Source organism: Cucumis melo, chromosome 11, assembly GCF_025177605.1.
Source record: "Cucumis melo cultivar AY chromosome 11, USDA_Cmelo_AY_1.0, whole genome shotgun sequence".
Taxonomy (NCBI): Eukaryota; Viridiplantae; Streptophyta; class Magnoliopsida; order Cucurbitales; family Cucurbitaceae; genus Cucumis; species Cucumis melo.
In genome coordinates, this window is record NC_066867.1 from 3,579,270 (window position 1) to 3,651,358 (window position 72,089).

Here is a 72,089-nt window from a genome sequence, read left to right on the forward strand (position 1 = left end):
AAATTTTTACAAATAAATTAATATTCATAAATTTAACGAAAACACAAAAATATTTACGATTTAGTTAATAAAAAAAACAAAAGCTCGTAAAGCCATTGCCCTTTAATATTATAGAAGGTTTGTCACTTCTCTTTATTTTTACTCTTTACGACTTATTCATGATTTTATTTCATTTATTTTTAATCGATTCATTCTTCTGTTTAAATCTTTTATTCAATTTTCATTGTTTTCGGTAAGATTTTTTAGAGCTGCTTAATTTTCCTCGTATTCGAGAATATCAATATCGTATAAATATCATTTTGATTTAATATAAACAATCGTTTATCGTTGTCAACTTGGTAGTTTATCATGGTAAACAAAATCATTGTAGGAATATTTATCTCTAATTTCATAAAGTTTATTCTATACAAATGTTGTACTAATTTTATTTTCTAATTTATTTTATCTTTCCATGGATGTTGGCACATAAATACGCAAGTTCTACTTTATTTTTATATTATACTTTATATTTTTTTAATTTGCTTCAATTTAACTAATATTATGAATAATATAAAGTATAGTCATCCAAATATAGAAGTTGTCTCATCATTCCACTAAAAGTTAACGTAATCCAAATAATTATGTTTTTTTTTTAATTTAGAAACTAATATATATTTTTTAAAAGTTTAGGGACCCAAAATATAAGTTAAACCCAATCAAATTATCTTACCGTTTGTTTTCCTTCATAAAAAATTAATTTTGTTTGTAGAACTACGATTAAAAAATAATAATAAAACATCGTTATAAGCATGGTTTAATAACTATTTGATTTTTTATCTCTAATTTTTAACAATTAAGCTTGTTACTTTTCAAAAATTTTACCATAATATTCATCTTCTTAAGTTAAAGAAAAGAAAAAACATAGCAAAGTTGTGATTTTCTTCCGTTCAACACTTTGGCATTTTTTTTTGAAAATATTGATAAAAAAAAGTAAATAATAAAATAAAAAATTAAAGTGAGAATGAGTGTTTATAGACTTTATTATAAAAAACTAAAAACTAAGATTTCGTTTGATAACCATTTTATTTTTGCCAATTAAGCATCTGGATACTATTTTTAACTCCAAATTTATTCCTTTGTTATTCTTTTTTTATCAATTGTTTAAATAACTAAGCCAAAAATTTAAAACTACGAAATAACATTTTATAAACTTGTTTTGAAAATTTAGAATTTGACTAATAGTTAAACCATTATACTTAGAAAATATGCAAACTACTATTCATAGATAAGGAGAAAATATAATTAGTTTTCAAAAAACTAAAAATAAAAACATAAATGTCTACTAAATAGAACGGCTATCAAATATGACATTTGTTGAATGATACAATATTAAATTTGTATTTATCCATCAATGCTTAAATTTATTGGTTAATTAGTGAATAATGATGATACCACAGTAGGTGTCGTGGGAGTTCTTGTATTTAATGCACTACAATGTACTTATTCTTTTAATTAATATTAATTTTTACGAGTCAATTCGTGATTCAAGAGTTTTAGTTTGTGTTTTCTCCTTTATTATTCCCTCAATTTCTTACAAATTTTTGCGTATTTTAAAATTAAAAACAAAAGCAAAATTTTGTTTGGGTAACGTCGTGAAGTTTAGAAGTGCCTAAGTATTTATGGACTTATTTTTTAAAAAATAAATTATATGTTTAATTTAAAAAACTAAAAATATAAAAAAATTAAATAATTACCAAACATCACCTAAATTATTTTTTTTTTTTGAAATTACTACATTTGTGAAATTTATAAATTAGAAAGTTAAAAATTACTACATAGACATCAATTCTAAGAAGTCATAATGGATTAACTAAGTGAGAAAAATAATAAAATGGAAACTAATTAAAATTGGAAGTCTTATGATTCCTTTTTATCATCTTGGTTATAATTTATATAACTTTTGCAATTTGTTGGATATTACATACTTACCATTTACCTATTCAGTTTGGTCTTAGTCTCCAAGTTTCATCATGTTATCGTCACGATGTAATTTATGTCTCATTTTATTTTAAATTAAACATCAATTTTCGATTATTGACGTTAATGTTTATTGATTAATTTAAAATAACTATAAAAAATAAAGAAAATTTTGATAGCAAAATATTAAAACTATTTACTAATTATAGCAAAAAAAAAACAAGAATTTAAATAAGCTGGAAAATTATTGATAAATTTTTTAATATTTTGTAAGTGGTTTCAATTTTTTTCTATATTTGAAAACTTTCTTTGAAATAAATTTTCAAAGTGATAGTAACTTTTAATGGAACGTAATTTTAAATTTAATTATAGATTTTAAGACTAAGGATAAAAATGTGAAAATTAAAATTGAAAGTTGATAATAGTTTCTATTTACTCCATATTTCTTAAAATGGTTTTTTTTTTCTACTTTGATTTAGTCACTAAATATCAAAATATAATAATTATATTAGTAAAAGTGACTAAAGTAGTGAAATTTAATTAACTTTAATTCGTTTAATTATTTAAAATTTACTAACATACATAAATACCAAATATGAAAGACTAAAAATAATTATTTAGTAAAATTTGAGACTGAAAATATAGATGTCTAAATATAATAACTAAAATAAAAAAGAAATAAAATATAAAGTAGAATTACAACATTAAAAACCTAATTAAAACATTTGAAAACTTAGAAATAAAATAAAAATTAAACAGAAAAAAGAAGGTATTGATTTAAAAAATAAAGTAAAAAATGTATTTAAAAAAGAAAAAGGTGAGAGAAAGGGAAATGGAAATGAATATGAAGATGGGACGATAAAAGCAAGAGATCATCAAAGTACACAATCAAACCAAAGTGTCCGATCAGAAACGATTCGCTGTGTTTTTTTTTGTCAGACAAATCAAATTTTACAAAAACCCGAATCTTATTTTCATTTTATTATTATTTTTCTTTCTCTCTCAATCCACGCGCTTTTCTCCGCCACTAACTCTCACCTTCCAATCACCTCCCTCTATTTCAAATCTAAGAGTTTTGTTTTTGTTTTTTGTTTTTACGAATCCCTAAGTTACTATGGGGTGTGTGTGTGTGTGTGTGTGTGTATGTTTTTAAAGGTTTTTCTGTTTTCTGAAAACGGCAGCGGCTGTTCGCTGCCCAGATTCAGCTTTCTTTTTTATTTATATTCCGTGTTTGCCCTTCATTATTTATCACTGTCTTTGCGTGTCCATTGGCTGTTTCATTAAGGCCCTTTCTGGCATTTTGCATTTCTAACCCTTTCCCTCTCTTTTTACCCCTTCCTCTTCTTTACTACTTCAACCTAATGCATTGAAAATCCTATGTTTTTAAGACTTACACCCATCAACCCATTCAAATGGATTTTTCCTCTTCCACCGTTGAGTTCGATTTGGTTGAAAAATTGACTCTTGATCGATCCCTACTTTTTTATATTATTATTGTTTATTTTGTTTTATTATTAATATTTTGTTATATATCTCGTACATATCTAGTTAACTAGCATTTATATGTTTTATTTTTAATTGGTGTATTTTTAGAGGTTGGAATTTGGTATTTATATTTTTAATAAATCTTAAAAGTATGGTTTGTTTGGATTGACTAAAAAAATATATATATTTTTCAAGAGACTCATTTTTATAAAAATTGTTTAAAATACATTTGAAAAAATAGTTTTGAGTATTTTTCAAACACTATATATACTTTTTTCTTTTCAAAATAACTTATTTTTTAAATTGAACACTTCAAAATATAATCCAAATACAACAATAGTGTATATGACCAATTTGTTTTTGGTTTGTTTAATAAATAATTTAATCCCTCTTAGTATTTCCTAAGTAAATTTTAGGGCAAGAAGTAAGTGCAACCTATCTCATGCTTCCTTCTTCTCTTACGTGGTAAAACATAATAATGATATTTTCATCTTCTCTCTTCGTCTCTGTATATATAATGGTATGAGTTCATAAGGTAATATGAATGAACCGAGACAACAAGGTCAAATTCAAATGAGAGAGATCTTGAAAATATTAAAGTATAGTTAAGAAATGCATATAAGAACTAAAATTATTACCTATACCAATAAAATGTATATTCCTTCTCGGTAATTCAATTGAAATAATCTTATATTGAATGATATCTTAAGAATTTTTCTATAAAACATGCTGAATAACCTATGTTGGTTTGTGGAGACAAACTTTCACTTCTGACGAAGATAGACATAGCAACATCTAAGTTTTTTTTTTCTTTTTCTTGTCTCTTTTGGTAGCCGTTTGGTTTTAGTTTTTTAAGATTAAGTCTACGAATACTCCTTAATCATCTAAATCTCTTGTTTTATTATTTTTTTTCTCAACTTCTTCAAAAACCAAACTAGATTTTGAAAACTTAAAAAAAAAAACGGTTACAAAATCTTGTTTTTGGATTTGTAATTTGCCAAAGAATTCCACTATTTTATTAAAAATTTTTTTGAAAACCATCGTAAAAAATTGAAAAAAAAATAAACTTAATAATTTTCAAAATCCAAATGATTACCAAACAAGACATGTTTTTACTTATATGAAAATTATTATTGTCGATATTGTTGTTTTTATCCTCTTAAAAAAATTATCTTTCAATAAATAAATTTTACCTTTAGTAAATAAAAATACTTGAAAGTATAAAAATGAGTTAGTTAAAATTAGAAACTAACATCGCTTCACATTTTTACGGTTGAATAACATGTTTTTTATTCGGATCATTTTTGAAATTCATGTGACTATATATATATATATATATATATATATATAAGAAAATACGAGTAAAGTATTGTTTAGGAATAATTTGAAGAGTATTAACTAAACTATAATATAACTAACAATCAAGTTGGCAATCAACTTTATGATTTTCTTTATCATGTGAACATTTTATATATTGCCAATCTCATTTTAATGAAGTATTCCTTCTCTAATGGAAAATTGGCATGAACTATTATTTTATTGTTAAGGCATCTATAATCTTTGAAAGTATATTATCTAATCTTTTTTTAGATTTGTGAAATAGATTCTTTTCTTTTTCTTTTTTCATGTCAGTATAGTGTATGGCAAATTTATATTATTTGTAATTAGCTCCAATTTTATCAAATAATAATTAAAAAAAATCTCTTTAAATCTAAAGAGATACAAAAGTATGATTTTTTCCCCCTTCCAAATCCTCAACTATCCATGCAGCCAAATAAGTTGAATTGACATATAAAAATTGTTTAGGAATATAATAATGAGTACTGAAAATCAGATAAATGTAGAAAAACATAAGTAATTAAAGACGAAACAAAAAATGAGATCGTGAAACATGAAACAATAAAAATGGAGTTGGATTGAAAATAACTATCATATCGACGTTGAGATTTCAATTATAAATATATATTGACAGATACACATAGATAAACTATCAATATCAATGTATATATTATTTACGTAAGTAAAAAAAAAAAAAGTCACAAACTTGTTTAGATTAATAATTAAGTTGTGTTTACTAATCTCAAACCAAGTTAAATATATTCAGTATTATTAATTTCAATTTTTATACATATTGAATTAAATAGATGATAAGTTTTTAAAAGTAATATTTTATGAGTATGTAAATATCTAATATCGATATATCAAACCTTCAATTTATGAATATAATAACGAAAATGGATATTTTTATTTTTCGTAACTTTGAAAAATAAATAGAAATTAAATTTAGACCCATTCGAAATTGTTTATTAAAAAAGTCTTTTAAGAAATGGTAAAATTAACATGCAAATCAAAGATATTTTAGTTTTATATTTAAGTTTTCCTAAATTTTTTTTTGCATCTTAAATTTATCCTTCTTTTAAATTAATTTAATTTTGTATGACACTTCTGTTTCTCAGAACTTTTATAGATTAGATAAGTTTATTTTAAAATCAAACCATACAAAATTCAAATAAACGTATAGATTAGTCATAAAGATAAAAATTGGTTTATACGATCAAATTTATATTAAATTATACTTTTAACTTTTTATAATTTAAAATCAAAACTTACCAAATACTATTTCATTTTATTTCACAACTAATTTTTTTAAAAGTAAAATTAACATAAATTATTTTAAGATCACCTTAAAACTTTTTCATCCAATTTCTTTTTTTGTTTTTGTTTTTTTTTTCTTTCTATTTTTAAAATGGCACCATTACATGAATATGCAATCACGTCCTCTATTTTTTTCCCTCTCCCAAGTCCCATCCCTATATAATTGAAGTCAAACCCACCACACCCCTAATTGCAAAAGGCTACCCTCTCCCCTTTGAAAGAGATGTCAACAAAAGATTTGAAAGACCCTCTTCATACAAAGTTGCATTGCTTTGAGAGGAAAGAGACCTCATAATAACCATGCATGGGTCTCCCAAACAAACACCTTTCTTTTCCCAAAGTTGCCTTTCTTTTAAGTTGATAGGGAATTTGTAACTACAAACACTATAAGATTAAGAGGACATGGTTTACTTTTATGGAAAGAGATATAAGAGAGAGGCAAAGAAAAATAATATATAAGTTTAGGACAATTATCTTTCTATCAACAAAATGTCACAAACATTAATGTCTAAATTTAGCCAAAGTATTGTAAAGATAAAAATGATGTTGTGTAATCTCATTTAATAGTTAATTATTGGTAGGAGGTGTGTGAGATTGGTCACACAACTCAGAATGATTCGCGTTAATAAATCGTTCTTCTTCAAAATGTCTCAAGATATGATGTGAAATATGATAGGAGATATGTTAGAGTCATTAGGTGTACCGAAATTCTCGATTTGAATCCTAGTTCAAATCTTAGGTTAGAAGATACATCGTCGTATTATTTAGTTGTTAAATAAGCTATAAAGTTGTTTTTTTTTAGTTAGTTTAATGTCTAATCATTATGTAGATTTGTCTTAGAACATAATCAAAGGAATGTGTTGTTTTTGTGTTTGGGCAAAATGGCCTAATCCACCAAATTGTTTGTTTGTTTGAACATTTAAATTTGAAAACATACCTTTCCTTGCATACCTATTTTTTTTTCCTTTTCAATTTAATGAAACTTTACCTTTTGCTTTTCTTAATTATTGATTGATCTAATCAATAATTAACAATTCAATTATTTGAAATGATCATGATGGGGTGAATCTTATCCATTTTTTCTTAGTTCGCCTTTTTGAAACTTCTTCAATAAATCATTATTATGTCTTTGAAGTTAATTACATTTTTAAGCAAAAACAAAAACTAGCTAGCCCTGAAATTCCTCTTTTTTTTTTTTTTTTTTTTTTTTTTTTTTTTTTATCTAATCTTACCCCTGAATAATTTCTACTTTTTAATACTACAATTTCTAAGAGTACATTTAATAATTGAAAAAGTTATAATTTAGTAATACTTCCATAAACCATCTCTTGAATGGATGATATCTTTAGTAAAAAGTGATTAATTTAATTGTCTTGTTGTCATGTTTTTATTTGATACTTAATTAATTGGATATCGAGTATATATGATTAAACAAAAATAATAATATAGTTTATATCTACTTTTACTTTTCTAATATATAACGCAATGCTTGCGTGTTTGTCTTATATTTTAAATTAGTTTCTTCCAAAGTCTATTTTAAAATAAAGATCGAGGTGTGGCAAAAAAAAAAAAAAAAAAAAGAAGAAGAAAAATGATGATAATCTAACTTTATTTTTCTTCTAACATTGTACTTTTTTTTTTAAGTCATAGAGCACTGTTATTGACTAGGAGTGATCATCGGTCGGTTGGAGTCATTTTTTTATTTTACAAAATCGACCTCGAACCGACCATAGCTGACTTATTAAAGTGTCAAACCGACGTTGACATTGATGAGTGAGGGTCGGTCAGCTGGTCGATTTTTGTTTGGTCGATTTAACACTTAAAAATAAAAATACTTTTTGGAAATTTTCGCCTTGAAACTTTTCGAAATCGATCCTGATCGACCCCTCTCGTTTTTCAACCAACCAACTTCGGTTTGGTTGGTCGACTCGATTTTTTTGTCTATTATGCTCACCCCTAAGCTCAACTATGTTTTTTTTTTTTTGGTGTTGGTATAGTTACGTTGATTAAGCTGGTGGATTAAAAACCTAAAGATCTGACTAATTATTTTCTATTTGTTTAGTACAACAACTGTAAGTGAGAGATTGAACCTCTCCCGCATTTAAAAACAAAGACCAACTTAATTTCATTGAGCTAAACTCGTTAATTTATCTTTTGGAATTCCAACTTTCTTGAGATTAGACCCACTCGTAGAATTTATGTGTCACAAGTATTAAGTATTAAGTTAGGTTCAAACAACATATTAAGTTTGAGCAAATATTAGTGTCTAATATAATGAATTGTGAGCATTCCAATTTTCATTAAATTATACATTTCCCCCCTCTAATAAAGCCAATAGATAAAGCTATATATATATATATATATATATATATATATATATATATATATATATATATATTATATTTTAATGTTACTAAGATTTCAATAATATTTTGAGGTGAAAACCAAAATAAGTAATTTTGCCAACAAACTTTCTATAGTACAAGTAGAAAATTAGAAACCAAATTGCCATTAATAAAGACAACCTTAATTTCCATAAAAAGAGAAAAGAAAAGAAAATTAGAAAAACAAAATGAAAAATTTTAAAAGCAAAATAGAAAATAACAAAAAATAGAAAAAATTTTATTTAAAAAGGTGGGTCCAAGTTTAGGCATTGGATGTTATGATGGAACACATTCTTTCTTGCCATGCAACTTTGTTCCATTACCCAAAAGAAAAAGAATGGCTTTCATTTTATTAAAAGGTGGGGGAAAAAAAAAGAGAGCATATAATTAATTAATTCATTAATTATATAATTCTTTTTCTTTTTTACATTTTTACATCTAAATTGTTTAGTCTTAATTTTATTTTATAATATTTTTAATGTTTTAAGAAATTTAGTAAAAAATATTTACAAATATAACAAAATTTAACTATTTATTAGCGATAAATGATGATAGACGTGTTTTTGTCACATTTGTAAATAGTTTTATTGTTATTAAAAGATGAGATGAATCGATGAATCACGTAATATTAATTTTTTTAAAATTAAAAAAAAATTAGAGTATATTTAAATGGGAGGATAAGGTGTAAAGGATAGTTTATATTCTAGAGAAAATGGGGATTTCATTTTCAATACTACAATCCAAAAGGTGAAAAACAAAATATTTGGGAAGCACTTATACCACATTTAGTGGGAATATGAATAAAAATAGTGATATTGTTGTTGTTGTAATGCTTGGCATCATACTTTTCTTTTTTTCTTCTCTCTTTCTTTTATTTGAAATATCCTTCCTCTCTTCTTCTTCCTTCAAGAAAAAGCCTTTTTCAACTCCCACTACTTCTTTTTCACATTGGGAAACCCTTTTTTCCTTTTTTTTTTTTTCAAAGACATGGGGGCTAACTTGGACGACCTTGGTGGAAGCTAGTTTGCTTGGTCTCGATATATATAAAGCCAAGATTAAGTCTTACTAAATACCCTTACAGAACATGTATCGTGCATATACAAGTCGAGTCTTACCAAATGTCTAACTACGTTTGAAATTTGACCTAAGAAAAGTGTTTGATCTTAATTAAGGGTCGAGACTAACCCTAACTTTAAACATGAAAGAGGGCATGCGTTATTATCCAATAAGTTATATAATTATCTTAGATGACTTCGTAACACTAACAAAACAACTTAAATCAATTACTTCTACAAATAACTTGCAACTTAAATCTTAGTTTTTAAACATCTAACTTAAGCATCAAAGTGTATCTGATAAATACCACACCTATAATTCGTAACAAACTAGAATATAGATAAATACTAGAGTCCATCACAAATTAGAGTTTTGCTAATATGCCAACATGAGCTTCGTGCAACTGTGGTCTTAGGTTCAAATTTCCCACCTCAAGTTGTATTATAATACCTTTTCAAAGAAAAAAAAATCACTAATATATTTATTAAGCATAGTTATAATAATTAATAACAATAATAACAAAAGTTTTTTCCAACAGTTGCATAATGAGGTTAATTAAGATACTTTTAATAAACCTTCCTACCTTTACTAAGACTTAAAATGAGTTTATTGTTTATTTTTTTCTATAAAGTTCTTTTTTTTAATTAATTAGCATCTTTGTATAGAATGTGAAAATACATTTACCTAGTGTATTTTGTCTATTAAAACTATTGTTAGTATTTTACCAAATTTAATCATACATACACACACACACACACATATATATACAAATTTTGATAGTGTTTAAATTTTTTTAATCATTGAATTTAATATTTGTGAAAAGTAGATAGTAGAATTCAACAACGGAAATTGTAAGGATAAAAGTATAATTGAATCTATAATATGTGGACAAAAATAATATATACTAAAGGGATTTGAATATTTCTAAGATAAAAAAAGCTTAGTTTCTTAAATATGATGTATGTGAGATGTGTGTTCATGAGTTTGTACTTTTGCACTCTTTGTCATCTTTGTAATTCTCGAGTTGTGTTCATATCAATATAACATATATCGTAATTTTTTTTGGGTTAAGATACCTATTTTAAAATGTTATTAATAATTCATTTTGAAATGTCCTTAATCTATTATCTAATATTTTAAATGACCAAATATAAGGTTTATAGAAATACTATTTAGTATAATCTTTATAACTTTATTGGCGTCATTAAATCTTTTATTTGACATATTCTCTCCAGTTGTAAACGGCACTTTTTACTCTTTGCACGTAGATGTATTTAACATATAGTTAATGATCAATCACATAATTCTATTTTTTGATTTCTCTATCGTTTATGGTTTTTTTTTAATGTGGATTACTTAAAGTACCGTTTTGATGAACTGTTATGTTTTAGTTAGAAATTACCATAGATCTTAAGTTTGTTACTTGTCTATGGCTATTTTTTTTTCTTAGAAAAACTATCTCGTGTCTATTAGCATTTTCACTATAATTTCTTTTTAAAAATATTTTCTTACATGAAAATTATTACTTTTATTTAGGTAATACTAATAATATAAAAAAACCATAGAGAATTAACTTGAAACTTTGAAAATACATTGGCCAAAATTAAAAAATCTCAAAATACATGGACCAAAAATAGTATTTTTAACATTTTAATTTTTAAAATAAAATTTATAATTTTCTCAATTTCTAAAAAAATGTGAAACTTTATTAAATCTAATCTTATACTTTCAAAAAATTTAATAAAATCAATATACTTTTTAAAACTCAATTAAAAATAAAAGAGGTTTAAAAATTAGGATAACACGAAATATATTCAATAAGTCAATGATCAATATTTAGTCATGTCAACAACATTCAAAATAGTACAACATCCATTCAATAAACATATAACACTAGGGTGAATAGTTCTTCCAAAAAATAAAGAGTAAATAGTGATATAGTTAAATATAAATGACAATATAATAAATTCTTTTAATGATAATAATTAACGTAGTACTTATTTAAATTAAATTGCTATCATCACATTATTTAATAACAAAAAGTAGCTAATTATTATTACCATAAATTAAACTCACTTTACTCGAACAAATTGTTTTTTTCTTTTTTAAATAATGGTAAGTGACAAAATATTGAAAATATGTATAAAAGTATAATAAAATTTTAGATTATATCGATGTCTATCTATATATTGATAGAAGTCCATCAATATCTATCATCGATAGAATATGAAATTTGGTATATTTTGTTTCGGTTTATTATGATATATTCGAAAATGTTATTTTTACTTTTTAAGTTTCAATTTATAAGGATTGAAAGTGAATAATTAAAGTAGACTAAAAAACTAGTTCGTAATTAGTTGATATTTTATTCATTGCAGTAAGTTTAAGTCTGTGTAAATGAAAGGAACATTTTCAAATGTAACAAAAAATTAAATCTATTTATAAAATATAATAAAATATATAGACTTCTGTGGGAAAATAGTTTTAATTTTTATTATTCATGAAATTTTTTAATAATAAATAATTATGGTAAAATTCAATTTGAGAAGGGAAAAAAACTACATTTGTTGGTATATTTTCACTCGTTTTAAAAACTTTAAATTTAAGTTTAAAAATACATTCGGTCCTAATTTTTATAGACATAAAACTGGGTCATTAAACTTTGAGTCTCTATATATCGAAATAATGACAATTTCGTCTGTATTATAAAAAAAAAAATCTCTTTGAACGCAACATCAAACCTGATGGTTTATAAAACGAAATTGATTCTTGAATGGTTTATTGATTTACATGTGTAATAAACTTTAATAATATATTTCATAATAAAGACTAAATTATTACAAATTACAAAATATATCGATCAAATTGTTGCATATGATGAACTAAATTATTATCAATTAAAATTTTTGAAAAATATCTTTTAAAAGACAGAAAAAATTGACAAACTATTTATACTTTAGAACAAAACCACTAAAAGACAAATTTCATCACATCTGATTTTTCTATAAAGTATAAACATAAAATAAAGTGTTCAAATTTTTACAATTCTCATTTTTTAAAAAAACTAGGAGGAAGAGTAATTTTAAACCTTAAATTTACCCAAAACTTAAACAAAACAAGATGATTCAAAGATATTTTAGAAAACAAACCTACCCACCCAACTTTTGAGTTATAGTTATAATTTTTTTTTTTAATTTTTATTTTTGCTTATTGTAAAAGGGAAAGAAGAAAAGAAGAGAAGAGAAATATTTTAGAAGTTGAGGGTTAGAAATAAAAATAGATTAAAAAAGTAGGACCACAAATGCAAAGAAAAACACATAAGAGAATAGTTGGAACAAAATGACAAAAACAGTGATATGAGCACCAAACCAACTATTGCTTCAACAAATTACAATTTTTGAAAGAAAGAAAGAAACAAACAAAATATAACAATAATAAAATAATAAAGAAAAGTAAGAAAGAAAAAGAAAACTAATGAATTAATTTATGGGTATGGAGGAAGAGGATGTGTTGCAGCAAAGAACCAGAGACCTTCCATGCTCATGGGATGAGAGAGAAGTATAGGGTTTAGAGAGAGAAAAAGGGTTTTTTAGGGTTTAAGAACAAGAAGAAGAAGGTTCACCAACTGGTTGTTAGGGATTAAGCTTCTTAACCAAACACTCCAAGAAGAAGAAGAAGAAGAAGAAGAAGAAGAGAAGAAGAAGAGGAAGAAGAAACAGTGACGGATTGTTTGATTTTCTATGAACTGGGTTTCTTCTGAATGAGCAAAGAAAAGCAGCCATAGCCACAAAAAGAGAGCTTTCTTTTCTTTTTGGGGTGGAAGAAAAAGAAGAGAAGGAGAAATAAAGAGGAATTAAAGTCATCATTTAGAGAGAGAGAAAAGAAAAACGAAAGAAGAAAAAAAAAAAAAAAAGAAATGGGTGTTACTCTCACGTGGGAATTGATGCAAATTATAGATAAGAATTGTATGGTTTTAAATTTTTAGATTGTCTTCAAAATCCCAAACTCCATACAACTTTCTCTCGTTTTTTCTCTGTATTCTGTTTTTGATTCTTCTGGGTTTTCGCTTACTCCCCGTTTTTTTGTTTCTTTGAGATCCATTGATTTGTTTTGTGTTTTTATTATGTATAGTACTTTGTTGTTCTTGTGTTCTATCTTTCTGGGGTTTGGAGAAATTTCCACGAAAAGTTAGATTTGATGTTGTGTTGGTATTTGGGATTTTTCACTTTGGAATTTTTGGGCTCCGCCGATCGGGTGCTGTTTTCGAGCTTTTTTGTTCCCTCCGACAACCACAGCCGTCGCGGATTTCAGGGTAATTTTAGTCTTAAACTATGTTTACGCTCAGTCACTTTTTAATTTGTTTATTCAACTGTGAACTTAAAATATTCAATTCTTGTCTCTGCATATGCTAAGAAAGTACGCTCTGCTTGATTTCTTCTGCCGATAGTTCTGCATGCAGGTTACGAGTAGCTTTATGGTGATTGATTCTTATATTTCTTCTTCTTCTTCTTCTTTTTCTGGTGTTTGGTAAAAACTTCTGATTGATGTTTTTTTTTTTTTTTTTTTTTTTTTTTTTTTTTCTTGTTGTGAATTGGTTTTTCTTAATATGGTTTTGTGAATTTAGCTGTACATTAACTGACTGAGAATCTTTGGCTTTGGCATTTGTTTTAATTTTAACGTTTCATTATTCATTGGAGGAAAGCTTGTGAAAAAGTATGGAATTGAGAACCCTAAGCATATGCCATCTTGGGTTGAGTTTTGTTTTGTTCTTTTTTTGTTTTACTTTGGACATTCAATTGGACTTTTGATTAATTGGTGACAGAAAATTGTGTTAGGTGACAACAGTACTTGATTTCGTCCCAGTGGAATCCGAAAAATTTCTGAATTGAGAGGATAAATCTATGGCAACTTACTTCTCTAGTTCGAATAACGAAAGGGACACTACTCCCATCCTCTATTCAAGGGGATCTTTGCTCGGTTCATATGAAGAAACAACAATTCTTCCACGAAATATGATGATGCATGTAAATTCTGGGACATACATGGATTCGTTACCATCACAGGCACAAAATGGTTGTGGTCAGATCACGTCGGTTGGAGCAGCAGGAACTACCCAACAGCAGCAAGAGTTTTTATCAAATCTTGGTGGCTCACAAATTGCTGAGCATGATTTCAATACATGGAGAGAGGACCGGAGTGAAATGCTTGGCGCGAACTTGATGCGTGGCCCTACCAATGTTCTTCATGGTGGGCAGAATTTGCAGGGTCAGGGTTTATCCCTTACTCTCAGTACACAAATCCCTTCAATCCCCTACAGAAATTCGGATATGGGTTTAACTTCATTCCTGAGTCCTAATCCGACTAATTCAGGTGAGGATGGCTGCAGAAATGGTGCATCTAGAGACGAACAGTTGAGAAATGGAGAAAACTTGCCACCTAATTTTCAAGAATTGGCTAAGGGTGAAATATCTCAATACAGCATGTCTACTATTGCAAGAACTATGCCCAATTCAAAGTACCTCAAGGCAGCTCAACAACTGCTTGATGAAGTTGTTAATGTCAGGAAAGCTTTGAAGCGGCCTAATAATGAGAGAAACCAGAGTTCACCTGAGCATGAAACTAAAAGTGCAAAGAACGGTGACGCAGGAACCAAAAATGACAGTTCGATGCTCACTGCAAGTGGAACATCTTCAAACCCTCAAGAAACTGGGAGCAATTCAACATGTGAGCTCTCTCATGCCGAAAAGCAAGATTTGCAGAACAAGTTGACTAAGCTTTTATACATGCTGGATGAGGTAACATACTATTTATGTTGATATTTATATTTGTGTGAATTGGACCATTATAATTTATAAATGATCCAAGCCTCAACGTTTCATAGTTGGATCAACAGCACTGATAAAAATCTGTATTAATACTATGTGGCTGTGGAATTAGATGGATATCAACTTCTGAATCTGTTTTCATTCATTCCCTGATAATGTGCAAAGGAACTTTCCAATCTTGGAAAGTGAAATGAATTTAGGTTACTGTCCTAATTTTGAAGAGATAGGAGTCTGCAATGGTGTATTAAACTGCAGTCTCCTATGAGCAATAATGGTGCCTGTTTTAGGAATTGTAACATTGAATATCCTTGACGTTTGTGCACGCTGTGCTGAGCTTGCTAAGGCTTTGGGATAGTGGACTTGGTTTCCTAATTCCAATTGGTTAAAATCGATTACTTGTCCTTTCTGAAGTACTAGCTTAAGGTCAAATGGTCATCTTGTCTTGTAGGTTGATAGAAGGTACAATCAGTACTATCATCAGATGCAGATTGTGGTGTCGTCCTTTGATGTGATAGCTGGATGTGGGGCATCTAAGCCATATACTGCACTTGCACTCCAGACCATATCCCGTCATTTTCGGTGCTTGCGTGATGCAATAGCTGGTCAAGTCAGAGCTACCCGTAAAAGCCTGGGAGAGCATGAGAATTCTGGAAGTGACAAGGGAGTTGGAATCACTCGTCTTCGATATGTGGACCAGCAGTTAAGGCAACAGAGGGCACTTCAGCAGCTTGGTATGATACAGCAGCATGCATGGAGGCCTCAAAGAGGGTTGCCTGAGAACTCTGTTTCAATTCTCCGTGCTTGGCTGTTCGAGCATTTCCTTCATCCGTAAATCCTTAACACTAGTACTTCCCTTTATGTTCTCTCTGTTGCTTAAAATTTAAACCAAGTTCTAAATTTCCAGGTATCCAAAGGATTCTGATAAGATCATGCTGGCAAGGCAGACAGGCTTGACTAGAAGTCAGGTAAAAAATATGAAGTTTAACTTTTTTTGTTTCCCCCTTTTGTATTGTTTGAATTGGCTTAGTTGGTGAATTGATTGTTGAATATGGAATATAAAGAGAAAAAAGAAACAATGGCTTTAGAAAGATTGTTGATCATGGATTATCAATTGGTGTGATATTTTGGAAGGACGTGTCTCAAAAGATCTGACTGCAGGATAGCTTCATGTTGTGTAGAACTACAATATAATATGTTAAAGCCAATCATGCTAAACTAATTTGAAAATCATCTTGCTTTTGGTCATCATTTCTCTTCTCTCTTTTAGATTTCTGCATTGGTCGTACAGACACGTGTTCTTATATTATATTTGGCGTCATCTATGGGCTTTGGCAGGTTTCTAATTGGTTTATCAATGCGCGTGTACGTCTTTGGAAACCTATGGTAGAGGAGATGTACAAGGAAGAAATAGGCAGCGTAGACATGGACTCTATATCATCATCTGAAAATGCTGGGAAGGCAACAAAAGGAGATAACAAGACCTTTGAGGATGATAAAGAGGAGGATCTACAACAAAGTGCAAGTTCAACAGCCACCGAAAGATGTAGCGCTGGAGATATTATTGACTTAAAATCTGATCAAGTCTCGAATCTCGGAAATTCATGTTCCAACAGAGTAGCTAGTTTCCAAAATGGAGCTCACATTGAAGCTCGAAACGAGCTGGCAAAGCCGAACGATGAGTTAAGGCCTAATGTAAATAACTCTAGTTTCTTTCCTGATGCAATTGTCCACTCTCAGGGTGAGAGTGACAGATTTATGGCCGCTGCTGCCGCCTATCACATGTCTGAATTGGGAAGATTTGGAACGGTTGGCGGGGTGTCGCTTACGCTGGGTTTGCAGCATTGTGAGGGTGGTGGCCTACCATTGCCTGCTGGGACACATCATGGTTTTGCAACCATGAGAGGAGACGATATGTACAATGCTGCAGCGTCTTCCCTTGGGGAAACGGTTCATTTTGAATGCGTAAATAGTGGGAATCCGCAACCGAGGTTTGGCCCTTCCCATCTTTATCATGATTTTGTTGTGTAAAACTACAACTGTACAAGATTGCTGATCTGCATCATATACTAGATGATATATGTACACCATTGGGAGGAGCAAAGGAACATGTGGGGGTTTTTCTGCATTAGAACATAGGTTGTTCCTTATAGCATTTCCATGCTTGCAGATGATATAAGAATGATTTTTTGTCCTCCATATGTGATATATATATGGAAACAGCCAAAAAAAAAATATATATATATATATATTTGTAATATATCATGTAGTTGATTGGGAGGTTAGTTATAATATTCTTGTCTGGGGTGGTTGTCTTCATATGATTCAATTAGTATAAAACTTTGGTTTCCACAGGAAATATTAGCTCTTGAATAAATGTGAAGCTATTTCAGATGAATAAACCTACTCCAAGGAGGGGATTTGATTGCATTGAAGTGTAATTCTGCCTTCTATTTTCTCCTCCCATGCTTTATTAGTTTGAATGACCTTTGATCTATATACCTTTTTTTTTTATCTACTCTATTTTTCTATTTTAGTGTTGAACTTCTATTAGTTCCCTTATTGAGTCTCAAAGATAATGATTCAGCTAAATAATCATTAATGATTGAATGGAGTATTTGAACCTCTAATCTTTTAGTCGTCTTAACCCCAACATTTAACATGAAAATAGAAGTTTTATTATCGTAAGGTTGAATCACCATTTATTTTGGTCTTTGTATTTGACGTCATTTCATTTTTAGTTTTTCAACCCTTCCACCTTTCATAAATCTATATTAGTCATTATCGTTAGTTGGAAGTGCTTTTTTTTTTATTAAATTTAGTAATATGCATTCAACTGAATGCACATACCAATGAAAATAATAATCTAATTTTCTAAAATAGTTGTCTATCAAGCTCAACATTACTAATAGATCATTTCAATCTATATCATTAGTATACAAATTTATTGGGAAATTGCCAACACACTTAATTTCATTGACAAATCTCTTTTGCAAAAAAAAGATTTGTCCTACATCCAACTCTTCACTTGTACAGCTTTCTTCGGACCAGCCACTTCCTTTTGTCTTCAACTTCCGACTAGAGGAGCTGTAGTCAACTTTACCTTTTCCTTTCCAATCTTTTGTAGGAGTATCTCTTTGTTCTCGGATGTCAAACAATTCATTGTTCATCTCAATTGACTCCCATGTAAAAGTATCATCTTTTGAATGATATGACTCATATGATTCCCATATAGCAGAATTGGTATCTATCATGTTATCACACAAGCCAACCTGAACGTCAGAAATATCAACTTCATTCTCATCTAATGTATCCATTCCAATTGGAGGATGAGGGTTTAAATTTTGAACTTGGTTGCTCCCAGATACTGAATTGTAATCTTTGTTTAACACTCTCATGCTTCGGTTGCTTGTAGGCTCAAATGATAGGTATAAGGGGACCTCCAATGGATTTTCACTAAGAATATAAAACTTCAAATCACGGTCATTGCTTAACTCAAATGGAGGAGCTTCCTTTTCCCCTTTTATCTCATATATACGTCTTATCTTTATGTCGAACTTTGTAGGGTCAACTTCTGCAAGGTCATATAATTCGTACTGTAAATCTTTGTGCGTTATTTATTTACCGACAACAATGCCTTTTAACACTCCTTCATATTTTCTTCGTCCCTCATCCCATGCACCACCGTGACACACTAAAATTCGAACATGTGCCATTCTTAAACTACCTTAAGTAGCTTTGTATCTTCAAAAATTGATTTGAACTTAAGAACCTACAAGATGCGTGCAAGATGTAAAGAAATAACAAAAATAACTGCGAGATGTGTGCGGGCCTAAGAGAGTTACTAAACATGCAAAGAATAGCTCTAAATGGATTAAGAGGTGTACCAATTTGATTTTGAAATAAATAGTGAAAGTTTGGAACGTGCGAGATGCGTGCGACATACGTGCGAGATAAAAAAAAAATACGTGCGAGATAAAAAAAAACCCTCCATTCCTTCATTTCCTATTGCTTACTCCTCCTCTATTTGATCCAACTAAATCCTCATCCTTCATTTCCTATTGCTTACTCCTCCTCTATTTGATCCAACTAAATCCTCATCCTCTAGTTCAATTCATTTTTCACTACCCATTGGACTTTCTAAGAACCTAAAACCACAAATAATCCATTCCAAAAACCAAACAATTACGGATGAAAATAACAACAAATACCCCAACCAAACATTTACAGCAAATAAATTGAAAATGGGTTAGACATGAAACTCACCCAAATAAGAGAAAACGCTCGAAGTTGATTGAATGGTTCGAAGAGGAGCGATGAAATGCACTGGACAACGATCGACGAAGGGCAAGCGACGAAAGGCAAGCGACGATGGCCGGAGTAGCTTCAAGTGTTCTACGCGAAAGAAAAGAGAAGGGAAAGGGAACTATACGCGAAAGAGAAGGGAAATCGATCGTGGAGAGAAGGGAAAGCAAACGTGGAAGAGGGAAAGGAAAAGAAGGACATTTTTGTCCATTCATACCTAAATTGTCCTAAAACTCTTTCTTTTGAAAACTTGTCCCAAAAGTCATTTAAACCTCTTTTTTTAACCTATTTTTGGCAATTTCCCAAATTTATTCCAAACCAATTTCTTTCCATTTATTTGTATATTTTATTTTATTTATATATAGTTTTTTCTTAAATAGTTGCATCTCGATCCATTTAAATAATTTCAATTGTTTTTTTTTATTACTTTTTACTTTTTTTATAGGACAATAAATTTATTCTAAGTATTTACTATCCGTATAATAAAATAAGGAAAATTCATGATCTTGATTATTTTTTCATAAATTTCATATACGTTTGTGTATCATGATCTAAACCATTGTTTAAATTGTAGTATACGATCGTTAAGGAGAAAATTATATTATAATGATTTTGTGAAGTTTTGTCGCCATCGTTTAGAGTTTATTATTTGATTATTTAAATTTGAAGTCTTTTTTTCATCGTTTAAAATGAGTTACACGATCGTGTATTATAATCTAAACCATCGTTTAGATTATAGTACACGATCATTTAAAAAAAGATTACTCGTGCGCGTGTTGATAGAGATATTTTTGGTATTTCACATTGTGGATTTGACATTTTTCTTTTTTAAAATTGTTCTATACGATGTAAATATTTTACCTTTTTGTTTTTTTTAAAAACCTCATTTTTTTAATCAACTATATTTATTTTTTTGTCAACTAAATTATTTATTAGCTCACAACCTTCATTTAATTGCGGTTCAACCTTCATATATATATTCTTTTTGTATAGACCAATTCTATAGATGTTTTTTTTTTCTTTATCAAGTTCTACTTTTATTGTCTCATATGTTGAATGTTTATAGACTTTAATAAATAACAGTAGTTTGTTACTAGTAGTTTGATTGAAGTACATTAGTAATAAGACTACTTTCTGAATTCTCACAACTTAAGCCAATATCAAGAATCAATTATTATTTACCGTTATAATTGAACAAATATCGTTGATAAAAATCTATTAGTGATAAATTAATAGATAGTTAAGTGATAGAAGATTATGAACTTATTTGACTATTTATGTTTGTCTACTAAGTTTATTTGGTGATGGAAGTCTCACTAACAGACTACATATATTCCAAATCGAAGTCTTTCAAATATAGCCATCTATCATGGGTAGAATTAAATCTTTATCGTCCAAGGAGTAGAGAAAAATAAAAATGATCACACAATTTAGCTTTGTTTTTAGAGAAAAGGTTTCCTAGAACAACATGGACCAAAAATTAGATAAAAATGATCTCCATACTTCGAGATATATTCAATATTTTTAATATCTAAAATTTCACATTTCTAATTTTAGTTATTTTATTTTCAATAAATCTTAAATTTAGCTCGTTAGAATCCTTTTAAAAAGAAAAAAAATTAAAAGAATAAAATAGTTAAATGATAATGATAATCTTCATGCAAGAAAACATAACATATAAATATGTTTTCAAAATTTAGAGCAAACATGTTAATAATAACAAAAATATATAGATAATAAGGAACTAAATTGAACATTTAATAGTACAAACTATAAAGATCAAAATCGAACAAACTTCAATGACCAAAATTTTTAACCGAAACAAATTTCACAATTTCCGCATAAAATACTCCTAAAACAATTCCATGACAATAAACGAATTTAAAACCCCTCATAATTGATTAAGATTAAATTTTTTGATCTAAAATCATTTGGGAAGCTATACTAAACGCGATAATTTTTTTAAAAAACTGTTCATAATTTTTTTTTTTGCCATGTTATTCCAAACACACTATTTGTCAGTCAACAACTCCATTGATAACGTAGGAAATTTGCAACATAATTAGACAACATCAATAACAACGGTAGTGAGGACAAAGGTTGCAAGTTAACATCAACAGTGATATTAGCACGACCTTTGTTCCTAAAGGTCGGAGATTAGCATCAATAATAGTGGTATTGGCACGAGCTTTATCCCTAAAAGTTGGAGATTAACATCAATACAAGTGGTATTGGCACAACCTTTGTCCCCAAAGGTTGGATGTTAACATCAATAATAGTGATATTAGCACGACCTTTGTTCCTAAACGTCAGAGGTTAACATTAATAACAATAGTATTTTGCACAACCTTTGTATCTTAAAGGTCGGAGGTTCTATCCCATATCCTACAACAGGTATATATGTTTTACACAGATTATTGCATAATGATTTAGAGTTTACCTTTATCTCCTTCAGAACTGGAAGTCCGGGATTCAGCTCATAAGCACCTCAATATTAGCTTCATAACTCCACATCTAAATATGGATTTCTTATCCAAGTGCAACCTGTATCTCCCTGATGCAAAATTATTAAGATGGATAGCATTAAAAGGGAAATTGTACTCAAAATAACTGTACCAAAAGCTTCGTTACCCAAAAACTTTCATCAGTGGTCTGTAGAAGCTGAGTATCACAAACTCCATTTACTGTGGAACAATATTCAGGCAAAAGGCAGTAGTCATGCTATACAAGTCAAGAAAGAACGTCAACTAACACCATTTGGCTATCTGCCTATGCTCTTTACAAAAAGAAAGAAAAAGGTAAAGAATTCCATGGACAGGTTATAGGAGCAAAATGGTCCGATGAAGAGTGGATGAGACAGAGATAGATAATAATTCCCTTTGCCTCATCTGTACAATTATATTGCAGGGTCTTCTACCTGAGAACAGTAAAGACAATGTCAGGAAAAATGATTCTAGAGTGATAGAGCTCAACTGATGAGAATACAGTGCGAACTGACCTTCTGTACAGAACTTTGACGTCTTGTCCTAGAAGTGGGGTTTCTAGAAAATTATCGCCGCATTGTTTCACATCAACAGTTTCTACTTCAAAGTCATGATAGCCACAATACTCGTTCCATTCAAACCACATCTTTGCAATCAATTCCTTCTTGAAACAAGTACTGTGATCTCCCTCTTCAGGTGAATCGCCAGCCACCAATCTATATGCAAAGACTTTCTTTGTTTGACCGGGACGGAATGCACGACCAATTGCCTGGCGAGTCACTGAGGGATTGAGATGAACATCCAAGATGATGATACGTGATGCCCCTACCAAAGATATGCCCTCCCCACAAGCCTTAATGGAGCCAAAGAAGACTCGGGCATCAGGCGAGTTGTTGAAACGTTCCATCGACCATTCCCGTTGCTCTGGAGTTGTTTCACCAGATATCATAAAGGTTTCTCTTCCTGGACTCCAACCCTTCTTCTGCACAACCAATCTCTCCATGAATTTCAAAGGAAGAAGGTACTGGCTGAAAACCAGTAGCTTCTCCCCAGTAGTAGCGCACAGATTCAGCATATTAAGAAAGAATTTCGTCTTCACTCCATCTCTAACATCCATCTTATCAATGACTTCATCTATTTTATCATCCGTAACAGTAGCATTAACTGAAAAAACATTTAACTTGGGATGCAAATAAACAGCACTACCAGCAGAGCTTATTTTGAACTTCCTGTTAAACTTTTTGACCTTTTCACCTTCATGCTTCTGTTTAGAGGTGAGATTTAATACCACAGTGAAGTCAACCAGTCCAGGGAGCTCATCAAGAAAATCTCCTTTATAATAATGTAGAATCTTGCTGGTCATCTCACGTAAATCATGGATGACACTCACTTTCCTCCTAAAGTCTGTATCCTTCTGAAGCGTATGTTCCACCAGATCATAAAATGCAGCATCCACACCAGCTTTGAACTGCTTCCTCGCACCAGGTATATCTACTCTAGACATGATACGTTTGATAATAGGTCGAGAAGTTTCTGATCTCATAAACTTTGGTCGAACAAGATTCACTATATTGAATACCTCTTTTACATGATTTTGATATAGGGTTCCTGAAAGAACCACTTTTCGTGGAGTTCTAACTTTAGCAAGAGTTTGCAAAGTATCAGTGTTCTCATTTCTTGGTGTATGCCCCTCATCTAGGATAAGAATTGTTGGAACCTGGAGCAATATATTTTGACATGCAGTTGATGCAGCACTGGTCTCAACGTCGCAGACGATTGTGGAAAATTGTTTGTATCCTAAGAACAGAATGCTCTTGTGCTCGACCCACTGATTCAGTACTGTCAGCTGTTGAGCCCTATTATCTGCTTTAACAGAATAGAAATCATAAAGTGGAATGTCTTCCACTTGCCAAATCTGAAACTCCTTTTTCCATGTAGCCAAGATTCCTTTGGGAAGTACAACCAATGGTCTAGCCTGTGGATACTTAGCTAAAAAACTTTGCATGAAACTGATTATCATAAATGTTTTTCCAGATCCGGGAGCGTGGGCCAAAATGCAGCCTCCTGGGTTGTCACTAACCAAGTTGCTTATAAGAAAATTGAAACCCTCAATTTGATGAGGTTTCATTTGCTTCATATGCCTAGGGTGTGCAGAAATTTCAGTTACGGTCAAATCATCTTCTGAAATTTTAACTCCAACTATATTGCCCGAATCTTTGTTGCGAGATTCAGATATGTATGTTCTTGTGCTCTTCTTACCCTGGGAATAAAATACAAACCATTGCAAAGATTAAGGTCACAGAAGATGATAGAGATGATAACAATTGAAAATCACAAACAATTTTACAAAATTATATTACGAAATAACTAGTTATGTTGGTCCAAATTCTTGAACAGTGGGATTTAATAAGGATACTCTATAACAATCAGAAGAATTTAAGATTTAATCTTGAATAATAATAATAACAGGGGGCTAGTTTTTTTTATCGTAAATCACACAAAGGGGGTGGAAGATGTGGTTGTCATTTTTCTTGGAACATATGAGTCATTCATGCTTCTATTTACAAGTATAAACTCAGAAAAAGCTTTGTTCACGTATATATCTTCAGATGACACAGTTGAGACTCAAATTAACAAATAAAAACGCCATCCATAGGGCACCTACAACAACTACAACCCATGGGCTTATGGGCCACAATTTTATTATTCTGCTCATCTCTGTCGAGGTTTCATAGAACAAAGCAGGAAAACTTGGATTCACACAATTGAGATGCCATGTTGCAAACCTCCTAATTTTGATAAGAAATTAACTGAGATCCTTGTATTACTTTTCCTGTCTCAAGTGTATGAGGAGTGAGCTAAACACACTTAGCTGTTTAACCTCCGCTCTCTTTAAGCGAAAAAATATGCAAAGCTAGAAGTTACATAAAATGAAAATAGAGACAAACCTTGTAGTACTGAAACTCAAAAATGGTCTCGATTCCTCTGTCAATAACTCCACAAATGCGACAGACATAACCAAGATCATCCTTCAAGAGAAAAGAATGATCACAGTCCACATCATCCGTAGTTGGCTGGTTAGATGATGAATCTACAGCGGCATCCAAGTCCTAGGAGATGTTAAAATTTCAAGAATTGAACTTTAATAGGAAGAAGTTAAATTGTTACCTTAGTAAAAGGACCGTGTCAATAAAGGAAAGAAAGGTGCAACATTCTACGTCAACCCATACATATAAATAGGTTTTTTTCTTTAAACAAGTAACAAAATTTTCCCTACCATTGGTAAGCCACAACAATGTTCACTATACGAGTATATACAGAGATCCCCTCAAACTGATAATTACAGAGCAGAAGAAAAATAATCTTACAAAAACCCTCATTTATGACCAGTATCATTTAAGGAATTATTGGAAATAATTGCTAAACGAAGAAGACTAATAGCTTAGTATTTAGTTACATAACTTACATCCAACCTCTCAATCCACTCTAGGTCTTTGTCATGAAAAGTCCCTCTGATCTCTTAAAATCCAAAATTTTAAAATAATTCTTTTCACAATATTCATCCAGATTAACTTAACTTTGCTTTTGATTTCACTCCAAGAAGACCTTTTTTCTGTACTCATTTCACATCATCAATGAAATACTTACGTGCATGTTTGAGAGTGATTCTGAAATCGTTAAAATCCCTTTTGTCATTTTCAAAATCACTCCAAAACATACCTTTAATCACTCTAACACTAATTTAGCATTTAATTGTACACTTTTAAATGTAATTTCATACTAAAAAATGGTTTCGAATAATTAAAAATATGTTTAAGAGGAATTTTAAATATGATAAATGATTTTAACCATTTCAAAATCACTCTCAAGTCTCCTAACGATGCCTATATTGAAACATATATTTAAAGAAACGAATAAGTAATATTTTTCATTGATGTAATGAAAGGAGACTAATGCTAAAAATACAATGAAACAAAATAAAGCAAAATAAAGCAATTACAACTAATAAAAGAACAAAACTGGAGTCCAATTTAAAAATAAGCCTTGAATAGAAAGAATCTATAAAGAACTCCATGAGGGAGCATTAAGTCAAGCGGCCCCAAAACATGTATACATATATATCTTCAGTGTAAGAAGCAGATGATCTTGATCTTTACTATCAGAGTATCTTAGACACAAATGGAAATGAAACTAACAAAATCATTTATCATTTTTTTTCTGTCTTCAAGTCATTATTTAACAATGCTCAGACTAGCATCTTTTAAGTCATTATTTATCATTTTTTTTAGTATGTCCTCGTATTCTTTCATTTTTTCTCAATGAAAGGTGTTGTTTTCATCAAAAAACAATACTTAAACTAGCATATTAACCCTGATCCCTAATCAACTGAGGGTATCTAATTAGAAATTTAGAATTTGATACGTTGCAGATTATAAACATGAGCTGAAGAAAACTGCAGCCAATGAGACCAAATATATAATAAGTAATAACAGTACCTTAGAACATTCTAATGCCATTTGCATATCGTTCCAAATATCTCCGAGGCCATCGTCCTCACTGTTAGCTTGTTCGCTGACCCCATCCTCATCCTCTTCTACACCTACGTAAACCCCTTTGTCCTTATTAATAGTTCCACTTTCACCATTAGGAGTTGCTTCCTCCCCATTTGAAGCTCGGCGATCCCGGGAAGTTCGGTGATCCTAGCAATCAGTTGATAAATTAGACGACAGCTATGCTAACTGAAAAAATGGCCAAGGACAAGATGGGAAGAGAGACAGTATAGTACTGATCCTTCACAAGAGAGAGGCCTTCTTAGAACATATACAATTACCTTTGACTCTAAACTTCAATAATATAATTGCATAAGGCAATACTTTAGACATTGTACAAATCATTGTATGATTTGAGATTATAAAATGTGTAGAAAGTTCCATCATCTTATCACTTATCAGTTCTCTTCCCACTAACAGAATAAGATCTAGAATACTTACTAAAAACATGAGTTCACATTTCTTGTGGAATATGTATCATTCCAATGTTATCAATGTCCCCAAAGGGGCAAGATGTGTGGATTGGGTTTTCATCTTTTGAGATTATTTAATTAAAATAAATAAATAAATTACTTATTTGAATTGAAGTGCTCTCCATTGCCTCTTTCACTTCTGTCAACATGGAATTAAGTCGTGCTTCTTGTTTTGCTAAAAAGAAAAAAACAATAAAAAAATAAAATAAAAATAAAAAGACACAAACAAACAAGAACATGGAAAATAAGGTAAGCTGATGTCTCAGTGCATATTCTCCAAACTTCTTTTGAAGTAGTGAGGTATAGCCTACTTTTCATCTTTTGCAAATCTGCATTGTAAATAGAATTCTTCCTCTTAATTGCATATCAGTTCTTGACTACTTCTTTGTATCAATTTCCACAAATTTAATATTCTTGTTTGATTAGGAGGAAAAAAAGGTAAGCAACTACATATGATGTTGATCATTTTTTAACAGTATAGATATGGATGATGGATGTATCACAATATTCAATTTCATATGGACGTTTGAATTTAATAAATGCAGCTACATTAACACGGACGTCTAACGAGCTCACCACAAGTGCTATGTCCTTGAACAAACTTTGTCCCGGTGGTCTAGGCAGCACAACCTCTTGAAAAGGATGTATAACCCTCTGTTCTTTGCTATCTTCCTCATCAGAATCAATAATTACAATAGGTAATCGTGATTTCTCAACATTGTTGGAACAAACATCAATAGCAGAATCATCCTCCAAATCTATGAGGTTATGAACCAACTGCGAAGCTTGATTGTTCATTGCTTCTTCACACTCTCTACTTCTCCCCAGATCAAATAACATACTTGATAGTGTAGGATACTTGACAATGTAAGGACTGAGAACTTGCATCTTACGGGAAACAAGGGCTTCTATCTCTTTAGTGACACTTCCAAACTGACCACAATCCAAACCTTCGATCAAATTATTAATGGCAAATGGATCTGAGTAATCAATTACTTTTGCTGAGTTATTCATCTTGTTTTGTCTCGGTGTGTCACTTTTTTGGGCAGAAAATGTGGCACTGCTAGAAAGATCTTTTCCATCACTAGATAATTTTAGTCTCTTACGTCTCCCATAATAAAGTCCTGGGAACAATAGATGGTGCATTATCAGTATCTAACATATGAATTCGATAAAATTTGTAGAATCTTTTTTTTACAAGAAACAATTATATTGATCAAATGAAGTATCAACTATCCAAGGATATACAAGAAGAGCCCAGATTATAGGGCATACAAAAGATGTTTCCAAGTTGTAACAAGAAAGCAGCCTTCAATTGTCACAATTTTGGGCACAGCAGAGAAAGACTGAATTCGAGTGTTTCTCGTGAAAAAAAAACACTAAATTCAACAATATTGCAACAGGAGAAAAGAAAAGGAAGACATTAGACGAAAGCAACTATGCTGAAAGAAAATAAGACCGGTATCAAATAAAATAAAGCTAGACCAAACTTGAGATGGAGAGAGTATAGAACATCTTAAACTGAGTTGTTTTCCACTTTAACTTTAGTTAAAACTGAAAATATTCCTAAACAATATATGATATCCCCTACCGATTACAAAGCATATTTGATACTAGATAAACAAAAATGAATAACTATATCTCCATATAGAAGTTAGTTTAAAGAACAAATGCCTGACATAATCCTCCACGCGACTGTAAAACCATGAATAAGTTACAAAACAAGAACACTTGAAACCAACATAGTATGCCTAAGTATTTTGTATGTTTGAAGAACTCTACCGTCTATTCTGAGTCCTGACACAGCTAAATGATCAACAGTATCAGATAATTTAACCAAAATAATTCCTCAAACAAATATCCCTTCTACCAATATCATTTCATATACACAAGAAAACCAAAGTCATATTCGCGCACGCAACAGCATAATCAGTCCACAGCATGCAACATTCCACTAGCCATACCCAAGCGACCAGAACAATACAAGATCAGTATGCAAATTGGGGGAAAACCTCATTTAGAGAAGAGAAAGTGTACCATTAGGAGTAGCGTAGCTATTGTGAGAGAAGTCAATGGTGGCGTCCATGGTATGTTCCAAAGTTGAGAAAACACTGAGGCATTTCAACAAACACATAACACAAAGTGAAGGTTGCATTACATAAAAGTGAAATAAATGTAAAAGAAGAAATGGGAATTCGCGGAGTTGGTGAATAAAACAACAACTGACCTTGAGGAACAGGGAGGGTAGTGAAATTTTGATGAATCAAAGTGGGGGAAGAAACTGAAAACAGAATTAGAAAACCCCAATTTCAGGAATTGAGGGTCGAATTGAAAAGGAAATTTTACTCACATTTTCTCATTCAAACTGCTGAGGCTCGAGAAGAAGAAGAAGAAGAAGAAGAAGAAGAAGAAGAGAATTGAGTGAGACGAAGGAAATAGAAGGGCTCTGCTCTGCTACTGGAACTGAAGTTGAGGGGACGCTGAGCAAAACGGCAGCGTTTCTGTGGTGGGCTCTCCCGAGCGTTGACGAAGGTGGGGTTTTGATTTCGTGGACCAATCAAAGTTCACGAGAAATAGCGATGGTTTGAGTACGCCTACGTTGCCGATTCAGTCCATTTCACGTCACCTTTCCGACTCTAGACAGCCACCGGTGGGGCCTTGGCGTTAACCTTTGATCAGGGTAATTAGGGTGTTTGAGGCGTTGAAATATGAGTCATTTTTACGTAAGATTCGTATATAGTTAATGGCTATTTCAAGATATGTATAAGTTTACGTTAGAGTCTACCATCACATTTTATAACATATAGTATAACGATGATCGTGTTTGGATTTCTATGTGTAACCCTAATGCAAAAATTATTTTTATAACATATAGCATTGTGATGATCACGTTTGGATTATTCTAATACAATAATCATTTATTGGCGATAAAGATGGTCTTAGTTGAAGATTGTTAGAAATGACACACTATCTCACAAAAATGGCACGTTTTTTTAAAATGCTTCAAACAATTCTTCTCCTCCCACCAAAATTTTAGTAATTTTTCAAATATTTCCGATTATTATAAATAATTCACATACCAAATATTATATGTTTTCAATATTTTTCAAGTTAAGTTATTTTATTAAATATATATTAAAATCTTACGTACCTTTTAAATGGATTTTTTTGGATGGATCTATTTTTCTAGTCGTAACAAATTTTCTTTTTTAAATTTTGGGAAAGGTAAATATTTTTTAAAAGAAAAAAGGAGATGAGTAAAATATACAAAATCTAGCTATTAATTTTAGGCAAATTAATATTGGTAATTTATATGTTTTCCACATCTTACCTAATGTTTTTTCTGCAAAATTTAGTCTTTTCCTATAATTTAAAAATGAAAAGTAACTCTCGATTCAGAAAAAATATAATTGGTAGATTCATTTGGAAATTTATAAATTCATATTGACGTGGAAATAGAAATTGTTCGTTAATATAAGCTTAGCTCAACAGATATCTCTTGGGTTCAAATCCCTCGGGCCCTCACCCTCACGAGTTGTATTTAAAAGACCTTTTTGCTCTTGATTCGATATGCTATGGAATTTGATAATATGCTCTTACATAAAGTTAGAATTCATATGTTTGTGATGGGATCGTGTTAAAAGTATTTTATGCTGTTTTTAAACTTTTAGGCCCCATTTAGCTACCATTTCATTTTTTTTTTTAAATTAAGCATATTTCTTCTTCTTGACAGTTTTTTTCCTTTAAAATTTGTCTTGGTTTTTTAAAACAATTAGTAGAATACATATACAAAGGAAGAAAGTTAGAGGTGGAGGTAGTACCTATAAACTTAATTTCAAAAAATAATAATAATAAAAAAAACGGTTACCAAACAAGGTGTCACAGGGTTCAAATCGAATAGCAAGACGTGCATGCAAACGAGCGACCAAGGGGGCACTAGGCACGTGCCAAGTGAGGTTAGCAAAAGCATGTTGTTCGACAACATACAGTGTCACTTAAGTTTGTGCAGTGTTAAGGGGCTACCTTGATCAGCCCTTCGGTTTCCTTTAGTCCTCCAAAGGGACTAATACTCGGTTCACAACAAGGAGCACACTCCCTAAAGTGAGATGCTTGCTTGGTTTACATTTGAGAAAGATAAAAATGAGAGTAATTAGTGGAAATATCTTCTATATTGATATAAAACCTCTTTACTATAAAAGATAATCAAGAGTGGAGCCATACAATTCACTCAATATGTGAAAACTAAAATGTGGATAGATGTGTACTGGACAAACTCCAAGCACACTTATATAGTGGAGAAGGGGAGTTATTTGGCGTTAAAGTTTAGGGAAGTGACCTTAGTGGATAGTTATTTCTCCCATTTTACATGCTCGACTAATCCCTTATCAACCATCTTACGTTTTAGGCTAACAAATTGGGCAGTGGAATTGAACCTCAAAAAATACCTTCCTCTCAGTTATGCCTATTCTTAATCACCTCCTAGTCTCCATGAATGGATGACACGTGTCTCTCTAATGATTGCTATTTGTGATGCCAAGTGTCAAAGCTCCTTCAACGTGCTCAAATGACAGGGCATTGGAACTTTAATGTCTGAGGGCTTGGTGGCGTGTCCACCCAAGCCTGTGGCAGTACCACTCATGGCACTAGTGTGTATGCCTTCATTAGCTTACATCATGCATTGGCCGCCCGCTCCATGTGATGAACACCCCTTGTGCGCACCACCATTACGCATGGTTTGACATTTATAACTTGATTATTTGATTCTATCGCGGTTGAATGCGTACATTCGATTTGAGAAAGCATAGGTACTATTGTTCTTGAAGTTGAGGTATTGGAAGGATGTTTTTACTTTCAAAGAACTTTTATATTCGTGTGTGGTCAATTTCAGGAGTTAAAGAGTCTTCTGATTTTAGAGAATTCTCTCATAGCCCTCTAGAGGATAAAATTTCTAACCCTACAAATGAAGATAATTAGTCTATTTATAGAGTTTTCTCGTGAGCTTTTATGAGCTACGACTTGGTTGGTACATTAACCAAGTCCTTGGGCTCAATTAGTTGAATTTGCTTAATATTTAACATTTGGGCTAAACTAAGCCTGTTTTCGGGCTCAATTTGATTTTAGTCTAAATAATAATATATAATTGGACCAAAATAATTAGTTTGATCCAACAATGAATGATTGAAACATTTGGTATCACAAAATTAGCCAATTTATGTTTTCAAGTTCAAATTGAGATATATGTCAACTTTTAATTTGTCTCAAATTCAACAATTTGTAATTTCGTTAAATTAGAAAATGATGTGGCAAATTGTGATTGGTCCAAAATTTATTATCTAACAAATGACCATTTTTCGAGATTTATGCACATGCAGGGATAGATGAATCTCAAATTTAAAAAGATAAAGTTTGAATCAAAATACAAGTTTTATGTTCTTGACTTGGAATCTTATTTGACATGTCAATTTAATCAAACTATGAATTTGGTACATAAGTTTGATTTAAAAATTTATATCATTGACACATCTTTTTCCGTTATGTCAACTTATCAAAACATGAAATTAAGCCAAATTTTAGATTTTCCTTTTTTTTGACATAAACTTCACTTTGAAACTATATTTAGCGAAGTCTACACTTAGGGGTGCAAAGTTGTAAGATGAAGTTTTGCTATAAATGAGCAAATTTTATTAGGAATCCTATTGAAGTTGAGTTATTTAACTTCAAATTATGAAAACCGGTGGGTTGTACACCCTTGAGGTTTCAAAAGTTTAAAAAAATAGTGTATTGGTTAGTTTTGGAGGTAAATCATTAGTCTTTTATTTATAAAATATATTCAACTTTCAAAAGTATCAAAACACTTTATATAACTATCAATTTTTTAATCCTACAAAATTTTAAAAGCATAATCTTTCCTTAAAATTAACCAAATCGATACGTAGTCAAATACAAAAACAACGTATTTAGCTATAGCACACTTAACTACTACCATATGAATATACAAAATTGTTAAAACATGTTGATTTTTGTTACTTGGTGATCCTACTATTCTCTTTCTATTTGTTATAATCTATATACCTCAACAAAAATTGTTCTTTTTAATTTTTTTTTATTTACGAGGTAAACAAATCTCAAATAGTTTATTATAAGAACGTGAGTAAGAGAGGAGATGAATAAAAAAATGGAGAATTGTTAATTTGTTTGATAATATATTGAAGTATATGAGAGAGAGGAGATTTAAGATGGAGGTGATGGATTTAGATAGAGGTAAGAGAGCACTTTACACAATTTTTTCTAGGTAAGAATATTGACCAATTTATGTTAAAAGGGTATTTTTTTTTTGTTTGGTAAGTTTAAAGTGTGTCTGAAACTCTTAAAAGTTTCAACAGTATTTTTTTTTAAATAAAACACTAACAATGTGTTTAGGTCTAACTTCGAGTGGATATAGAGCGAATTTGTAGAACATAATGCATTTTGAGGGTCCAATTACATCTCGTGTTTCCAACTATAATACAAACTATTTCAAATCCTACTTTTTTATACCATGTTTAAAATTCCCTCTCTCATATTCTCATTCCTTTTTTTTGTTACGATGTTTATTATTTTCATTTATAATATTACGATGTTTATTATTTTCATTTATACTTAAACACATATTAGTATAGCTCAGACTAAACAAATCTACACCTAAATACATACTATTATAACATTATAACTCATAAACTATAATAACCATCTTATGCCCCTGAACACCCCTAATGGTTTCCATCCAAAACTAATTGTAAGTAATTTTTCTAATACAATCATAAGCTACTTAGGTTAAATTATAAGTTTTGTTAGTATGAATGGGAGTGGGAGAATTTGAATCATGGACTTCGTGGTCCTCAAGCATACAATTTGAATCATTGCAATGATGTTAGTTGACCTAAGTTCTTCTATGTTGGGTGCTTGGCTTGGAACAATCTTATGTTGGGTGACCTTCTAGGAATTTTTATTAAAATGAATGTTAGTGAGGACAAAGCATGCTGAAAGAACTCGTGTTGGTTTATGGGAACGTCTTTCACTCTAATAAGTCTTTAATACAAGTAAGGATGATGTTGCCAGGTCGCGAGGGATGTAGGAAAATGTGTTGAGGATCCAAATTCCGAATCCTAGTTCGAATCTTGGGTGTAGAGTGTTACATCTAGGAAGCTTTTATGCTCAATTAAGAGATTAATTTATTAAGATTCAAATGAGTACAAGTTCCTAAGAATATCTTGAATAGTTGTAATGACCCAACTCCTTATATTAAGTCGAAGCCATTACAAATTTTAAAAGATAAATAAAAGTAAAATTTGTAAAGTTTGGATAAAATGAAACAAAACCTCAAAATTTTTATTTAAAAGCCTAAACAAATGTGATTAGAGGTAAGTATAAAAGTAAAATTCTAACTCGGGCCTTATCTAATTTTAAAGAAATAAAATAACAAATAAAGAATAGACTAAAATGCAACGTTAAAGTTTGAACTATGACATGAAGCGGAAGCATAAGATCCCTATGGCTCGCCACGGTCACTTCTGGTTGCTCGCCAGCTTGCCATTGCCCTTACCTCTACCTCTGCCTGAAAAAAATAGAAATGGAAAGAGTGAGTATAAAATACTCAGTAAGGGACCCACTACTAGTCCCGCCAGGTGCCTGTTAACTTCCTATTAGAGTCCTGAAAATGGTACCCAAGAACTGGCATGTTTCCGAACACGTGCAACATGTGATCTCGTAGAAACAAAATCTGGTCTTCGATGAACCCAAAGGAACACCTAGGACAAACTGGTTTGTAGCGTACCTGGAGGAAACACTAAGATAATCGGGCTGCGAGCGATCCCATCGAATCACTCGAATCATGTCTATATCAATGCCAGACTGGCGGTCCCGTCGGACTACGTAATCCTAAATAGGTGGTGATCCTGAAGGACACCCATGCAGGTACGACTCTAATAGGATAAGCTAACATACACCCTAACCATAGCATACACGTAACGTAGCATCATCAAGTCATCATGTCACATCATATCATCATGTCAAATCATATCATGTCATATCATATCATCATTAATTGCCATGCCGTTATGCAATCTAGTCATCAATATGCATAACTAAGAATATATGCGATCTCTTAATTCCACTTGTAGGTCTAGTAGTAGAATCTCTTACTTGGAGATTTGCTCAACGAATTCTAGCAGTAAAATCACGCTTCCCAAGTAGCGAAAGTCCTAAATGGTTAGGAAACCACAATTTAATAATTTAACCCTAAAAGAATTAAGGTCCAAAAATCCATTTGAAGTAACTTACCCAAGATCAAGGCCGAACTCGGTTTGGACTTAGTTAGACAAATTCCCAGCTCGGTTTCTAGTTAACTATAGTCAATTTAATCCAACAATTAACTTAGTTAGGGTCAAAATAAACCTTAGCTGGGTAGACTAAAACTAAATCAAGCATACCAAGAAAAATGGGTCAAAAATAGGGTTAAAAGAGGCTTGCCAGCTCAACTGGCTCGGCTGGAGGGGAAAAACCAGCTGGCGGCTCGGCTGGAGGAAGGGATTGACTCAGCTGATGGATGCGGGCGTGGGTACGGCTGGCGCAGGCTCATGCAGGCGGCTCGCGCGGGCAGCTCGGCTGATGCACAGGCGGCTCACGCGGGCGACTGGGTGCTTGCGGGACAGCTGAAGGCGCGGGTTGGGTTCCCGAGTTTGCGGATAAGGGGCGGCTGGAGGCAGGGGTCAGACGAGCATTTCGCTCGAGAGCGATCGACGGGGTAGGCGACGCGGCTCGGCTATGCAACGGAGACAGCAACGACCGACGAAGCTTCACGGTGGGTGGCGTTTGGCTGGAGAACGACAGACGGAAGTGACGCGCAGACGAAAGAGCTGCGGCCCCGAACGGCGAGCAATTCGATGCACCAACGGCTACCGACTCGAACGACGTTGCTTCGGCTCGGAGCTGCGAATAGAGGACGGTGCGACGGCCGACGGCGGCGGCGGCAACGACTAGGGTTTTCTACAAGGATTAGGGTTTGCTCCTTTTTTTTTCTCAAAGAAGAAGATGATGGGTTTTATGGTGCATGGATCGCAATGGGCTTTTTAAACACAAATAAATTCCAATATTATTTTCTCTTTCCTTTTCCTTATCTTATTTCCAAAACAAACCAATCTTCTCTCTCCTCATCTAAATCTCACAAAATCTCCCTTTTTCTCTTCTTTTTATCTTTTCCCAAATAAATCACATAATCTCTCTCCTCAACCAACCAAACATCTTTATTTTATCAAACTATATTTTCATAAGTCATTATATTATTCTCATAATACAATTGTTAAGTCCTTAAGTCCAAAATACCCCCAAACATACATAACCAAAACAAACATAAATTCCAACTTAACAAAAAAATTTGATATTTTAAATTATCCAATAGAATCAAATCTCCATAAGATAAAATTTTCAACATTTAAATAACACCCAAAATCTCAAAATCGTACTTAAGATAATAATATTAAATTCCTAAATTTTGGGGCGTTACAGAAGTACAACTATAACATTTTTTCCCTTGATTTTTCTCAATAGGTTTCTTAAGGTAGCCGAGGAGTTATTTATAGAAAAGGTTCACGACAATCCAAATGTGATGCAGTGGTTATCCCTAAAGAAATTGGCCAAAGAATTTTAAAAATGACTTCACGACAAATATTGCAATATAATATATTTTTGTGATATATTAGGCCATCAACTTCGAGATCATCAAATCCTTAATAATCTAGGGATAATACAACTTATTTGACGACAAGGATTACAATGTAATTTCTTTAAGATTCTTGAAGAGATTTAAAAATAAACAAATATATATTGTCAAACAAATTTAACATACAAAAGACTTATTATTGTTGAGATAATCAAACAAAAGTGTGAAAGCAAACTAACTTTTATATATACTAGTCCTTCACACGTGTCATACACGTGAAATTTGTGTTTTGTTTTCACTTTATTAGCTAGATTATTTTTTATGATAACAATATTTTCTTTGTTGAGTATCTTCATTTTCAAGTGATTAATTATCCTTCTAATTGTTGTTTAAAATTAAATCAATAAATAGTTCTTAAAAAAAGAATGCTATATGATTGTTAGACATTTCTACTTTGCCACCGTTAGAAAAATGAAATAATTATATTCCATTAGTTTTCTATGCTAAATTCTATAAACTTTTAGAAAAGCGAGTTGATGATAGAAAAAAATACAAATCAAGAGAAGTGGCAAACACAAAGTTTTTCTCTTATACATGTACATATAGGTATTCTTAAATGCATGACAATTGATAGGATTTCATAAATCACTACCAAATAGCTATCAATTAAGGATGTATTGTCATTTTCTATTGTTGTTTGTATGGACCTTCGAACGTGCTTTCACTTTTACTGATACTTATAGATTTACACATTAGACTAAATCCAGAAACCTCTCGATCTAATTAGCTTAGTCTTGGGTGGATAGATTGATTAAACACTCGATAAATAATGAAGATATTATAAAGTGCAATTTTTATATATCAATATAAACTTGAAACGTTGATGAAATATAAACGATTTTCTAGAGATATAATTTTAAAACAAACCCATCTAAAAAAGCTTAAAACAACTAAAATAAATAAATACATAAAATAAAAAGAGAGAAAGAAAAGAAAAGGCTTATCTTGAATTATTGATTCTTTGCATTTAATAGTTAGGATAAACTTTTCGATTTCTTTATGCTATAAAACTATTCATTAGTTACAAATCTATAAGAGGAAATGAATTATTGATTATTTTCATTTTAGAAGTTGGATGGGCTTTGGGTTTTCTTGAACTATAAGTTGTTCATGAGTTACAATTAATCTAATAAATACATAAGGTATTTATAAAATCCTCTCATTTATTCTTCAATTACCATAAAAATAGAAAAGTGAAAAGACAAAATTGTTACCAATGCAATAATAGAAAATGATATAGTGGAAGTGTAACGCCACAAATTTCGAGGTAAAAATTTTGTCATTTTATGTTAATTTTGGGGAATTTAAAATTTTTGGTGTTAATTCTTTTGTTGGTTTTGAAGAGGGAAGAAAAACAAATCGAAGTGTATGAATTTTTTTTTTAATTAATATGGTGTAAAGTAATATAATAATAATATAATATAAATTATATTATTATTATTATTCTTATTCTTATTATTATTACTAACTATATTATTATTATTATTACTATTAATTACATTATTATTAAATATTATTATTATTATTAAATATATATATATATATATTATATATATATATATATATAATTTATTTTTTTAAACCCTAACGCGCTTCGGTGCCCCCCGCTCCTTCTTCTCCTTCATCTTCAATACCTTCACGAAGCCGACGCCACCGCCGTCTCTCCATCCATTTTTTTCTTCAGCACTCACCGCCTCCGTCCCCGTCTCTGACTTCTTCTCCGTCTCCAGCTCGATCGTTCTTCACCGTCTGCACGTCCTCGTCTTCCGTCCACGAACGACCAGCCACCGACGGTCCTCTAAATCGGTCATTCGACCGTTCGCAAGGCCGTCATCTCCGACGCTCCCTCTATTCTTTTCGTGCATCCGAGCAGGCCGTCGACTCCTCGTCCCCGACCATCGACCGACCGCGTACGCCCAGTTGTCGAAGATGCCGGTTCTTCGTCTGCCACTTTCAAATCGGTTCACGCTGCATACCCGACCCGAGCCACCCTTTTTTTCAAGGATCGAGCCGAGCTAGCCGAGCCACCATCCGTACCCGAGCCAAAAATCGAGCCGAGCCGCGAGTCGTGAGCTAGGCCGAGTCGAATCGAGCCGAGGACCGAGCCGAGCCGCAAGCCGCAAGCTGAGCCGAGCAGCGATCCAAGCCGAACCGCGAACTAACCAACCCAAGCTACGAGTCGAGCCGAGCCGATCACCTCCAAGCCAAACCGAGCTCCCTGTTCACTGAACCACCTGAGCCTTCTTCCCCCCACCTCGGGTTACGATGAGTCTTCGGTAAGGATTATTTTGGTGAGTTTCCCAATGTTGCTATAACCGATTCGAGTTTAGATATTGGAGTAAGATATGGTCCTACCTTTCGTTCCTTGAAGGTATTAAAGAGTTGACGCTCAAGTTCTCGGGTTCTGCGGCAGGCTTAATTGGAGATAGCTCTCCTTTACTCAACAGATGTTGCTTAGGACCATTTAAAAAATGACTTTTACTAGCGTCATCATTTAAATTTTTGTGATTTCGTTTAGGTGGATTCGTTGAGCGTGGACTCGATCAAGGGGCATAGCCAAGTTCAGGTAAGGGATTTCTTACTACTGGACCTCGGATCGAGGCTGGAAACGTAGTAATCGACAGAGGATTATACGTTAGTAACTGTACTGAATGAATTGACGCATGTTTGACTAATACATATCACTTATATGCTCTTGTTTGATTAAAGGTAGCGCGACCGCTAGTTGTAGCTTGTGTGCCATCGTGTGTAATGAGTTGTTTACGGATAGACACCGATGTCCGGATGTTCTGTGTATTGTAGTTGTATTGGTGGGCTACGTTGTGAACTGGAATTGTATGTCGGTGGACTTTAAAGTCTTAATGTTAGGTATGTGGTGGTCTATTGTCCGGATATTGGTTATGGAGTTATGTCGTGGAAGGACTAACAGTTCGATTATGATTTGACTAGTTGACGGGATCTAAAGAATGTCACAATGATGTGTGAATTGGATATGTATATAGCAACTGAGGATATAGTTGTTTAAACCTATACTGTCTGATTGACGAAGCCTATGACAAAATTGATAGTATGAACGTTGTCGGAGTGTGACTGTTGTAGACGGTTTAGTATGGACTGAGGGGTAACGGTTAGCTTCATCTATGGGGTAGTGTACCTTACTGATATGTGTATCCTTCGGGATCACTAGACTGATATGTGCATCCTTCGGGATCACTAGACTGATAGGTGTATCCTTCGAGATCACTAGACTGATAGGTGTATCCTTCGACATCACTAGACTGATACGTGCATCCTTCGGGATCACGATACTGATGTGTGCGTTCTACGAAATCACTAGACTATTTATGTAGGGTACCCCTAAATATAAAGTTAACTGTTATTCCCTAACGGGCCCAGTAGTGGGTCCATTACTGGGTATATCTTATACTCACCCTTTTTCTCTTTAACTTTTCAGGTAAGGGTACAGCGAGGGACAGACCGACGAGGGGCAAGAAGGATGCGTGAAGGCCATATGGACGCGTCTGGTTTTCTTTATGCTTCCGCTGATGTATTTTTGCTACTCGTTATTTTCATTGTCAGATCGAGTCACGGTTAGAATATTTGGTTTGTGATTTTGTGTTTGATGATTTGAGCACTGTATTTTGGAACTCTCGTGAATGTGATTTAAAATAGGGCCCGAAACTGCTTTTGTAATATTTTAAAATGTTTTTAATGAATCGGAACCGGTCCTTTATGAGTTTGTGTGTTTCATGGTCGAGTCTTAGTACTGAGTAGTGACCTCAGCTTAGTCCGGAAAGTTGGGTCGTTACAGTTGGTATCAGAGCCTAAGTTTTAGGTTCTGTAGACTGACTTATGGTGTGAGTCTGTGATTTTGTGTCCTTATGGCTAAAACGATCATTGCCACTCGTCAGGTACGCTCTCATGAAGTTATATGTATAACTCTATATGCATTACCTTACCTAAGTTAAACTGCGAAGTTAATTATCGCATGTGACTAAAGGAATCATTGGTGGTTGTTAGGGAAATGCCGCCAAGAAGAGGTGCACGTATGGATGACCGAGAAGGCCAAGGAAGGAGAGCAGGACGTGTTGAACCTGAGGTGCAACTTGTAGCCCAAGCCATCGACCCGGCTGTGCCAGTTACTCATGCGGACCTCGCTGCTATGGAGCAGAGGTTCAGGGATTTGATTATGTAGATGCGGGAGCAGCAGCAGCCTGCCCTGCCAGCTCATGCTCCAGCTCCAGTGGTGCCCCAAGTCGTACCGGATCAGTTGTCGGCAGAGGCCAAGCACTTGAGGGATTTTAGGAAGTATAACCCCACGACATTCGATGGGTCCTTGGAGGACCCCACCAGGGCTCAGCTGTGGTTATCTTCTTTGGAGACCATATTTCGGTATATGAAGTGCCCTGAGGATCAGAAAGTTCAGTGCGCCGTTTTCATGTTGACAGACAGAGGTACTGCCTGGTGGGAGACGGCAGAGAGAATGCTAGAGGGTGACGTGGGTCAGATCACTTGGGAACAGTTCAAGGAGAGTTTCTATGCGAAATTCTTCTCTGCTAGTTTGAGAGACACCAAGCAGCAGAAGTTCCTGAACTTGGAGCAGGACGACATGACAGTAGAGCAGTATGATGCGGAGTTTGACATGTTATCCTGCTTCGCTCCCGAGATGATAGCGACTGAGGTGGCCAGAGCTGATAAGTTTGTTAGAGGCCTCAGGCTTGACATCCAGGGTTTGGTTCGAGCCTTCCGACCTGCCACTCATGCCGATGCACTGCGCCTGGCAGTGGATCTCAGTTTACAGGAGAGGGCTAACTCGTCCAAGGTTGCAGGTAGAGGTTCGACCTCAGGACAGAAAAGAAAGGGTGAGCAGCAACCTATTTCAGTGCCACAACGGAACTTTAGATCAGGTGTTGAGTTTCGTCGCTTCCAGTAGAAACCTTTTGAGGCAGGGGAAGCTGCCAGAGGGAAGCCGTTGTGTACTACTTGCGGGAAGCACCATCTGGGCCGTTGTTTATTTGGGACCAGGACTTGCTTCAAATGTAGGCAAGAGGGGCATACAGCTGACAGATGCCCGATGAGACTTATCGAGAATGCACAGAATGAGGGAGCAGGTGCTCCACATCAGGGTAAAGTCTTTGCTACCAATAAGACAGAGGCTGAGAGAGCAGGCACGGTGGTGACAGGTATGCTTCCAATGTTGGGGCATTATGCCCTAGTTTTGTTTGATTCGGGTTCGTCACATTCCTTTATCTCTTCTGCATTTGTGTTGCATGCCCGCTTAGAGGTAGAGCCCCTACACCATGTGTTATCAGTATCTACTCCTTATGGGGAGTGTATGTTGTCGAAAGAAAAGGTGAAAGGATGTCAGATTGAGATAATAGGTCATGTGATTGAAGTAACGTTGTTAGTCCTGGACATGCTCGACTTTGATGTAATTCTGGGTATGGATTGGCTAGCTGCTAACCATGCTAGCATAGATTGTTCCCGTAAGGAGGTAGCGTTTAATCCTCCCTCGATGGCCAGTTTTAAATCTAAGGGAGAAGGATCAAGGTCGTTACCTAAGATGATCTCAACCATGAGGGCCAGCAAACTGCTTAGTCAGGGTACTTGGAGTATCTTAGCGAGCGTGGTGGATACTAGAGAGGTTGATGTATCCCTGTCATCAGAGCCAGTGGTAAGGGACTATACGGATGTCTTTCCTGAAGAACTTTCAGGGTTACCTCCTCACAGAGAGATTGAATTTGCCATAGAGCTGGAGTCGGGCACATATATATAGAGCTGGAGCTGGGCACATGTAAAGTTGGGTCGTTATAGAAAGGGCAAAAATGTCATAGAAAATTTCTCCTCATCCAAGCTTTTATATATACTATTGATACATATATATATTTGTAATTACTTCCTTTATTAAACATTTTAAAAAATCAATTTACTTTCTCATTGTATATTATACTTTTTAAACTCAATAAAGATAAAATTAGATTAGATTTCATATTGTAATTAAAATTAATTTATTAAAAGAAACTTTTTTAAAAATAGTAAAATATTGAAATTGTTTAAAAATATAGCAAAATCAAAATTGTTTGTAACTTTTTTTTATGCTACATTTTGTAAATAATTTCAATATCTTGCTATTCACGACAATTCTACTTATTAAAATTGAAGGAAAAAAATATTTTAATCATTTAAGTAAAATTACAATTTTTTTCCCAAGCTTTTAGTTATTGATTGATAACTTTTATTTTTTGACAGACATTTTAAATAAAATGATATACATTTATGATAATAATTTTTTTTAAATAAAAAGGTATACACCATAAACTTTTGTTTGCTTGATGATCGAACAAACACTAATCTTTGATGAACTTCATCAAAGTGAAGTTTGTAAAGTAGCAAAAGCGAAAAATTTGACATCCCGATTTGACACATTCATCTCTTTACAACTTAAACATACACAGTCATTTTGATTTCCTTTGAAAATCGAAACTTTGAAAGCAATGAATTGAGGGTTTTAAACATGTTAATTTCTCTATATTCTACCTTCCCCAAAGCATCATGGTTGAATCACCTCCTTGATTAATAATTGCTCATCAGATATATCGAGATGAATAATGGTAGTTGATAAGATCGATGTTTTGTTGAGATAGCTGCAACACTCTTTTCTCTCTTGTTATGTTTATGTCTTTTTATGTACTTTTAGATTTTTTTTCTTTCCATTTAAGTTCAAAAGATTTTGTAGGTGTTGAAACAATTTTTTTTTTCTTTTATTGAGTTATGGATGTTATTAATGTTGACTTTTCTCCTTGTTATCTCATTGATTTGAGAGTTGAATGAGGAAAAAAAAAAAAGAAGAATTTTTTTTTTTACTTTCCAACATTTAAGATTCTTCATATTATTGATAATTATTAATTAATTAATTAATTAATTTGATATCCATCGATTCTAGAAAAACTTACATAAATGTAACAAAACACTAAACTATTTACGACCAATTTTTTAAATATTTCAGGTTTGCCCTTCCATCTTTCTTTTGTGATCGTTTTCTTCCTGCTATTTCTTTCATCGTCTTCCTCCTACAATTTCGTCTTTCTTCTTTCCTATTTTTTTTCTGCAATTTCTTTCCATCATCTTTCTTATTTTTCAATTTTTTTATTTACGTCGTTTAATCTTTCCATCATTTTTCTTCTTTTCCTCTTTTTTTTTCGCTTTTCCATCGTCTTTCTACTTTTCCTCTTCTTTTTTATCACTGCGATTTCTTTCCATCGTCTTTTTTTACATCGTGTACAAAAATAGCAAAATCTAAAAGATCATGTATTTGAAAAAAAATCATTTAGATTGGAGTAACCAAATGTAAACTATTGTGTAAAAAATTAAACAATCATGTAAAAAAAAAAAAAAAGATCGTGTATAAAGAATCTTGAAAAAAATCATTTAGATTGGAGTAGCCAAATGTAAACGATCGTTTTAAAAAAAGTAAACGATCATGTAAAAAAAATAAAAGATCGTACATAAAGAATCTTGAAAAAAATCATTTGGATTGGAGTAGCCAAATGTAAACAATCGTGTAAAACAAGTAAACGATCGTGTACCAATAGAATTAAAAAAATCGTCCCCAAATCTAAACAATCGTGTAACCAAATTTAAACGTAATCAAATTAAACGATCGTGTAACAAAATTAAACGATGGAATTGAAAGATAAATTGTAGCCATATCTAAACGTTCGCGTATAAATTGTAGCCATATCTAAACGATCGTGTATAAATTGTAGCCACATCTAAACGATCGCGTATAAATTGTAGCTATATCAAAACGATCGCGTATAAATTATAGTCATATCTAAACGATTGTATATCAAACAATAACCAAATCTAAACGATCTCAAATATATTACGCGCGCGTTTTTGATGGCGTGGTTGACAGGGTATTTTTGGTATTCTACATAGTGGGTCTCTGGACTTTTTCTGCGTTTTTAGAATTGTTCTATAGAGTGTAAATGTTTTGCCGCTTTTTTATATTTTTGAAAAGACCCCTAGATTCTATATAAGGGATTTTTTAAATACTAGTTAACTTAAAATGTATGACATGTTGTTCAATCGCAATATTAACGAGAGAATTAAACTCTAAATAACATACATGTGAAAATTAAGTTATAGAAATTAAAAAAGTTACTTTTATCAAGTTTATGTTAACTCATTTCATTAGTTATGTGATTGATATATATTTTTTTCAATCAAGGATTTCATCTATGTTGTTTGTATGTTGCTTACACTCTACCTAATTTTACGGGATGAAGAACTATTGATGTTAGCATGAGAAAAATTTAAGGAATGAATTTTGTTAAAATGAGTGTCAGAGAATGGGTCATCCAATGTTTAAGCCACGAAAAGCTAATCATAGCATACATGCATTTAACTTCAACCACTCAATCATTTTTGACACATTTAGTTAGTTAATAACATTTGAGAGAGAATTTCAATTCCAATAATTTTCTCCTTTATAAACAGAGTTCGATGAATTAAAATTTAAAACATACCGATCATTCTCAAGCTAGGAATTTGAGAAAAATAAAGTAGAAAGAGGAAAAAAAATGGGTTTGATATCAAACTTTGTGGCATTATTGCCTGTGTTGTTATTGTTGGTGTCTAATTGTAAAGCTCAATCTAGTGGTGTTGTTATTGATATCACAAAATTCGGTGCCAAACCTAATGCAGATGTAACTGCGGTACGAGTACTTGTATTAGTTGGATGAGCGATTTTAATTTATACGAATTAAAATATTTTAGTTATCAAATGAAATGATTTAATTTACAGGCTTTGGCAAGTGCATGGAAGGAGGCGTGTGCATCGACCACACCAAGTAAAGTTTTGATTCCAAAAGGAAGTTACGGGTTAAGTCAATCCAACCTTAAAGGCCCTTGTAAAAGTGCTATTGAACTACAAATTGAAGGGACATTACAAGCTCCGGCTGACCCAAAAGGAGATGGGTTACTCCTTTTAGAATATGTCGATCAATTGACAGTGTCAGGTACTGGAGTTTTGGATGGTCAAGGAAAAGCAGGTTGGGAAAAGAATGATTGTCATTTAAAGAAAGAATGCACCAAGCTTCCCATGGTAATTGTGTTTATGTTTTTAGCCTAATACCTTACGTATAATTTAACCACTACATATTTTCTCAATCATCAAATATGTTTTAACTCAAGGATTTTTTTTCTCTGTTTAAAATGATCAGAATTTGAAGCTTAATTTCGTCACGAATTCAATAGTGAAGGACATAACGTCATTGGATAGCAAGAATTATCATATTAATCTTTTGGGTTGCAAGAATCTTACATTTGACCATGTGACAATTACTGCGCCGGGGAATAGTCCCAACACTGATGGAATTCACGTGAGTAGTTCAGAACAGATTAATATTCTCAATACCAATATCGCAACCGGAGATGATTGTATATCTGTGGGGGATACCAACAAACAAGTAGTTATTAGTGATGTTACTTGCGGACCAGGACATGGAATTAGCATAGGAAGTTTGGGAAAATATAGCAAGGAAAAAGAAGTGGTAGGAGTGACGGTGAAAAAATGCAAATTGACCGATACTACAAACGGTGTTAGGATCAAAACATGGCCAGATTCTGCCGTCGCATTCCCAGCCTCTGACATGCATTTTGAAGATATCGAAATGGTTAATGTCAGCAATCCTGTCATTATAGACCAAGAATATTGTCCATGGAACCAATGCAACCGAAAGGTATGTACTAAAGTTAGGCCTCCTTATTTTTGAACTTATTAATTAACTCAAAAGACATTAATTTTTAAGAGTGCAATAATAATATTGTTCGAGTTATGTATTTTTATTGTGTTTTTTTTGTTGTTCAGGTTCCATCAAAAATTAAGATCAGCAACGTAAGCTTCAAGAATATTAGAGGCACATCCGCGACTTCGGTTGCAGTCAAAATTGTTTGTAGTCAAAGTAATCCATGTGAGGGAGTGGAAGTTGCTGATATTGACCTCACTTATAGTGGAAGTGAAGGTCCAATTAAGTCTCAGTGTGCAAATGTGAAACCCGTCATTTCAGGAAAACAAAATCCTCCAATTTGTGGTGAACCTGCACCAGCTGGTGGTCCATCAAGCGATTGAAGTTTTCTCGATGTGACAAATGTTTCAAACCATTTGAACTATCCTTTAATTTTAATAGCATATTTTTGTTTTGCCTTGAAAAAACTCATTAGACAAGTTTGATTACATACATTTTGTGATTATAAGCATGCTCTCAATAATTGTATTAACGATTTTTTGAAGAGAAATAACAATTGTATTTTCTTAAGTACAAAGCACCAATGAAACTTTTCTACAAAAGTTTATTTGTATTTTCTTTCTTTTGCTACCACAATTATATGTACACATATATTAGAATTATTGTAAATGATAAAACTATTGAAAATAACTACATAAGATAACAAATAAGATAGATATTGATAGAAGCGATCATTGCTAATATTTTGTTATATATATATATATAATCTCTTCACAACCCTCCACAATATAACCTAACTAAAATTAGAAAAGGAAAAGAATTGTTTTGCAAATTTTTTTTGCTTTGGTTTAAATCTTATATTCGTTTTTTTTGAGCTATTTACAATTATATATTCAGTTTTATTTTTATACTTCGAAGTTTTGTATTTTTAGATTTGGAATTTTCATAAATAGTGTTAAAATATTGTGTGCGTACAAAATCAGGAAAGATTATTTAAATGACAAAATTGTTGAAAACATTTACAAATATAGCAAAATACTACAATTTATTTATTATAGACCTCGATAAATTATTATATGTGTCTATCAATTGATAAACACAAATAGTAATCTATCTTTGTTTATCGTGGTCTATCGTAGATAGACGGTGATATTTTGTAGATATTTTGATTCATTTTTGCAGTACTTGAAAATGACCCTTATTATCATCATCATCTAGTTTGCAAGAAAATGGTCAAACCTTTGACTTGTAGAAAAGTTTGATATATTAATTATTATTAAAATAAGCTCACTTTGAAAAAAGTTATAGATTATGATAAAAAAAACACTAGTAGAAAAAAGGCCTACAATGACAGTTAAATGCTGTCATTAAAGGTTTTCGTGATAGCTTTTTGCAGTCATCGATGCAGCAGTCATGAAAAGTATTTTATGACAGTTGTATAAAACTGTTACAAAATGTGGTTTTCATGACATAGAATAAATGTCACGAATTAAATGTTTTATGACAGATTATAACTGTCATTATTAATTTTTGATGACAATTAATAACTATCATAGTTTATATTTTATGACAGAGAATAACTGTCACTATTTATTTTCGATGACAGTTAATAACTATCATTGTTTATATTTTATGACAGCTAATAACTGTCATAGTTTACATTTTATGATAGAGGATAACTGTCATTGTTAATATTGTATGACAAATATTAAATGTCATTATTTATCATTTATGACACTTTTTAATTGTCATCATTTTACTTATCATGACTTTAATTAACTGTCACGAAAACTTTTTCGATGACAGTTTTATTTTTCAATTTAAATGTCATAGTTGTGTTTTTAGTCACTGTTTTGAACAACCCTTTTTTTTTATTCAATTCTGTATTTCTTGTCGCCCTGCCATTACACATACCATTACACATACCAGTACAATCACATATGGAAAAACGGTGAACGCTTTAATAGAAAGAAACATACACTTTCTAATATTGCTTTAATTGTTAATACAAATGTGTTTTGGTACAAACAAACTATTTAAATAACTACATTTAAACAAAAAAAATTTCCTACCAAACCTACAAAAAAGCCTATACATCAATGAATTGGCATAAATATGGCTTCATTGCTCCAATGGATTGTCGCAAAACCTAGTAAAAAAAGAAAAGGAAAAAAATGATTCAACAAGACAACACATTCACCCACATAAAGACATCACATTCACTTCATGATCAACAACACACTTCAACAACACTTCATGATCAACAACACTTCATGATCAACAATACTTCATGATCAACAACACACTTCAACAACATAGAGCACATACACACTTCAAGAATAATGACTTCTAAGTTTAGCTAAATTCAGCCCACAAACTTAGCTAAATTACATACACACTTCAAGAACACATAATCGCAAACACCAAATTCAGCCCACAAACTTAGCTAAATTCATTATGGAACTTCACAAAAATGTCAAAACCAACAGCAAATAACAAAACTCAAAGCTAAAACAACTACAAGCATATCAATGGCTAAAAGTAAAAAAATTGATTAAACGATGCACTAGCACAAAATACAAAAGGAGAGAAAAACAACATTTTGAATGAAAATGGATTACGAAGTGCTAGAATTTGAAGTAGAAGGCTGAGAATAACTTTTAGTGCCTGACAAGTAAAATAGAGTGTATCATCTTAGCAAAAAGTGTATTCAAGTTACAAATACTAAATCAATGGAGATTTTAATCAACAACATATGCAAGCATATAATTTGATGAACTTCAAAAACTGCATTTTAGTAAGTTCTAAGATAACCTTACCTCATTGATATTGAACATGGCAGCTGTATTTTCCTTCAGCACTGTATTTTTCATGTCAGCTCGAACACAAAAATATGTGACAAAATATATCACAAAATATGTGACAAAATGTGTGATAAAATATCTTATCCTAAGCACAATGTACGTGCTTCCCTACAAACTCAGCCCACTCAGACCTTATACATCAATGTCATCCTGTGTGTAAGCACGGGGTGAATCTTTCATCTGTAGACAATAAAGTGGTTCTAAATGAGTTTCATTCACAAAAAAGTATATACGCATGCTAGTTTTATAACTATTATGCTTACTATGTGTATGATAGAAGTACTCCTTGACAATATGATGTCACGCATGAACCGCATCACATAATAACCACATTCTACTACTCCTGATTGCTTAGGACACTGGAGATACACATACAAATGACTTGACCTATGTTAGAAATATGAATTAATTTACAACCCATAGCAACATAGATATTCACATACCTTCACGACCCTCCAATTTGGTTTTTTCTTCTTCATTATGTTGAACGACCTACAAAACAATATCGGAATTTGAACTACTTAAACTATTGTCTCATTAAGAAAAAAGGAAGTAAAGGTAAAAGTAAGTATGACATACCTTTCAACTACTTCGGTTACATCTGGGTCAATACGATTTTTCAAAGGGTCTATCCAAAAGGCAGCACCCTTCGTAAGGTTTATTACTACCAAAGTCCAATGATTCCTAAATATATGTGTGAAACAATAATACTACATCTTAGACTAGTGTAAGCACAATTCGAATCCTTTACTTTAGGTTATCGACATACCCGAAATTATAAGGAATCAGTAAGAGTTGATCGTAATCTGTTCCAAGTAATCATGCAGTCAATAATTGGGCTTGTTCTTCTTTAGGACTCCTACAACTAATTGACCCAGCGTCAACGAACTTGTATAGATTCAAAGTTCTTGATGATTTCATACGTGTGTATAGATACCTACGAGTGTATTACAAAAACATTGAAAGAAGATACATTTCAAACAAACTTACTAAAGAGTAACACTGTAATAACATATCTTACATTATGTACGAATCAAGGCAAGCGGTAGATATTGGTCGCATATATGTGAAATCCTTCAACGACTCTATCATTATGCAACATTTTCTTCGGACCCCAAATACATCATATGGGGTGTGGTGATTTGAATTGCTGACCCTATATGTTCAACCATTCGTAGTAAGAATCGTAGTGCAACTGGAGCATTTTGAATTGGTGTCGGTACGAATGTGGCTATATCCTTAGTAAATTCCCCATAGTCCATCTACAAAAGATATTGCAATTAGGGTTAATACAAAATGCGACATGTATATCCTTCAATGAAAAATTCATTACCTTTATATTGCCAGTAATGACAAGATGTCGTGGCCACAATATGTGTGAACTGTAACGCCCCGAAAATTTAAGGTAAAATTTTCTCGTTTTATGTAAATTGCAAGTCGATATAATAATAATATAATATTATTATATTATTATTATTAATATTTATTTTTATTTGTTATAATATTAATATTATAATAATTATTATTATTAATTAAAATTATAGAAATATTGTTTTTATAAAACAATAAAATAAATTATTATTTATTAATATTAATATTATTAATATATTATTATTATTACTTTATTATTATTATTTTATTTATATTTTAATATATATATTATTATTATTAAATTTAATTAAAACTATTAATATTTTTTTATAATTATTAACGTATATATATATATATATATATATATTTTAAAAAAAAAAGAAAGGGAAGAAAACCCTAGGAGACGCGCGCGCCGCGCAGCCCCCCCCCCCCCCCCCCCCTCGATATTTCTTTTCTCTCCCGCAGCCGCCCGACGCCCGAACTCCTCCGTCTTCCTCTTCGTTCGTCTGCCGCGCGCTGCCATCCATTTCTCTTCTTCCTCCGTTCTTCGCCTGGCAGTCCGTCGGCCCTCACGAAACCAACGCCGCCACCATCTCCCTTCCGTTCCCTCCGTTTTCATTTTCTCTCCGCCGCGCCACCGCCACCCGAACTATCCATTTTCCTTTTCTTTCTCCAGCCTTCTCTCATCGTCCTACCACCGCCGGCGTACTCTCCGTCGTCAGCTCGTGTCTCCAACGCCAACCGAGCACGGAGGAAGCGCCGTCGTTCGCCGGAAAGAAAAGAAGCCGCGGAATCGTGATAGCCGTTCGACCCGACCCGGTTCCAGCCGACCCGAGCCCGTTTCCGATCCGAGCATCCCGACCCGAAACCGCTTCAAGCCGAGCCGAGATCGCTGCCCAGCCGAGCCGCAATCCTTGTTCGAGCCGAGCCGCCATCCTTGTCCAAGCCGAGCCGAGTGAGCCGCGAGCCGAGCCGCGAGCCGAGTGAGCCGAGCCGCGAGCCGAGCCGCGAGCCGAGTGAGCCGAGCCGCGAGCCGAGCCGCGAGCCGAACCAAGCCGAGCCGCGAGCCGAGTGAGCCGAGCCGCGAGCCGAGTGAGCCGAGCCGCGAGCCGAGCCGAGCCGAGCCGAGCCGAGCCACCTAAGCCTTCCTCCCTTCATTTCGGTTCACGGTGAGTCTTCGGTAAGGATTGTTCTGATGTTTTCCCTAATGTTACCTCGTCCGATTTGAGTTTGAATGTTGATTTAAGTTATGGCCCTACTTTTCTCCCTTGAAGGTAGTGCAGAGTTGACGCTTAAGTTCTCGGGTTCCGCGGCAGACCTGATTGGAGATAGCTTCCTTTCCTTGGGTAAGTCAACGGATGACCTTGTGAATCAACTGCTACTAAGGCCATCCACTAAAACCTTCGTGTTTCGTTTAGGTGGATCTGTGGAGCGTAGTTTTCAATCGAGGGGCATAACCGAATTTCAGGTAAGGGTTTTCCTACTACTGGACCCCGAGTCCAGGTTAAAACCGTAGTAATCCACAGGGGATTACACGTTAGTGACTGTACTGAATATCTGTATGCGTGTTGACTGTTAAGTACTGATATTATATTCTGTCTGATGAAATTATACTGTGACTGCTGTTTGTGGATTGAAATTATATGTTGATGGACCTTAACGTTACGGTCTAGTATGTATTAAACACTGATCTGGATGTGGTTCATGAAGTGTGGACGGGGAAGGACAGTGAGTCCGGCTTTGGTTGGTTAGTCGATTGGACCTAGGGTTTCCCTATTTGGCGTGCGAATCGGTAACGCATAAAGCAACTGAGGGTGTAGGTGTTTAAACCTATACTATCTGACTGACAAAGCCTATGGCGGGACTGTAATATGAATGTCGTTGAGATGTGACTGATGTAGACAGTTGGGTAAGGGCCGAGGGGTAACGGTTAGCTTCATCTATGGGGTAGTGTGCCTTACGGATATGTGCATCCTTCGGGAGCACTAGACTGATATGTGTATCCTCCGGGAACACTAGACTGATATGTGCATCCTTCGGGAGCACTAGACTGATATGTGTATCCTCCGGGAACACTAGACTGATATGTGCATCCTTAGGGAGCACTAGACTGATATGTGCATCCTTCGGGAGCACTAGACTGATATGTGTATCCTCCGGGAACACTAGACTGATTTGTGTATCCTTCGGGAGCACTAGACTGAGATGTGCGTTCTACGGAACCACTAGACTGCTATGTAGGGTACCCCCAAATAGGAAGTTAACTGTTGTTCCCTAACGGGCCCAGTAGTGGGTCCCTTACTGGGTATGTTTATACTCACCCTTTCCTTTCTTTAACTTTTCAGGTAGGGGTACAGCGAGGGGCAGACCGACGAGAGGCAGGAAGGAGGCGTGAAGGCCATATGGACGCGTCCGTTTTTCTTTCGCTTCCGCTATGTATTTTGTCAGAATATTTTGATTGTGATTTTTGGACTGGTGACTTGACATTTTATTTTGTGACTTTTTGAGGTATTAAAAATAGGGCCCGAAACTGTCTTTTGTAAGGTTTATAATGTTTTACTGAATCGTATCTGGTCTGTTTTAAATTTTATTTTGAATGGTCGAGTTTTGGTATTTGGTAGTGACCTCAGCTTAGTCCGGAAAAGTTGGGTCGTTACAGTTGGTATCAGAGCCTAAGTTTTAGGTTCTGTAGACTGACTTATAATGTGAGTCTGTGTTTTGTGTCCTTATGGCTGAAACGATCCTTGCCGCTCGTCAGGTACGCTCTCATGAAAGTATATGTATAACCCTACATGCATTACCTTACCTAAGTTAAACTGCAATTTCAATTACCAATTTATGACTTACGGAATTGTTGGTGGTTATTAGGAAAATGCCACCAAGGAGAGGTGCACGAAGGGGTGGCCGAGGAGGCCGAGGAAGGGGAGCAGGACGCGTTCAGCCTGAGGTGCAGCCTGTAGCCCCAGCCCCTGACCCGGCTGCGCCAGTTACTCATGCGGACCTAGTCGCCATGGAGCAGAGGTTTAGAGATATGATTATGCAAATGCGGGAGCAGCAGAAGCCTGCCTCGCCAGCTCCGGCGCCAGTTCCAGCGCCAGCTCCAGCACCAGTTCCTGCTCCAGCTCCGGCTCCGGTACCAGTTGCACCCCAGTTTGTGCCGGATCAGTTGTCGGCAGAGGCTAAGCACCTGAGGGATTTCAGGAAGTATAATCCCACGACGTTTGATGGGTCTTTGGAGGACCCCACCAGAGCTCAGATGTGGCTATCGTCCTTGGAGACCATATTCCGTTACATGAAATGCCCTGAGGATCAGAAAGTCCAGTGTGCTGTTTTTATGTTGACTGACAGAGGTACTGCCTGGTGGGAGACTACAGAGAGGATGCTAGGTGGTGATGTGAGTCAGATCACGTGGCAGCAGTTCAAGGAGAGTTTCTATGCGAAATTCTTCTCTGCCAGTTTGAGAGATGCCAAGCGGCAGGAGTTTCTGAACTTAGAGCAGGGTGACATGACAGTGGAGCAGTATGATGCGGAGTTTGACATGTTATCCCGCTTCGCTCCCGAGATGATAGCGACTGAGGCGGCCAGAGCTGACAAGTTTGTTAGAGGCCTCAGACTGGACATTCAGGGTTTGGTCCGAGCTTTCAGACCCGCTACTCATGCCGATGCACTGCGCCTGGCAGTGGATCTCAGTTTACAGGAGAGGGCCAACTCGTCTAAGACCGCTGGTAGAGGTTCGACGTCGGGACAGAAGAGGAAGGCTGAGCAGCAGCCTGTTCCAGTACCACAGCGGAATTTCAGACCAAGTGGTGAGTTTCGCAACTTCCAGCAGAAACCTTTTGAGGCAGGGGAGGCTGCCAGAGGGAAGCCGTTGTGTACCACTTGTGGGAAGCACCATCTGGGCCGTTGCTTATTCGGGACCAGGACCTGCTTTAAGTGCAGGCAAGAGGGTCATACAGCTGACAGATGCCCGTTGAGAGTCACGGGGATCGCGCAGAATCAGGGAGCAGGTGCTCCACATCAGGGTAGAGTCTTCGCTACCAACAGGACTGAGGCAGAGAAGGCGGGCACAGTAGTGACAGGTACGCTCCCAGTGTTGGGGCATTACGCCTTAGTTTTGTTTGATTCGGGTTCGTCACATTCTTTTATCTCTTCCGCATTTGTGTCGCATGCCCGCTTAGAGGTTGAGCCCTTACACCATGTTCTGTCAGTATCTACTCCTTCCGGGGAATGTATGTTGTCGAAGGAAAAGGTGAAGGCATGTCAGATTGAGTTAGCAGGCCATGTGATTGAGGTAACGCTGATAGTTCTGGATATGCTGGACTTTGATGTAATCCTGGGTATGGATTGGTTGGCCGCCAACCACGCCAGCATAGATTGTTCACGTAAGGAGGTAACGTTTAACCCTCCCTCGATGGCCAGTTTTAAATTTAAGGGAGGAGGGTCAAAGTCGTTGCCTCAGGTAATCTCAGCCATCAGGGCCAGTAAACTGCTCAGTCAGGGTACTTGGGGTATCTTAGCGAGTGTGGTGGATACTAGAGAGGCGGATGTATCCCTGTCGTCAGAACCAGTAGTGAGGGACTATCCGGACGTTTTTCCTGAGGAACTTCCAGGATTACCTCCGCACAGGGAGGTTGAGTTTGCCATAGAGTTGGAGCCGGGCACGGTTCCTATATCCAGAGCCCCTTACAGAATGGCCCCCGCAGAACTGAAAGAATTGAAGGTACAGTTGCAGGAATTGCTTGATAAGGGATTTATTCGACCGAGCGTGTCACCTTGGGGTGCGCCAGTCTTATTCGTTAAGAAGAAGGACGGATCGATGCGTCTGTGCATTGACTATAGGGAGTTGAACAAAGTAACGGTAAAGAACAGATATCCCTTGCCCAGGATTGACGATCTATTTGACCAGTTACAGGGAGCCACAGTGTTCTCTAAGATTGATCTTCGGTCGGGATACCATCAGCTGAGGATTAAGGATGAAGATATACCGAAGACAGCATTTCGATCCAGATATGGACACTACGAGTTTATTGTGATGTCTTTTGGTTTGACGAATGCTCCGGCAGTGTTTATGGACTTGATGAATAGAGTGTTTAGGGAGTTCCTAGATACTTTCGTGATTGTGTTTATCGACGATATCTTGATATACTCTAAGACGGAGGCCGAACACGAGGAGCATTTACGTATGGTTTTGCAAACACTTCGGGATAATAATTTATACGCAAAGTTCTCGAAGTGCGAGTTTTGGCTGAAGCAGGTGTCCTTTCTGGGCCACGTGGTTTCTAAGGCTGGAGTCTCTGTAGATCCAGCTAAAATAGAGGCAGTCACTGGTTGGACCCGACCTTCCACAGTCAGTGAGGTTCGCAGTTTTCTGGGTTTAGCGGGCTATTACCGACGGTTTGTGGAGAACTTTTCTCGTATAGCTACTCCTCTTACTCAGTTGACCAGAAAGGGAGCTCCTTTTGTTTGGAGCAAGGCATGTGAGGACAGTTTTCAGACCCTTAAACAGAAGTTAGTTACCGCACCGGTTCTTACGGTACCTGATGGTTCTGGCAATTTCGTGATTTATAGTGATGCTTCCAAGAAGGGTCTGGGTTGTGTTTTGATGCAGCAGGGTAAGGTGGTCGCTTATGCGTCTCGTCAGTTGAAGAGTCATGAGCAGAACTACCCTACACATGATCTGGAGTTGGCAGCAGTGGTTTTTGCTTTGAAGATATGGAGGCATTATTTATATGGTGAAAAGATACAGATATTCACAGATCATAAGAGCTTGAAATACTTCTTTACTCAGAAAGAATTGAATATGAGACAGCGAAGGTGGCTTGAGTTAGTGAAGGATTACGATTGTGAGATACTGTATCATCCAGGCAAGGCAAATGTGGTAGCCGATGCTCTTAGTAGGAAAGTGTCACATTCAGCAGCACTTATTACCCGGCAGGCCCCATTGCATCGGGATCTCGAGCGGGCTGAGATTGCAGTGTCAATGGGGGCAGTTACTGTGCAGCTAGCCCAGTTGACGGTACAGCCGACTTTGAGGCAGAGGATCATCGATGCTCAGAGTAACGATCCTTATCTGTTTGAGAAACGTGGCCTAGCAGAGGCAGGGCAAACGGCTGAGTTCTCGTTATCCTCTGATGGTGGACTGTTGTTTGAGGGACGCCTCTGTGTTCCGTCAGATTGTGCGGTTAAGACAGAATTATTATCTGAGGCGCACAGTTCCCCATTTTCCATGCACCCAGGTAGTACGAAGATGTATCAGGACCTGAAGCGAGTTTTTTGGTGGTGTAACATGAAGAGGGAAGTAGCAGAATTTGTTAGTAAATGCTTGGTGTGCCAACAGGTTAAGGCACCAAGGCAGAAACCAGCGGGTTTATTACAACCCTTGAGCATACCGGAATGGAAGTGGGAGAACGTGTCCATGGATTTCATTACAGGGCTACCGAGAACTCTGAGGGGTTTTACAGTGATTTGGGTTGTGGTGGACAGACTTACTAAGTCAGCGCACTTTGTTCCGGGTAAATCCACCTATACTGCTAGTAAGTGGGCACAGTTGTACATGTCTGAGATAGTGAGATTACATGGAGTGCCAGTGTCGATTGTTTCTGATAGAGATGCCCGTTTCACTTCCAAATTTTGGAAGGGTTTGCAGACTGCTATGGGCACGAGGTTGGACTTTAGTACGGCTTTCCATCCACAGACTGACGGTCAGACTGAGCGTCTGAACCAGGTTTTAGAGGATATGTTGCGGGCGTGTGCATTGGAATTTCCAGGTAGCTGGGACTCCCACTTGCATTTGATGGAGTTTGCTTATAATAACAGTTATCAGGCTACTATTGGCATGGCACCGTTTGAGGCCCTGTACGGCAGATGTTGTAGATCCCCGGTTTGCTGGGGTGAGGTGGGTGAGCAGAGATTGATGGGTCCTGAGTTAGTTCAGTCTACTAACGAAGCAATTCAGAAGATTAGATCACGCATGCATACCGCTCAGAGTAGACAGAAGAGTTATGCAGATGTGAGGCGGAAGGACCTTGAGTTTGAGATAGGGGATAAGGTGTTCTTAAAGGTAGCACCTATGAAAGGTGTCTTGCGTTTTGAAAGGAGGGGAAAGTTGAGTCCCCGTTTTGTTGGGCCATTTGAGATTCTGGAGCGGATTGGCCCTGTAGCTTATCGCTTGGCGTTACCTCCATCACTCTCGGCAGTCCATGATGTGTTTCACATTTCTATGTTGAGGAAGTACGTGCCAGATCCATCCCATGTAGTGGATTACGAGCCACTAGAGATTGACGAGAACTTGAGTTATGTTGAACAACCTGTTGAGGTGCTTGCTAGAGAGGTGAAGACGTTGAGAAATAAACAAATTCCCCTAGTTAAAGTCTTATGGCGGAATCACCGGGTAGAAGAGGCTACATGGGAGCGTGAAGACGACATGAGATCCCGTTATCCCGAACTGTTCGAGGAATAAAACTTTCGAGGACGAAAGTTCCCTAAGGAGGGAAGAATGTAACGCCCCGAAAATTTAAGGTAAAATTTTCTCGTTTTATGTAAATTGCAAGTCGATATAATAATAATATAATATTATTATATTATTATTATTAATATTTATTTTTATTTGTTATAATATTAATATTATAATAATTATTATTATTAATTAAAATTATAGAAATATTGTTTTTATAAAACAATAAAATAAATTATTATTTATTAATATTAATATTATTAATATATTATTATTATTACTTTATTATTATTATTTTATTTATATTTTAATATATATATTATTATTATTAAATTTAATTAAAACTATTAATATTTTTTTATAATTATTAACGTATATATATATATATATATATATATTTTAAAAAAAAAAGAAAGGGAAGAAAACCCTAGGAGACGCGCGCGCCGCGCAGCCCCCCCCCCCCCCCCTCGATATTTCTTTTCTCTCCCGCAGCCGCCCGACGCCCGAACTCCTCCGTCTTCCTCTTCGTTCGTCTGCCGCGCGCCGCCATCCATTTCTCTTCTTCCTCCGTTCTTCGCCTGGCAGTCCGTCGGCCCTCACGAAACCAACGCCGCCACCATCTCCCTTCCGTTCCCTCCGTTTTCATTTTCTCTCCGCCGCGCCACCGCCACCCGAACTATCCATTTTCCTTTTCTTTCTCCAGCCTTCTCTCATCGTCCTACCACCGCCGGCGTACTCTCCGTCGTCAGCTCGTGTCTCCAACGCCAACCGAGCACGGAGGAAGCGCCGTCGTTCGCCGGAAAGAAAAGAAGCCGCGGAATCGTGATAGCCGTTCGACCCGACCCGGTTCCAGCCGACCCGAGCCCGTTTCCGATCCGAGCATCCCGACCCGAAACCGCTTCAAGCCGAGCCGAGATCGCTGCCCAGCCGAGCCGCAATCCTTGTTCGAGCCGAGCCGCCATCCTTGTCCAAGCCGAGCCGAGTGAGCCGCGAGCCGAGCCGCGAGCCGAGTGAGCCGAGCCGCGAGCCGAGCCGCGAGCCGAGTGAGCCGAGCCGCGAGCCGAGCCGCGAGCCGAACCAAGCCGAGCCGCGAGCCGAGTGAGCCGAGCCGCGAGCCGAGTGAGCCGAGCCGCGAGCCGAGCCGAGCCGAGCCGAGCCGAGCCACCTAAGCCTTCCTCCCTTCATTTCGGTTCACGGTGAGTCTTCGGTAAGGATTGTTCTGATGTTTTCCCTAATGTTACCTCGTCCGATTTGAGTTTGAATGTTGATTTAAGTTATGGCCCTACTTTTCTCCCTTGAAGGTAGTGCAGAGTTGACGCTTAAGTTCTCGGGTTCCGCGGCAGACCTGATTGGAGATAGCTTCCTTTCCTTGGGTAAGTCAACGGATGACCTTGTGAATCAACTGCTACTAAGGCCATCCACTAAAACCTTCGTGTTTCGTTTAGGTGGATCTGTGGAGCGTAGTTTTCAATCGAGGGGCATAACCGAATTTCAGGTAAGGGTTTTCCTACTACTGGACCCCGAGTCCAGGTTAAAACCGTAGTAATCCACAGGGGATTACACGTTAGTGACTGTACTGAATATCTGTATGCGTGTTGACTGTTAAGTACTGATATTATATTCTGTCTGATGAAATTATACTGTGACTGCTGTTTGTGGATTGAAATTATATGTTGATGGACCTTAACGTTACGGTCTAGTATGTATTAAACACTGATCTGGATGTGGTTCATGAAGTGTGGACGGGGAAGGACAGTGAGTCCGGCTTTGGTTGGTTAGTCGATTGGACCTAGGGTTTCCCTATTTGGCGTGCGAATCGGTAACGCATAAAGCAACTGAGGGTGTAGGTGTTTAAACCTATACTATCTGACTGACAAAGCCTATGGCGGGACTGTAATATGAATGTCGTTGAGATGTGACTGATGTAGACAGTTGGGTAAGGGCCGAGGGGTAACGGTTAGCTTCATCTATGGGGTAGTGTGCCTTACGGATATGTGCATCCTTCGGGAGCACTAGACTGATATGTGTATCCTCCGGGAACACTAGACTGATATGTGCATCCTTCGGGAGCACTAGACTGATATGTGTATCCTCCGGGAACACTAGACTGATATGTGCATCCTTAGGGAGCACTAGACTGATATGTGCATCCTTCGGGAGCACTAGACTGATATGTGTATCCTCCGGGAACACTAGACTGATTTGTGTATCCTTCGGGAGCACTAGACTGAGATGTGCGTTCTACGGAACCACTAGACTGCTATGTAGGGTACCCCCAAATAGGAAGTTAACTGTTGTTCCCTAACGGGCCCAGTAGTGGGTCCCTTACTGGGTATGTTTATACTCACCCTTTCCTTTCTTTAACTTTTCAGGTAGGGGTACAGCGAGGGGCAGACCGACGAGAGGCAGGAAGGAGGCGTGAAGGCCATATGGACGCGTCCGTTTTTCTTTCGCTTCCGCTATGTATTTTGTCAGAATATTTTGATTGTGATTTTTGGACTGGTGACTTGACATTTTATTTTGTGACTTTTTGAGGTATTAAAAATAGGGCCCGAAACTGTCTTTTGTAAGGTTTATAATGTTTTACTGAATCGTATCTGGTCTGTTTTAAATTTTATTTTGAATGGTCGAGTTTTGGTATTTGGTAGTGACCTCAGCTTAGTCCGGAAAAGTTGGGTCGTTACATGAACCAACTTCCTGGGACATTTTGTACATCCCTTGCTCTGATGGAATGGGAATTGCACAATCCCCATCCACCATGACATCTACTGCGACTTTAACATTGTCACCTTCTACATCTGAATCAAATATGGTTATCCATGCAACGACATGATCTTTCGTTTCAAACGCCAACTTGCACGGGGTTCCAACATATTTAGAAGACTTTGTCAAATATGTATACCTCACAAAAGTTTAATTACTAAATGAAGTTAAACTTTTGATTCACTAATCTTCATTTTCTCTAACGTCACACCTTCCACCTACTCATTGTCCTTCGCTGTGTTGACCTTTACGAATCCAAGTCAATGGTAAGGACAATATACACATAGAACATGTAACCTTATGGATTAAAAGTCTTTAGAAAAACATACCTTTATTTCTTCATTCAATTCAACATCCTCTACATCTTTTTGTGATTCTAAATCATTTGATAGATCTTCAAAATCGTTCAGATTTTCAGCCCCTTCCATGGATGATTTTTCTTTAGAACCCATACCTGGTTCTTCTTTTAAGTCGCCTAACCAATCATCCTTCTCTTTCATTTTCAACAATTCGTCCTCCAACTCTTTTATTCTTTTTGCCATTCGATCGTTCTCTTTAGAAGTGACCTTCTCATCCTCTTTTTCATTTATTTTTTGTTGTGTTGCGGTATGGAAATACTTTTTCTTTGTGACATACTTTCCCACACTGCAGACTATTCCAGGATGATCATTACCATCCAAAGCCCTTGTTAGAATATCCTCTTCACCGAAAGCATTAGTTGTCTTTTGGGTGGCTATTAGTTCATCCTACAAAAGTGGGAAGAATAGAAGTTAGTAGTTGCTTATACAAAAAAAAAGTAGAAAAATGCAAGTACTTACTATAATATTTACCACTTCCTCGTCTCTTCGTCCGAAATTTGTCCTTTACGATCCATTCAAGCTTGTTTCCAAACTATGGATCGATCAATTTGATCCGATGACGATGCTTTCTATTTATAGTTCAAACACGAAGTGAACGTTAAAGAATGTGGCAAAAAAGTAACTATAAGACAATAAGATATTTAGAATTATATATAATCCTACAACAGCTTATAGAAGTTTACCAATTAGTTTACCAACTTCATATAATCCTACAACAACTTATAGAAGAAGAAAAAGAACGTTAAAGAAAATCAGCTTACCAACTCCTCCATAAGATTTGCATACCCCTTCCTAGAGGTTATGTGGTTGTACTTATGTTTCTTTCGCTTCTCCTTCCCATTTTCACTCTTTTTCTTTACATTTCATTATAAAAATTTAATCAATTAGCATATGGAGCTTATAAAATTGCAATTCAAGTTTAAAGAAGGATTGGAATCGTATACTTACTTTGAAGTCTTCCTTCAACCGAGATGCAACAAACTCAGTCCAATATTGTTGTTCTATGAAGGAGTACTCATTCGGCGGGAATTTCAATTTTTCAACATCGTCCAAAAATGGAAAGACATATGTTGTCGTTAATCTGTACTTGAATTGACGAAAGCATACGCTAGCGTTCTGGATGATAGGTTTCTTTGATCGAGGATCTACCACAAATCCGGCCTACATAATATTCACATAACATGTTACATAGCAAAAGAAATGGATAGTTTACGAAACTTCAAATGTTGATGGCAATTGTTACCTCTATTAGTTTAAATATTTTGTCCTTTATTTCTTTTGGTACCGTAGGCCAACCAGAGTATGTAATGGGAACATGGAACCTTACAATCGTTCCTATGAAACTCTTCAGTTTTGTTGCATTTTGACCAATTGCTTGACCCAACTCATTGAACTCAATCACTAATCTTTGACCCTTACTCCTAGCACGAGTTATTTCCTTCATTTCAGTTGGACCACGTTTTTTTTTGTGTACTACTTTCTCCTCTTTCCTTCGGTGTAGCAACATCCTGTGAATCAATCATATCTACAATATTGATGTAATAGTAAAAGAAGAAACGGTTAGTAACAACCATATCTACAATACTAATGTAATAGTACGAAAAAAATTAGATTAAAAACTGCAAAAGGAAGTTCATAGTTCAAAAGATTTCAAATGTTGGCTATGAAATAAGTAACAAATTGTTCTTACAAACGTTAACACCATGATTAACTCATACTAACAATAATAGAACACATAGTACTTTAAATATGACAAATAAAAGACTTAATAATGTTAAAAGTAGTAAAAAACAGTCTTCAACATGAAATAATATTTTTGCTTCATAACAGTAGGGTTTGTATCTCGAACTGACTTTGTTCTACAAATAAACAACGACGATCATTATCATTAAACATAACAAAAAAAGGACATCCAAAGAGACTTTAATTACTTTACATACCTATGAAAGTCAAGTGGTAACCCATGTGCCTTCACAGTCAATTCTAGTGTATGTATCCCCACTTTCATCAATGTCACTTGTTGTATTTCATTTTGAGATTGGGGGGTAGTGCGACAACATATCTCCAAGGTCATCATTAGCACATTTGTACGGAAAATATTTTTGTGGTGGCATTACAACAACCGACCATTTTGCATCAACAGGATCTGAGACATAAAAGACTTGTTTTTCGTGTGTGGCAATAATGAAGGAATTTGAAGAATGTCTAATTCGGCTAAGGTCAACCAACATGAAATTAAGATCGTCTGTTCGAACACTAGTCTTATTTTCAACCCATTTATATTTGAAAGAACAATGTTGAACGTATTGTAACTAACTTCCCAAATGTCTTCAATGATCCCATAGAAAGACATGTCACCAATCATTGGATTTTTGTCCTTCGCACTAGACACCTGCATTGTCGTTGCCACTAACATAATCCCACTATTTTGAACAGTTAGATGGTCATCATGGGACTAAGTGTGGTAAGAACTTCCGGTAATCATATACCTTTCATACGTCATTACACCACAATTGGGGGCCATGTGCAAGTCATCGTATTGTGTTCGAGACTACCTTTCCTTCGTGTAATTAACACATCACCTATTAAAAAAAAGAGTTACATGTTGGGACTGGTAACCAATAATAATAAAACAACATGGATGATTTGAAGTATTCATTCACCTTATCTCGTATCCATGCACCGAATGATCGATTATGTTCAACTTGTAGCCATTGTTCATTTTTTGCTCTTCTTGGGTTTTCAATTTTGAGATGGTTCATATGTTCTTTACAAAATAGGTAATAAATATAAATTATGTGTTGTGAAGGGTAATTTAAAGGTGTTAGTGTATGATGATAAGAAAGCATACTCTATATATGGATGTACTTTTTCAGTGTTCTATAAAATGTGAAGATGTGCTTAAGAAGATCAAACTTGAAATTTTGGTATTAACAATCAAGTATCATGTAACGCCCCGAACTTTCGAGGTAAATTTTATCATTTTGTGTGTTTTTTCGAAAATTTAAAATTTTGGTGTAAATTCTCGGTTTCCTTCGAAGAGGGTAGAAAAGAAATTTAGGGATACGAATTTCGTCAAATTTAATATTTTGTAAATTGATATAATAATAATATAATAATTATTTATTATTATTATTATTATTATTATTAATATTATTTATTATTATTATTATTAATATTATTTATTATTATTATTATAATTTAATATTAATATAATTATTATTATTTAACATTAATAATAATATTATTATTTAATATTATATTTATTAATTAATATTATATTTATTATTTAATAGTAATATTATTTTATATTATTATTATTATTATTATTATTATTATATATATATATATATATATATATATATATATATTTTAAAAAAGGAACCCTAGCCGCGCGACACCCCCCACAGTCGACTTCATCTTCTTCTTCTTCCTCCATCCTTCGCCCGACGCCGACGTCCGCTACCTCCAACCCTTCGTCTTCATCTTTTTCTTTTCCTTCTTTCTTCACCGTCGACATCCTCTGCACCTCGTCTTCCGCCCAGGAACGACCGCGCGACCTCGTTGTTCTTCACCGCCGCCCGCACGACCTCGCAAGCCCGCCATCCCCGACGATCCCTCTCTTCCTTTCGTGTATCTGAGCAGGTCGTCGGCTCCTCATCCCCGATCATCGATCGGTCGCGTACGCCCAGTCGTCGCCGGCATTGGTTTTTCTTTCGTTGGCCTTCTCAAACCGGCTCGCGGCTCGGCTCGGCTCGGCTTAGCTCGTGACTCGCGGCTTAGCCCTCAGTCCATACTAAACCGTCTACAACAGTCACACTTCGACAACATTCATATTACAAATTCGCCCGAGGCTTCGCCAGTCAGATAATATAGGTTTAAACAACTACATCCTCAGTTGCTATATGCGTTTCCAATTCACACACCATTGTGATATTCCTTAGATCCAGTTAACTAGTCAAATCAGAATCGGACTCACAATTCTTCCACGACAAAACTCCATGATCAATATCCAGACAAAAGACTACCACATACCTAACCTCAAGACTTTAAAGTCCATCGACATACAATTTCAGTCCACAACGTAGCCCATTAACATAACTACAATACACAGGACATCCGGGCATCGGTGCCTATCCGTAAACAACTCCTTACACCCGATGGCACACAAGCTACAACTAGCGGTCACGTTACCTTTACAACAGACAAGAGCATAACAACGATACTTAATAGTCAAACATGTATCAATTCATTCAGTATAGTTACTAACGTGTAATCCCCTGTGGATTACTACATTTCTAGCCTCGATCCGAGGTCCAGTAGTAGGAAATCCCTTACCTGATACTCGGTTATTCCCCTCGATCGAGTCCACGCTCAACGGATCCACCTAAACAAAAACAAAAGGATTTTAAACGACAATACTAGTAGAAGTCATTTTAAATGGTCCTAAGCAACATCCGTTGACTTACCCGAGGAAAGGAAAAGTATCTCCAAATAAGCCTGCCACGAAACCCGAGAATTTGAGCGTCAACTCCCTAATACCTTTAAGGAACGAAAGGTAGGACCAAGTCTTACTCCAATATTTAAACTCGGAACGGTTATAGCAACATTGAGTAAATTACCAAAATAATCCTTACCGAAGACTCACCGTGACCCGAAGTGGAGGAAGGAAGGCTTAGGTGGCTCGGTGAACAGGGAGCTCGGCTTGGCTTGGAGGTGATGGACTCGGCTCGGCTCGACTCGCGGCTTGGGTTGGCCAGCTCGCGGCTCGACTCGGCTTGGATCAGTTTACGGCTCAGCTTGGATCGCTGCTTGGCTCGGCTTACGGCTCGGCTTGCGGCTCGCGGCTTAGCTCGTGACTCGCGGCTCGGCTTGGTTTTTGGCTCGGGTATGGATGGTGGCTCGGTTAGCTCGGCTCGGTCCTTGAAAGAAAGAATGGCTCGGGTCGGGTTTGCAGCGCGAACCGGTTTGAGAGGGCTGACGAAAGAAAAACCAATGCCGGCGACGACTGGGCGTACGCGGCCGGTCGATGATCGGGGATGAGGAGCCGACGACCTGCTCGGATACATGAAAGAAAGAGAGAGATCGTCGGGGATGGCAGGCTTGCAAGGTCGTGCGGGCGGCGGTGAAGAACGACGAGGTCGCGCGGTCGTTCGTGGGCGGAAGACGAGGTGCAGAGGATGTCGACGGTGAAGAAAGAAGGAAAAGAAAAAGATGAGATGAAGGGTTGGAGGTAGCAGACGTCGGCGTCCGGCGAAGGATGAAGGAAGAAGAAGAAGATGAAGTCGGCTGTGGGGGGGGGTGTCGCGCGGCTAGGGTTCTTTTTTTTTTTTTTTTTTTTAAATAAATATATATAATAATAATAATAATAATAATAATAATAATATAAAATAATATTACTATTAAATAATAAATATAATATTAAATAATAAATATAATATTAATTAATAAATATAATATTAAATAATAATAATATTATTAATGTTAAATAATAATAATTATATTAATATTAAATTATAATAATAATAATAAATAATAATAATAATAAATAATAATAATAATAATAATAAAAAATAGTAATAATAATAAATAATAATAATAATAATAATAAATAATAATAATAATAATAATAATAATAAATAATAATAATAATTATATTATTATTATATCAATTTACAAAATATTAAATTTGACGAAATTTGTATCCCTAAATTTCTTTTCTACCCTCTTTGAAGGAAACCGAGAATTTACACCAAAATTTTAAATTTCCGAAAAAACACACAAAATGATAAAATTTACCTCGAAAGTTCGGGGCGTTACATATCAATTACAATTTAAATAATCCAGAAAGAGCATATAGGCAACATAGTATGTGAATACCTTGAAGCTCGTTAAAGCTAAGATCTAATTCGGTCGAGAGAAATATGGCAAAAGATTGGGCTGCGGTGGAACAGTGGGCCGACGACGAACCATTGGTGGAAGTTTGACTACGTGGGCGGAAGAGAAATTGGGGCTGCGTTGGGCACGGAACTCCAATCGTAGGCAGAATGACGACCGCGCGCGAAAGGGCGACCTATGGAAGATTGGGATGGGCGCACGGAAGGATGACTGTTGGCGGAAGATTGGGCTGGGCGCTCAAAACTCCGATCGTGGGCGAAAGACAAATAGTGGCGGAAGAGAAATCTGGGCTGGCGTGCAGAACTCCGACCGGGGGCGAAAGACAAATCAGGTTGGAAATGCGTGAGTCAGACGTAGAAGATGGAAGGAGACAGGCGGCCGCGCAAATAGGAGGGTTTGAAAAATTAGGGATTTTATGTTTTAATTAATTAATTTAATAAATTTGGAGATTTTTTATTTTAATAAATTATTTTAATAAATCCTAAACCCTTTTATGACACCAAATAACTGTCACGGAAAAGAATTTCCGAAAACAACGTATTTTCTCGCAAAAAAAGCGCATTTTCACATATTATGACAATTGTTTCTTCTCTCCTCTCAATTTTTCTTCTTTAGAAGTCTCATGGAAAGTCACTTTTCTTGTAGTGAAAGTTGTACTAAAAAACGTTAAGGTAAAAGTGGAGTATATGCACATAAGACATCAAAGTGAAGTTTGTAAGGTAGCAAAAGCTAAAAATTTGACATCTGGATTTGACACATTCATCTCTTTGCAACTTAAACATACACAATCATTTTGATTTCCTTTGAAAATGGAAACTTTGAAAGCAATGAATTGAGGGTCTTAAACATGTTAATTTCTCTATCTTCTACCTTCACTAAAGCATCATGGTTGAATCACCTCCTTCATTAATAATTGCTCATCAGATATATCGAGGTGAGTAATGTTAGCTGATAAGATCGCTGTTTTGTTGAGATATCTGCAACACTCTTTTTCTCTTGTGCACTTAACCAGGACACTTACAGTGTAATCCGTTATGTTGCTGTCTTTTTATGTACTTTTAGTTTTTTTTTCTTCCATTTAAGTTCGAAAGATTTTGTAGGTGTTCGAAACATTTTTTTTCTCTTACTGAGTTATGGATGTTATTAATGTTGACTTTTCTCCATCGTTATCTCATTGATTTAAGAGTTGAATAAGAAAAAAAGAAGATTTTTTTTCTAAATTTCCAACATTTAAGATTCTTCATATTATTGATAATTGATAATTAATTAATTAATTTGATATCCATAGATTCTATATAGGGGATTTTTTAAATACTAGTTAGCTTATGACATGTTGTTCAATCGCAATATTAATGAATGAATTAAACTCTAAATAACATACATGCGAAAACTAAGTTATAGAAATTTTAAAAAAATACTTTTATCAAGTTTATGTTAACTCATTTCATTAGTTATGTGACTGATATATTTTTTTTCCAATCAAAGATTTCATCTATCTTTCAAATATTTTGTGTTGTTTGTATGTTGCTTACACTCTACCTAATTTTACGCGATGAAGAACTATTGATGTTAGCATGAGAAAAGTTTAAGGAATGAATTTGTTAAAATGAGTGTCACAGAATGGGTCATGCAATGTTTAAGCCACGAAAAGCTAATCATAGCATACATGCATTTAACTTCAACCACTCAATCATTTTTGACACATTTAGTTAGTTAATAACATTTGAGAGAGAATTTCAATTCCAATAATTTTCTACTTTATAAATAGAGTTCGATGATTCAAAATTTAAAACATACCAATCATTCCCAAGCTAGGAATTTGATAAAAAAAAAGTAGATAGAGGAAAAAATGGGTTTGATATCAAACTTTGTGACATTATTACCGGTGTTGTTATTGTTGGTGTCTAATTCTAAAGCTCAATCTAGTGGTGGTGTTTTTGATATCACAAAATACGGTGCCAAACCTAATGCAGATGTAACTGCGGTACGAGTACTTGTATTAGTTGGATGAGCGATTTTAATTTATACGAATTAAAATATTTTAGTTATCAAATGAAATGATTTAATTTACAGGCTTTGGCAAGTGCATGGAAGGAGGCGTGTGCATCGACCACACCAAGTAAAGTTTTGATTCCAAAAGGAAGTTACGGGTTAAGTCAATCCAACCTTAAAGGCCCTTGTAAAAGTGCTATTGAACTACAAATTGAAGGGACATTACAAGCTCCGGCTGACCCAAAAGGAGATGGATTACTCCTTTTAGAATATGTCGATCAATTGACAGTGTCAGGTACTGGAGTTTTGGATGGTCAAGGAAAAGCAGGTTGGGAAAAGAATGATTGTCATTTAAAGAAAGAATGCACCAAGCTTCCCATGGTAATTGTGTTTATGTTTTTAGCCTAATACCTTACTATAATTTAACCACTACATATTTTCTCAATCATCAAATATGTTTTAACTCAAGGATTTTTTTTCTCTGTTTAAAATGATCAGAATTTGAAGCTTAATTTCGTCACGAATTCAATAGTGAAGGACATAACGTCATTGGATAGCAAGAATTATCATATTAATCTTTTGGGTTGCAAGAATCTTACATTTGACCATGTGACAATTACTGCGCCGGGGAATAGTCCCAACACTGATGGAATTCACGTGAGTAGTTCAGAACAGATTAATATTCTCAATACCAATATCGCAACCGGAGATGATTGTATATCTGTGGGGGATACCAACAAACAAGTAGTTATTAGTGATGTTACTTGCGGACCAGGACATGGAATTAGCATAGGAAGTTTGGGAAAATATAGCAAGGAAAAAGAAGTGGTAGGAGTGACGGTGAAAAAATGCAAATTGACCGATACTACAAACGGTGTTAGGATCAAAACATGGCCAGATTCTGCCGTCGCATTCCCAGCCTCTGACATGCATTTTGAAGATATCGAAATGGTTAATGTCAGCAATCCTGTCATTATAGACCAAGAATATTGTCCATGGAACCAATGCAACCGAAAGGTATGTACTAAAGTTAGGCCTCCTTATTTTTGAACTTATTAATTAACTCAAAAGACATTAATTTTTAAGAGTGCAATAATAATATTGTTCGAGTTATGTATTTTTATTGTGTTTTTTTTGTTGTTCAGGTTCCATCAAAAATTAAGATCAGCAACGTAAGCTTCAAGAATATTAGAGGCACATCCGCGACTCCGGTTGCAGTCAAAATTGTTTGTAGTCAAAGTAATCCATGTGAGGGAGTGGAAGTTGCTGATATTGACCTCACTTATAGTGGAAGTGAAGGTCCAATTAAGTCTCAGTGTGCAAATGTGAAACCCGTCATTTCAGGAAAACAAAATCCTCCAATTTGTGGTGAACCTGCACCAGCTGGTGGTCCATCAAGCGATTGAAGTTTTCTCGATGTGACAAATGTTTCAAACCATTTGAACTATCCTTTAATTTTAATAGCATATTTTTGTTTTGCCTTGAAAAAACTCATTAGACAAGTTTGATTACATACATTTTGTGATTATAAACATGCTCTCAATAATTGTATTACGATTGTTTGAAGAGAAATAATAATTGTATTTTCTTAAGTACAAAGCACCAATGCAATTTTTCTATAAAATTTTATTTGTATTTTCTTTCTGTTGCTACCACAATTATATAAACGCACATATATAGAATTATTTAATTGACAAAACTATTGAAAATAACTACATAAGATAACAAATAGGATACATATTGATAGAAGTGATCCCTACTAATATTTTGTTATATATATATATAACATATATATGTATAATTTCTTCACAACCCTCCACAATATAAACTAACTAAAATTAAAAAAGTAAAATAATTGTTTTGCTGTTATAAAATAAAGAACCAAAAACTAAATAAGAATAAAAAAGAAGAATAGAAAAGAGAGAGAGTAGAGAAGACAATTGAACTCAATTGTAGTGTGTCTTACAAAGGCACCACACTCCTCTATTTAGAGGACATATCATGATATAGGTTACATTATGGAATTCAATGGGATGAGTGTTACAATATGAAATTGAATGAGAGTTATATGAAAATTGTAACCTATGTAGGTTATAGATATCTATATTTATAATATATCATTATATTTACAATACTCCCCTTAGATATCCATATTATATAAAAATAAATGCCTTGTTAAAACTTTACTAGGAAAAAACCGATGGAAAAAAAATCCTACTGAAGAAAAAAGAGTACATCATTTTTATACATTAATAGCTACCTCATTAAAAACCTTACTAAGAAAACCCAATGAGAAAAATCATAGTAAAGAGAAAAAGAGTGCAGTATTCCTATTCCTTAAGAACAATATTTCTACTCCCCCTTATGGATACATTACTTGAGTTCTCTCAGTCGTCGCATTCCAATGTTGTGGACCAGCTTTTCAAATATTGATGTGGGTAATGCTTTTGTGAATAAGTCCGCCAAGTTGTCTTTTGAAGAAATTTTTTGAACACTGATGTCACCATTTTCTTCAAGGTCATGTGTGTATAAGAGTTTTGATGAGATATGCTTTGTTCTATCTCCTTTTATATACCCTCCTTTGATTTGTGCTATACATACGTTATTATCTTCAAATAATATTGTTGCTAAATTTTTATTGAAAGACAAACCACATGTTTCACGAATATGATGAGTCACCGACCTCAACCATACACTTTCTCTACTAGCTT

General features: G+C 34.7%; 3 protein-coding genes across 8 annotated transcripts; 2 read left to right on the top strand and 1 right to left on the bottom strand.

The window, feature by feature from the left end:
- Window positions 1-12,891: 12,891 nt before the first annotated feature.
- On the top strand, window positions 12,892-17,788 carry LOC103499705 (BEL1-like homeodomain protein 7). 3 transcript variants are annotated; one of them, XM_008462761.3, is made up of 5 exons: window positions 12,892-13,848; window positions 14,359-15,331; window positions 15,810-16,189; window positions 16,266-16,326; window positions 16,697-17,788. In XM_008462761.3, exons 2-5 carry the CDS (start codon window positions 14,438-14,440, stop codon window positions 17,387-17,389), a joined length of 2,028 nt encoding a protein of 675 aa, XP_008460983.1. In that variant the 5' UTR covers window positions 12,892-13,848; window positions 14,359-14,437; the 3' UTR covers window positions 17,390-17,788. The 3 variants fall into 3 exon arrangements, with proteins under 3 accessions (XP_008460983.1, XP_008460982.1, XP_008460984.1); XM_008462760.3 differs by having other exon boundaries at window positions 14,372-15,331; XM_008462762.3 differs by having other exon boundaries at window positions 14,382-15,331.
- Window positions 17,789-22,258: 4,470 nt separating this feature from the next.
- LOC103499706 (protein CHROMATIN REMODELING 35) lies at window positions 22,259-29,739 on the bottom strand. 2 transcript variants are annotated; one of them, XM_008462764.3, is made up of 7 exons: window positions 29,397-29,739; window positions 29,207-29,280; window positions 27,746-28,293; window positions 26,643-26,846; window positions 25,095-25,256; window positions 22,662-24,406; window positions 22,259-22,580 (listed from the first exon to the last, which is right to left on the bottom strand). In XM_008462764.3, exons 2-7 carry the CDS (start codon window positions 29,253-29,255, stop codon window positions 22,577-22,579), a joined length of 2,712 nt encoding a protein of 903 aa, XP_008460986.2. In that variant the 5' UTR covers window positions 29,256-29,280; window positions 29,397-29,739; the 3' UTR covers window positions 22,259-22,576. The 2 variants fall into 2 exon arrangements, with proteins under 2 accessions (XP_008460986.2, XP_008460987.2); XM_008462765.3 differs by having other exon boundaries at window positions 29,520-29,671.
- A 15,666-nt stretch (window positions 29,740-45,405) lies between these two features.
- On the top strand, window positions 45,406-70,977 carry LOC103504477 (exopolygalacturonase-like). Of its 3 annotated transcripts, none has more exons than XM_051079670.1 (4): window positions 45,406-45,646; window positions 45,736-46,035; window positions 46,154-46,672; window positions 46,801-47,291. In XM_051079670.1, the coding sequence occupies exons 1-4, from the start codon at window positions 45,512-45,514 to the stop codon at window positions 47,059-47,061; spliced, it is 1,215 nt and encodes a 404-aa protein (XP_050935627.1). In that variant the 5' UTR covers window positions 45,406-45,511; the 3' UTR covers window positions 47,062-47,291. The 3 variants fall into 3 exon arrangements, with proteins under 3 accessions (XP_050935627.1, XP_050935626.1, XP_050935625.1); XM_051079669.1 differs by lacking the exons at window positions 45,736-46,035; window positions 46,154-46,672; window positions 46,801-47,291 and adding exons at window positions 69,460-69,759; window positions 69,877-70,395; window positions 70,524-70,977 and having other exon boundaries at window positions 45,442-45,646; XM_051079668.1 differs by lacking the exons at window positions 45,406-45,646; window positions 45,736-46,035; window positions 46,154-46,672; window positions 46,801-47,291 and adding exons at window positions 69,185-69,370; window positions 69,460-69,759; window positions 69,877-70,395; window positions 70,524-70,977.
- Window positions 70,978-72,089: the final 1,112 nt, after the last annotated feature.

Coding starts and splice junctions, on each gene's coding strand:
- LOC103499705 (XM_008462761.3), top strand. CDS start 14,438: ATGGCAACTTACTTCTCTAGTTCGAATAACGAAAGGGACACTACTCCC. Junction 15,332..15,809: donor TTTTATACATGCTGGATGAG/GTAACATACTAT, acceptor CTTGTCTTGTAG/GTTGATAGAAGGTACAATCA. Junction 16,327..16,696: donor CAGGCTTGACTAGAAGTCAG/GTAAAAAATATG, acceptor GGGCTTTGGCAG/GTTTCTAATTGGTTTATCAA.
- LOC103499706 (XM_008462764.3), bottom strand. CDS start 29,255: ATGGACGCCACCATTGACTTCTCTCACAATAGCTACGCTACTCCTAAT. Junction 26,847..27,745: donor TCAAGGACATAGCACTTGTG/GTGAGCTCGTTA, acceptor ACTGATTGCTAG/GATCACCGAACTTCCCGGGA. Junction 24,407..25,094: donor TTGAGTTTCAGTACTACAAG/GTTTGTCTCTAT, acceptor TTTTATTCCCAG/GGTAAGAAGAGCACAAGAAC.
- LOC103504477 (XM_051079670.1), top strand. CDS start 45,512: ATGGGTTTGATATCAAACTTTGTGGCATTATTGCCTGTGTTGTTATTG. Junction 46,036..46,153: donor AATGCACCAAGCTTCCCATG/GTAATTGTGTTT, acceptor TAAAATGATCAG/AATTTGAAGCTTAATTTCGT. Junction 46,673..46,800: donor GGAACCAATGCAACCGAAAG/GTATGTACTAAA, acceptor TTTGTTGTTCAG/GTTCCATCAAAAATTAAGAT.